We start from the raw sequence: 72,089 nt of genomic DNA on the forward strand, positions 1-72,089 counted from the left end.
CTCTGTCTGTTCTTTCAACCCCCTTGGAGCAAAGCCAGGCACTGGAGCCCATAGTGTGAATATGCTAGCTATATTCCTGTTTGATCTTCTTCCCTTGATGTGTCAGTTTCTTTGTGGGCTGCCTACTTGTCAAACCATTTTTATTCTTCAAAACTTTATACATAATTTTTAAATAAGCTCTGCAGATCTGAGGATGCTTGATGAATTTTTCACTAGTTAATCATACCTAGCAAACATAAACACCACTATTTTTATGTGAACATTGTAAAAGCAAACAAATGTTTACTGACCATAGCCAATTAATTACATGAAAATGCTCAAATGAAAAGTTAAAGAAAATTGTCTATACTCCTTTTTGGAATGATAAAATAAGTAGATTTAAAAGCCTGTGCAAATCATATAAAATATAGACATAAAAGTAGATGATATATTATACTTCTCTGAAATGCAAAAAAAATTAATACACAGAATTTAATGCTTAGCACATAGTGATATAAAAACCTTAATACCAATATCTGATAGTTATATAGTCAAATTGTTTTTCAGGTTTTGGAAAATGCTGAATTTGTATTTATTTATTTTTACCCACTATACGGAAGATACTTTCTAATCAGATATTTTGCAAAATTTTTCATTTGTATGGCAGCGGATGAACTTTAGCTCTGTGTTTCACACTGCCTGGGGTCAGGGACATGAAGTAATTGCAAAAGAAATGTAAAACCTGCTGCATCTTGGAGCATAAATCATTCGCAGTGAAACTCTACAAATCAATGAAAATAAATGAATTCAAAATGTATATTCAGCACATTATTGATAATGCTACTCGTGAGTGTGTGTGTGTGTGTGTGTGTGTGTGTGTGTGTGTACGAGGACATCTTAGGAGTTAACATTATTCTTCAAGTGAGAGCAGGATAATCCATCTTAACTCACTCTAGTAAAGGTCAGTTAAAGAGAATTTAAGTAAACTGTACAGCTTCATAAGCTGTTGTTAAGGTCAAACCAAGTTAATATTTCTTTGTCCTGAAGTAGCAAGAGTAACAAAGGACAGATATGTCCTGAAACAATAAATAAAATCCTTTTATCATAAGCCAGAAAATGATATATTTTCATCCTCCAGTGCTTCTTCACTAGGACTTTAAAATCACTCTGAAGCCATTTTAATTTCTAAGTCCATGTCAAAATCGAAGATATGACAGATACTTGCTTAAAACTATGAGACGTTTGGAACTTTAAATCAGTACATCTTTGGAAGGACTGCCACTTGGTGAACATCCAACTGTGTTGTGCAGAGACACTGGGATAAGGTGAGTGCAAAGACAGAACTCAAATCATCAACACAGCATGCCTGTATGCAGCAATGACAAGGCATGGGGAATTCAAACAAAGTGAGCAGCACCTTGTTTATAAGAGGGAGATGGCTTCTGAGAGCGACTTGCAGTAAACACTCAGAACATCAAATAAAAGAAGTGAGTTTCATCAAAAATAAGCCGAGATATTTTCCAAGAAGACTGATTCTAAAAGGAGAAATGAAAGAGGATTCCACTTGATTGACAGAGTAACTATGCTAATTTCTCTCATTTAGAAGAAAAAAACTAAATATTTTATTATTTTATATATTTATATTACTTTATTACTTAATACATTATCTTTCTCAGATGCACATATAGATACAAAGAAGAATTCAAACAAACCCACATACACATGTACTTATATACACCTACACCCTCATATAAAACCTACAACTGTATAAAAATTTCTTTTTTCTTGGATTCAGGGACAATTGTGGCTATTCATGGAAATAACTCATCTATGACTACTAATATTTGAGCTATTCTTTCTTGCTTACACAACATTAGATGATGTTATATAGTCTGTATGACTTTTTAAAATAACATTATTTTTATGTCTGTGTGTGGCCATGCACATGACAAAGCATAAATATACTTATGAGAGGACACATTGAAGGAGTCAGTTCTCTTGAACCATGTTGGTCTGTGAATTGAACTAAGATCATCAGGATTGGTGACATGTACCATTTCCCATTGAGGCTAAGAAAGAGTGTTTTAAAATACACTATTATATTGTAATTTCACACTTAGAATTGGTCTATTTTTCTTCATAATTGGGCTATTATACTGAATGTAAAACTCACTATGAGTTATTCATAAGTATCTCACATTTAATACCTATCAAAACATGTTCTTAATTTGTCCTTTGTAAAACTTAATCATTTCTTCTGTTTCTTATATTAAGAAGAAAAAGTATTCTTTTTTAATTTACTCATAACAAAAACCTTAGAATCTCATGTTGTTAAACAATATCCTCTGAATTGAATATTTCAATTCTGAATGCTTATGAAGATTAATGATATAATTAACTCTGATATTTCTAGAATTTCCTGAAACTTGCTAGATTCAAAGTCATCACTATGCTGGTATTATATGAGCATTAACACCTGCCTAGGTGAGGGAATGTTTCAACCTGTCATTTTTCCTGTAAGTGATAAATAATGTTTCAAGATTGCAGTATCCACAGAAAATATAATTTTTGGAGTGGGACTCTTTGTGGTTCAACTGCCTTTGAGATGTCCACATTCTAATAAATAACCCCTAATCAATAGTCTTGAGAAAAACTCTAGGGACTTTATCAGTTCAAATATTTGGACTTTTCTATAATATATTATTTAACCTGTGTTGAAAAGTTTATATGAGATTTTCCAGAAAAAGCCATGCAACACAATTTTTATCTGAACAGGAATGGATAGAATCAAAGATGAGTAGGGAGAAGTAGTTGGATAGGCACTAAATCAGTTATGTGATATACAAAAAAGAAAAATCTATCTAAGAATAAATACCATAAATTACATTATTGCATGTGATATGACATAATGTGATGTCCTACCATACTGAAATGGATGACAAGATGTGTAATGAATGCTGAGATATCCTGAAATTATATTTGGGTATCAGGTAGAATATCCTGAAAGAGAATTCGAGGGCAATCATATATTTAGTATAGAGTAACATGTCTACTTGAGGAATGAAGATATCTACTGAGAAGAGGAATTTTTCAAAAAGTATTATGTATGGAATGTTAAACAATGCATTGAATGCCTATTAGTACTATACTGAGATGCTAACAATTAGTAAGTCATATAATACAAATATAAAACTTCAGATCAAATAGCACACAAGTATTTAAACAAAACAGCAGACTGCTAAATGGGAAAAATCTTTATCAATTACACATCTGATAGAGTATTATTATCTAGAATATAAAAAAAAACAAGACAAAACTAAACATCAAAAAAAATTTAAAAATGAATGAAAATCCAAGCAGAAATTTCCCAGGAGATAATGTATAAATGCTTATGAAACATGTAGAATAGTCTCACCCTCATGAAATTAAAATTTAAACTACTTTGTGATTTCATCTTATCCCAGTCAGAATGACCAAGATAAATCAAACAAATAAAAGAGATATTTGTTAGAATATGAGAAAAGAAAAATACTTCTTTATTGATTATTGAAGTATACATGATACAATCTGTATATGAATCAATCTGATCATTCCTCAAAATCCTGAAAATTTGTCCAGCACAAGACCCAGCTATATAATGCTTGGGTATATACTGAAAGGACTCTGCAATGTCCTGTAGAAAACATACTACCTGTTAATGATTGTAACTTATCTGTTCATAATTGCAATTACTTAGAAACATCTTGGATGCCTATCAATTTATGGATGGATAAGGAAAATTAAGGATAAATAATTTGGAATATTATTTAACTGTTAAAAATGATAATATAAAATTTGAAATTTAATGAATGATGCTAGAACCAATCCTTCAAAATGAAGTAATCAAGACCCCAAAAGGCAATTAGTATATGGTTTTCCTTAATGTAGATTTTAGTTTTCACATCTATATAAGGTTTATCTTTTCTTTCATAGCTTTAGAAAAATTATAATTTATATGAATTCATAGGTTAGTTTCGTAAAAAAAACTGGAACAAGTATAATTAAAAATAATGTTATTATTTTATTAATATACCTCATAAATTTTGTTTGGCTTCTCACATTACTTAAACTTTATTAGTGCCTAAGTTTCTCCATAGAATATATTTATAGGCAATTTTCTGTTATATTAATAATTATACAGATTATATCTATGGTTCCTCTGATAACCATAGCTTATATGAGCTTATGGCAACAAAAGCTCTCTCTTGTCTAGAACATACAATGTCACAACACTCCTTTACATTCTCTGTCTCCTATATTATTCCTGACTTCGTTTCATTGATATGCCAGATATGTGGTGGAGACAAAAGTGATTATTAAACTATAAGTCCCACTTATGACTTTGTATTCGGCTTTTATTCTCAAAATTGACAAACTGTACATCTCTGAATATACTAATGCAATTGCAAAATGAAATTTCTTTAAAGAAGTTGAGAGTGTCCTGGGACTTTGAGTAGAGGCAAAAATATTTTTATAGTTAGTTGACAAACATGAACTACAATCAGAATAACTAATACTTACCTAGCCTAGGGGCTAAGAACCCATACCCATGACCTTTCGTTAGAGTAATGTTACCTGCCATAAAATTCTCTCCTGTAGATCAATCCTAAAATACAATTATCAAAATGTTAGTCATCCCATAAGAGATGTGATATTAATACATCAATAGGCACATCTTGTCTGATAGGTCAATAATATAGAGTGAAAATTCTAGTACTGATTAAGAACTTTGATTTTTTTTTCACCCCTCTTACTCTGAATAGCATCCTGTGGTACTTACTATAAATGTTAACCAACAGGGATGAATTTACCTTATCAATTGAAGTTTTATTTCTCTGTATCCTGTAAACAAAGTATATGGTTTCTTCAGCAAGAGTGTCTCACCATGTAGTCATTGTGTGAAACCAATGGACATAACAAATTTTTAGAGGAGAGAGAAAAGCTTGGTACTTTTATATACTCAGATTCATCTCTCAGTGGAATATAATTGAGGATCCATATATAACTTAATAAAGCTATAGTTACCTGATAATTGACAAAGATATCTAAGATGTTCACTGGAAAAAAAAAGACAATATCTTCAACAAATGGTGATGGGGCAATTGAAATTCATCATGCAGAACAAATACAATTTTACCTTTCCCTTTGCACAAATTCAATGCCAAATGAATGAATGACCTCATACCTTTAAAGTTCTAGAAGAAGCACAGACAATGTTTCAATTTATAGACACAGGCAAGAACAATTCTATGATTCTCGTAGCACAGGAAATAATACCAACAATCAACAAATGTAATACCATGAAAAAACAAACAAAAAAATCTATGGAGTAATCAATACTTTAAAGCAAATAAATAGGAAGCCCACAGAATAGGAGAGAGTCTTTGCCAACTATTTATCTGACAGTACTCAAAAAAAAAAATTAAGAAAACAACAGTTAAAAAAAAAACAAAAGTTAAAAAATAACAAGTAATAGAACTGAAAATAAAATCTTCTAAAGAAGAAAATCAAGTGACTCTAAAACACTTTAAAAGGCACTAGGTTTTGATTCTACTCCATGTACTGGCTTTGTGGGAACCTAGTCTGTTTGGATCCTCAACTTCCTAGACCTGGATGGAAGGGGGAGGACTTTGGACTTCCCACAGGGCAGGGAACTTGGACTGCTCTTTGGAATGGAGAGGGAGGGAAAATTGGGGGAGGGGGAGGGAAATGAAAGGAAGGGAGGATGTGAAAATTTGTAATAATAATAATAATAATATAAAAATATGCTCAGCATCAATAACTATAAATACAATGAAGACTGAAACTTTTTAATTATTGCATCTCAATCCAGTCCAAATGGTGATCATCAGGAACAAAAATGACAACAAATGCTGGTGTGTATGTGGGAAAATGGGATCAGAAATACACTCTTGATGGAAGTATATATTATTATACAGATCATGTAAATAATTCTAGTGGTTACTCAAAACAGTAGAAACAGAGTTGCCAAATGACCCTCTTCTACTACTCATGGGTATGACCCAAGAGACTGTATTTCTAATGACAAGAGAAGCTTACAATCCATATTCATTGATGTTATATTTATAGTAGCTCATAAATTAATTGTCCATTAAGAGATTACTAAATAAAAAAGTCACATATACACAATGGGATATTATTCTCTTTAAAATAACTTAAAATTATGATATCTAAAGGTAAATGTATATAAATGAAAAAATTAGATTGAAGAAACAATTCAAGATCACAAGACCAAATGCTTATGCTCTCACATATATGAATGAACCCTAGCTTCCAATATTATTCATTAAATTTTTAATTTGGAACCCAAGTGAAAGCCCGGAATGTAGAGAGTTACATTTTAATGAGGGCATGTTAAAGGAGTATATGACTGTAGATTATAAGGACAAAATTAATGGGGGAAAATACTGGTGGCAGGAAGGCTTAATCATAGAGTGTTGGAAGAACAAAGACTAAATCAAAGGGAAAAGAAGGGATAAACCAAGACATAGGGCACATAGAGCCGTATGGCAGCCTACTACTATCTCACAATCCAATTTGGAAAAAAATAAATATAAGTTGAAGAATAGTATGTCTCATGTGAAAAGAAAGAAGAGATGGTACTTCTGAATGTTAAAGGATTACTCATGGGGAAGGAAGGTAAGGGGGTAAGGGAATAGGTTAGCCAAAACTAAGGATGTATGAGAAACCCTGTGTAAACCCAGTGCTCAACAAATTTCAAAAAACGACTTTAAAACTGAGAGGGTTTGAATAGACTATGTCTTTATTGGGGGGGAAATGCAGATCCCATAGGATACAGGTTAATAAGAGAAAAAACCCAGCTCAAGGAATGTGATCCATCCTTAGCAGTTATTGGTCAGGGAGCCCCCAAAGATCCTCAAATCCTCATTTTTAAATGTGTCTTCTGTTGGTAAAATTATTTGTTTCCTTCTTGGTATCAGTATCTTCCCTTTATTGCTTGGAAACCTGCACTTTTGAAATTATGTTCCTCTAATTCTCAGCTGTCTTTGTTTTGAATTATTACCGTTGCTTCATCGTTTTTCATATACCTTCATTGTCCATTTGTAATTCAAGTGTTGTTTCCAAGAAATTGCTAAGAAGTGGCTCAACATTTGGGAAATGGCACTCGGTAAATATCCACCACATCAGAAGGATATTGTGTGTTCCTCGAAAGGTTTAAGGCACCTCATTGTCCTCGTCACCTTCTCTTTCAGCAACTTGCTCTTTGATAACATCAGTGATTCTACACAGAGTTTACTCTGCATTAGAGAGTGAAGGGTTCAGACCAGGGTTCAAGCATTGCTGTTAATTTTTTCTACCAGCAAAATGTTTAGCACCTTATGGCACTGTGCAAGTGAGTCAGTAAAAAATAAATTGTCCCTGCTAATTTAGGTTGAGTTCTCTACATCAGGCATTAAAAGTGGGTCTTGACTTCAGAAGCTGTATCTTTATCTGAGACTTTATTTTTAACTGTTATTGTTTTAGAAAATATCTGAGGGATCTATTATAATTTATTATGTGTTTGTCCAGTGTTATAATACTGTAAAATGTTCTATAAAATCAAAATTATATATAAAAGTGTATATGTGTACAGAAGGAAAATTGCTATGTGATATTAAATGTTATATAAGTTAGAACTATATCTAAGATTAAGAATAACTATTACGACTTTTGGTCTTTCATGATTCAGTTCTTATTAGAAACCAACATCTCAGTAGTGTAGAAAATTATCATACTTTATAAATGTTAGAAAAGGGACTATAAAGAAATTTCAGAGGTTAAGAAAGTTTGCTTTTCTTACAAAAGACTTAAGAATACTTGCTGGCTTTTATCACCCCATTTCCCCTTACCCCCATCCCACCCCACCACCAAGTTCCCAGTTTTTGCCCGGCAATCTTGTCTACTTCCCATATCCAGGCGGATGACTATATGTTTTTCTTTGGGTTCACCTTCTTATTTAGCTGCTCTAGGATCACAAATTATAGGCTTAATGTCTTTTATTTATGGTTATAAGCCAATTATGAGTGAATATATCCCATGTTCACCTTTTTGGGTCTGGGCTACCTCACTCAGGATAGTGTTTTCTATTTCCATTCATTTGCATGCAAAATTCAAGATGTCATTGTTTTTTACCACAGAGTAGTATTCTAATATGTATATATTCCGTACTTTCTTCATCCATTCTTTCGTGGAAGGGCATCTAGGTTGTTTCCAGGTTCTGGCTATTACAAACAATGATGCCATGAACATGGTTGAGCATATACTTTTGTTGTATGATAGGCCATCTCTTGGGTATATTCCCAAGAGTGGTATTGATGGGTTCAGGGGTAGGTTGATCCCGAATTTCCTGAGAAACCACCACACTGATTTCCAAAGTGGTTGCACAAGTTTGCATTCCCACCAGCAATGGATGAGGGTACGCCTTTCTCCACAACCTCTCCAGCAAAGGCTATCATTGATGTTTTTGATTTTAGCAGTTCTGACAGATGTAAGATGGTATCTTAAAGTTGTCTTGATTTGCATTTTCCTGATCGCTAAGGAAGTTGAGCATGACCTTAAGTGTCTTTTGGCCATTTGAACTTCCTCTGCTGAGAATTCTCTGTTCAGATCAGTGCCCCATTTTATAATTGGGTTGATTACCCTTTTATGGTCTAGTTTCTTGAGTTCTTTATATATTTTGGAAATCAGACCTTTGTCAGTTGTGGGGTTGGTGAAGATCTTCTCCCAGTCAGTGGGTTGCCTTTTTGTCTTAGTGACAGTGTCCTTTGCTTTACAGAAGCTTCTCAGTTTTAGTAGGTCCCATTTATTCAATGTTGCCCTTAATGTCTGTGCTGCTGGGATTATATGTAGGAAGTGGTCTCCTGTGCCAATATGTTTTAGAGTACTTCCTACTTTCTCTTCTATCATGTTCATTGTGTTTAGACTGATATTGAAGTCTTTAATACATTTTGACTTGAGTTTTGTACATGGTGATAGATATGGATCTATTTTCATTCTTCTACAGGTTGATAACCACTTCTGCCAGCACCATTTGTTGAAGATGCTTTCTTTCTTCCATTGTATATTTTTAGCTTATTTATCAAAAATCAGGTGTTCATAGGTTTGTGAGTTAAAATCCGTGTGAGAAGGGGAGGATAGGGAGAACTTGGGGGATTGGGATGGTTCGGATAATGGAAGGATGGATATGGGAGCAAGGAAGTATATATCTTAATTAAGGGAGGCATTTTAGGGTTGGCAAGAGCCTTGACTCTAGAGGGGTTCCCAGGGGTTCAGAGAGATGTACCCAACTAGGTCGTTGGGCAGCTGAGAAGAGAGAGCCTGAAATGGCCCGATCTTATAGCCATACTAACGAATATCTTGCATATCACCATAGAACCTTCATCTGGCGATGGATGGAGATTGAGACAGAAACCCACGTTGGAACAATGGACTGAGGTCCCAAGGTCCAAATGAGGAACAGAAGGAGGGAGAACATGAGCAAGGAAGTCAAGACCACAAGGAGGGCATCCATTCACTGCGACAGTGGGGCTGATCTATTGGGAGCTCACCAAGGCCAGCTGGACTGGGACTGAATAAGCATGGGATAAAACCGGACTCTCTGAACATGGTGGACAATGAAGGCTGATGAGAAGAAAAGGACAATGGCACTAAGTTTCAATCCTACTGCATGAACAGGCTTTGTGGGAGCCTACCCTGCTTGGATGCTCACCTTCCTAGACCTGGATGGAGGGGGGAGGACCTTGGACTGCCCACAGTGCAGGGAATCTGGACTGCTCTTCAGACTGGAGAGGAAGGAGGAATGGATTAGGAGGAGGGGGAGAGGAGTGGGGGGAGCGGGAGAGTAGTGGGGGAAGGAAAAAGAAAAAAAAAGAGAATATATACTGTATTTGTCTTTCTGGGTCTGGGTTACCTCACCAAAGATGAATATTTTTAGTTCTATCAAATTACCCTGGATTTAACTCCATTTTAATTAAATTTCATTGTATGAATGCAAAAAAAAACAACAAAAAAGAATACTTCCTGGCATCTTCAATGTTGATCAGAATGTTCTGTATTTGTCTGAACCTACTTTCAAGTTTAGACACTGTCCCATGGCCTTTGGAGCCACTGTAAAACTATGTTGTCCATACATATGTGGTGACAAAACATTGATCAACATAAAATATAATGACAAATTTGAAAAATATCTTAAAGCTTTTGGAGTATGAAAGTATAGACTATGTTAAATCACTAGAATTATAAATTATATTTTATAATTATAAAGTTATAAATTATAAAAAGCAAAGCTACTATAAGTAGGTCACTAGAGAACAAGGACCTCAACATTCTATGTATATCTTTATCCTTATGTTCCTGAAGAACGAGTTATAAATTAAGAGTCTGTGATAGCTGCTGACTTTAAAATCAATTCAGGGATGAAAATCACAAGAAACTTATGGGTTTCACGCAGGAAACAGATTGCCTTAATTATCAACACCTTTCTTTCCACTTTGCCTTATGTAGTTTTATAAGAATGTTTTATTTTAATTTGATAAATATTACCCATTTGGGATTACCAAAGGTTGCTTGATTATTAGTGCAATTATATCAGCTTTACTTTGCTACATATTATTATTTCTAGACACTCTATATCAAACTTTTAGTTTTCATTTTAGTGTAAGATATGGATAAGTTTCTCCACACTTAAATTTATGATCATTTTATGTCTAATATTTCCAATAAATTGTTCTAAAGACCAAGTTAAAAACAATTAGAATAAAATTTATTTTGAAGTATACATTGCATATCAGTGGATATTGTCTTTGTGTTTGAGAACCATAAAGAGTACATGTGCATATTAATAAGTATTTCTGAAAACATCTAACCATGTATTAATATGGTTTCAACTCTGACTGTTTTCTTCAACTCTTACAACTATTTAGTTAAAACAGATTCTATATGTATACATTATTATTGCAACGATTCCTCAATTAGAATTTTCAATAATTTTGCAATTAATAGTGCATCTTATAAATTTTCTAGCCTTACTGCATCATCACTCAGGATGAAATAAATTATCTCCCAGGCAAGTAAATATGGCAGAAGACCTCTAAAATCAAATAAGCGTTCAAAAGAAACAATCTGTTACTGCGGCTTTTCATCCAGAATCAAGCAGTAAACTGAGAGGCTGAGAGCATAAGTCCTCTTGTCAATACCAACTTGCATGTTTTCTGTTCTTGTTTAAAATATTGTAGTCATACAATATATTATAAACCGCAAAAAAGATTTTGGTTAAGAATTCTTACATTGTCTGAAAAGTGAGAAAGACTTTGATAAGAGTTTTTATGTTGTCAGAGAAATAAGACAGACATTGGTAAGAGTTTTTACGTTGTCAGAGAAATAAGACAGACATTGGTAAGAGTTTTTGTGTTGTCTGGAAAGCAAGGGGGGAAACAAGAGACCGAAAGAATGGAAACAGGAAGAGGTATATAAAGAGTTATAGAAGGCCAGAAGGGAATTTGAACTATGTTTGATATGGTTTCTTATACCTGCAGATATTGAATATGCTTATTTTGTTAAAACGTTTGTCTACATAAGCTTTCTTGCAAGCATGTGATTTCACTCTGTATGTTGTGATTACCATTAATGAATAAAGAAACTGCTTTGGGCCTATTATTGGGTAGAACTTAGGTAGGCAGGGAGACTAAACTGAATGCTAGGAGAAAGAAGGATGGAGTCAGAGAGACACCACGAAGCTGACGCCAGAGATAGACATCCTGGAATTTTAGCCAGTAAGGCACTGCCACATGGTGATACACAGATTAATAGAAATGGGTTAAATTAAGATGTAAGAGTTAGCCAATAAGAAGCTAGAGCACGCCTCGTGATTGGATGCTTTTTCGGTCACAGTCCAGCTGGCCTTGGACCACGAGGCGTGCATCCACCCACTGAGACAGAGGAGCTGATCTACGGGGAGCTCACCAAGGCCAGCTGGACTGTGACCGAAAAAGCATGGGATAAAACCGGACTCTCTGAACATGGCGAACAATGAGGGCTGATGAGACACCAAGGACAATGGCAGGGGGTTTTGATCCTACTTAATGTGCTGGCTTTGTGGGAGCCTAGCCAGTTTGGATGTTCACCTTCCTAGATATGGACCGAGGGTGGGGAGGGCTAGGACTTAACACAGGGCAGGGAACCCGGACTGCTCTGTGGACTGGAGAGGGAAGGGGAGAGGAGTGGGGGGAGGGGGAGAAGGGTGGGAGGAGGGGGAGAAGGGTGGGAGGAGAAGGAGAAGGGTGGGAGGAGGGGGAAAAGGGTGGGAGGAGGGGAAGGGAAATGGGAGGCTGGGAGGAGGTGGAAACTTGTTTTTTGTTTATGTTTTTTTTTCTTCTTTTCGCAATTAAAAAAAAAAGAAGAAGCTAGAGCAAATGGGCCAAGCAGTGTTTTAATTAATACAGTTTCTGTGCTGTTATTTTGGTTCTGGGTGGCCATGATGAACAAGTGGCCTCCTCCTACAAGCATGAAGCAGAGACAGAAATGTCTCTGCCACCCATCAGTGCTGTGGCCACATTTATGGGCTAACTTCGAAATTTATCTCTGAGCTCAGGTTACTAGATTTTCATTAGCAGGAATTCAGATGACATTTTGAAATAGATAATGTTAAAACTATTTCATGATGCTCTTTATTAAAAATCTGGCTATAGAGTTGGATTATGGCTTTTCTTTGGCTAAACCAATGTTTATTTAAAATGTTTTTCTGATACTTTGTCTGTCTGAGCCCTGGACACAATGATAAGGAGAAGAAAACAAAGTAGAACAGTCAAGAAATTTGGACTTGGTTTATGTGATCATTTTGTACCTTCAGATCTATAAGCTTATTTGGTTAGATATGGTCAAAATCTGTTAAAATAAAAAAAACTACTTAAAAGTTAATTAGTACCAGGGGAATTGATAATTTAAAAATAATGCATGGGTAATTTTAAAGAAACCAAAAGGCATGATTCCATTTTGGATTTTGGATTGTCATTGTGCTAGAGTACTTGATTTCACTGCCATCTTGATTAAAGGTGATCACATGGCATGGGCCTAAATAGGAGGCAACAACAGCTCTCCAAGGTAGTTTGGATTGGGATAGATTTTTGCAAGATGACTGATGTCCCATTCTAAAAACTAGGATTTAAAAGTATTAAAGCTGCACCTCAGTGTTATTATACTCAAAAATTTACCTTACTCTGCCAGGTACACTTTGTTAATTTAAAAGTTACCCAGGTGATAAAGACATAAATGGATCATAGGAAACAGTTGAGGTTTACAAATGTGTGGCAGGACTAGAGTCCCAAAGAATGTGCAGTTGCAAGGATGGACCTTAACAGTTTTAAAAATGCCAGTGTCAGGTGATACTTTCTAGAAGCACCAGCTACAGTGAAATGGAGCAGGTTGAAATCTAAAAGGCAGGTTATGTATATATCTTCAAAGGTGAGTCAAAGAGGTGCTTTATTTTTGAAATTGCAGGAAGGCATTTAAGAGATTTAATTATTTTTGATAATAGTTAAGAATGTGGGATATTTGTGCTTATAAAATATTTTATATCATTAATGTTTGGACTTAAAATAAGAAGCTAAAAGTTAGGGTCACAGACATAAGTACAAAGTGCTACCCTGAAACAGGGATGTTCATTTATTTGTAACACAGCAAGACAATGATCTAAGCAGTTTGACAGAGGGCTTGGAAAAAATTCAAGCTTATTGGTCTCAATCTTTTGAGGGTTATACAGGGGTAACCTAGGACTACCTGCATGTCAGATATTTGAACTAAGATTCACCACATTGACAAAACTGCAAATGTAAAATAATAGCAGGAAAAATTTTATAATGTGTGAAACACCACAACATGGTAATCTATATTAAAAGCCAAAGCATGAAAAAATATTAAGCAATGGTTTAAAAATTATATTTCCTTGCTCAAGGTCTATTCATGCTTAAAATATATTTTTAGCATCCTTGTCTTTGCTAACTTTGTTGGGCTTAAGCTATTTGAATAAACTGAGACATAATTTTTTGTATTGATACTAAAAGAAACATAAATTGAAAAATTGCTTTCTCAGACTCATACTTAACAGAGATATAACTACAAAGTTATTTCCCAAGGTCAAGCATTCAGATAAAGCTCCCATTCCCTCAAGTTACTTGGAGAAGGTTCTAACTCCCTATAAATAGTGTCACCCTCCTTATCTCTGGCAAAAGGAACTTGTAGCACTTCCATTAATATATGGGAGTAGTGCCTTAGAACTTGAAGGGCAATGCTAGTCCCTAGGCTCCCTCTTGTTCCCTTGTTGCCCTGGAACCTTTTCCTTGCCTTCCCAGGAGACAGCATTAACAGCTGGAGACAAACTTGTTTTGTTTTTACCCTCAGAATGACTAATTTAGTTTCTTTATTAGCTTCAATTCCAAATCATTTCTTAAGACTAAACCTGACAGAACGTAAATTTCTAGTCTTATGAAAGCTATTGACTTCTTATCAACAAGTTGTAAATGCAAGTTAGTTAGTCATCCTTAAAGTACTGATATAATCAATTACAAGGATAATCCTTATTTAGGTCCCTGTATATGTTTTCAAAGTGTAACTTAAAACAAGTAACTAGAAACAAAGTGTGTCTAATCAGATATACCTAGGCAGCCCTCATACTTCAGAGATAGACAGAATATAGCTTTTAAAATAGTTATTATAAAGCTTATGTTTTAGACAGAGACTCTGAGATTCTAGTAGTGACCCAATGTTTTCAAAGAAGATTTAGGGACACCATGTTTTCTCCACCTGTATCATTATGGTGCTGACCACTGGGCAAGATGCCCCAGTGTAACAGCTGCTGCCCAGACCTGGTCCAGACTGTGCACAAGCAGCAGGGTACTGGAGAATTGATTGTATAACTTTTACCAAGACAAAATAAGGTCAGTCTTTTTTTTTCCCCATGTCCCTCTTCCACAGAAAAAAAAAATATCACCTTATGGATCTGACTAGGACTACAAGATTTTTGTACTTATATTGGTGTCTTCAATGCCATAATGACCTGGATTTGGCTAACTGTATATCAATTCTGGTCCTTGTCATTTTTAATAAATTTGGAAGCTAATTGCTCTGCACTCAGGTGTACTTTATTTATTCTTCTAAAATTTCTGATAGTATAGATGGCTAAGCTAGCTATAATTTTGTTAGCTAAATTTAGCCACAGCAGGTATCCAAATTCTTTCACAGAGCTAAAGCCAAGTTTTTAGAACATAGCTAGGAAGAAATTAAGTCTTGCTTTTTTTAAAGCTACTAGGTCTTTTAATTAAAAAATAAATGTTTTAAAATATAAAAGTTCTTAAGCTTGAGAGTCTAAAAATTATTTAAGATGTAATTACAGGTTAAGATATGGAAAATGCTTCTGATTTCTTTTCCATTCTATGGTGTAGTTCTGATAAGCTGATAGAGTAATGGCTGCCTACTTTCTGGGTCACAACCTCAAGATTTTAGATTTATTCTGGTTACCATCTAAACATGAACATGAAGGTCTTTCTCCCCAGGCCAAAGACATCTCTGTCTAATCCATACCTGGCTCTCTGGACAGTAGAAAAATATACATGCTTCTAACCAAAATCTGTAACTTTTGCTAGGACTCAAAAATATGAGTCTATTCCTGCTTTTTTATAGATACCCATTATGTATTTTTTTCTATGATATGGATTTCAATATAGGCCTGAAAGTTTCAAATGTATTATGTTCCTTTAAGTACATAAATTTTAACTTCTGTTTCTAGTTTAAACTTGTCTTGATAGGTTTCCACTTGGCTGACAAATACATCTAAGTATCAGTTTCTGGCTACAACCTGCTCCAAAAAAATGTGAACCCTGGATTTGCTTAAAGTTTATGTGGACTAGTCCAGCTGATGTGAATGTTTCCTATCTCTTCAACAGAGTCAGTGAACCAGATGCTTCTGATGAGTGTCCTATTGCCTGAATTCCCTCCTTAACTTGGCTAACTTTTTCGCCTTGTTGGATCCTGATAACAATGCTTCAATGTCAGCTCAAAGTGGTTATAGGAAAGAACACATTCTCCCAGGATCCCTGCCCAAAATAGTTTAAAATGCTGAGACAAGGGGGAATTCCCCAGTTTGGCTGACAAAAATGGTTCTGTATAATGACCTTTGACATACCAAAAAAAAGTAGGCCAACTAATGTATTTATTAATGATAATGGATCTACAATGAGAAGACACCTTATGCAGAAACACAGAACCAAAGAGCACAATCAGGCTTATAATCACAATTTGGTTGTGCTCAAGGATCAGAGGTATAGGGCCTGGTAGGCTGGCCACTGCTCTGGAACAAATGTGTTACCTAATCATTCTTAGGTCCCAATAAAATCTCCTTAAATCCATGGACAAGCAGGACCCATGATTGTGTCCTCTCATTGCGCTGTGCCCAAGATGAGACCCCCCAGAGAAACTGCAGGAATCCAGTCAAGTCCAGAATGCAAGAACGAGGTTTATTCAACACGCATATTCCAGCTAGCTGGGAGCTCAAAGCCATTACCCACAATGCAGCACAGTGGGGAGAGCTCCCATTACTCATTTGGGGTTGACATTTATAGGCAAAAACCACAAGCCAGGTTTATTTAGGGTCAAGGGTGTTGGTCTTGCTAAATGAAGAGTGTGGACTACTTCTGCATACCCCCTTCATCCTTTAAGTGGCTACTTCTGCTTCGGTGCATGCTCCTGCCCTCCACCTGAGCAGTTTCTTCTGCTTCTGTCTAGACCACAAAGCTGGGCGTCGACAGGTGGCTAGCTGCTAGGAACATTTTGTGGTTTGTGCATTGAGCTCAGTGTCCTATTTGGACATCTTATTTTCAACTAGCTCTAGACGTATTGCATTGAACTCAGTATCCTAACCAGCTCCAGATCAGGCAACGTTTCTTAAATTTTTTTCATGTCCTTACAATTGGTACATATGTACAGGGAAATTTAGGGGCCAGTCATAACAAGCTAAAGAGAGGCCTAAGTCTCAGTTTACCCTAAGGCATTACCTGTTTAAAAAAAAAAAAAAAACTAAGACTATCCAGGGACCACTCAGGAACAGACCATCCACAGGAAATTCCTAATGTCCCAAACCTTGTAGACAGGATCACCTACACAGCACACACCAATCACCTTTCACCAAGACACAACTAGACAAAGATCAGCCAATCAGAGGTCCTGAACCTTAGAAATCCTTCGCCTCCACCTTTGCTACTATAAAACCCAATGCTGTTCGGCAGTGGTAACACACACCTTTAATCCCATCACTCTTGAGGCAGAGGCAGGCAAATCTCTGTGAGTTAAAGGCCATCCTAGTCTACAAGAACTAGTTCCAGGACAGACAAACTACAGAGATACCCTGTCTCAAAAACAAAACAAAAAACCAACCCTAACTGAGTTCAGGACTCTCTGATCACTCCAGTATACTGGACACAGGGAGAATCTGTGAACTTGTATAAAAATAAAGGCACTTTGCATTTACTTACATACAGGACTCAGTCTCCTAGTTAGTTTTGGGGGCACTCTGTGATCTGGGCATAACACTTCCTATTTGTTGATTGCTTATCAATTTAGTCAAAGATCCACTTTCTCCAGATAATTTGTTTAAAACGATGAATTAATTACTATGTAAACCATATATTCATACGTTGAAAATATGTAGACTATCTAGGTTTCATTTAACTAGAAATGAAAATTTAAATTATCATGAGGTTCTGTCAAAATTAGAGAATTTACAGTTAGAAAATGCAAAAAGAAAATGTGTATTTACAAAGTCTTAAACATTTTTAATAAACATTGAAGATATGACTTTACAAAAGTACATAATTTTAAAAGAAAACATGAGTGATCAAAAAGTTAGAGGACAGTATAGTGCTATATTTTACACAGAAAACATGGAAAACACAAGAAGATTTTGTGTAATGATACCAAAGCTTCAAGGTCAATAATAGATTGTTTTCTCCATGAATACATCCTAGAGCTTGTGGTGCCTTAAGCAAGTATATGTTGTAAGGAGGCCTTAAATTAGTTCCCAGACTCTTAGCCCCAAAATAATCACACAGAAACTTTATTAATTAAATCATTAAATCACTGCTTGGCCCATTAGCTCTAGCTTCTTATTGGCTAACTCTTACATATTAATTTAACTCATTTCTATTAATCTGTGTATCGCCACATGGCTGGGGCTTACCAGCTAAAGTTCGTATGTGGGTTCTCCTTGACTCAACCTCCTTTCTCCCAACATTTAGGTTAATTTTCCCTGCCTAATTAAGTTCTACATTACTATAGGCCAACCCAGTTCTTTATTAACCAATGGCATTTATAGCATGCAGAGGGGATCCCACATCAAGTGTATTATCATCAAATTATTGTGGGAAACCAAGATCAATGACAACAGCCTGCATTAATTTAAGTATCTTTAGAAGAGTAACTTAAGGGAAGTTATAGTATATTTAGAATTAATGTTTTCATTTGACCAACTATTGCGTTTCAGGGAACATAACATGTGTAGTACAGCTTCAATTAAGTTCATGTTTATGTGTCCAACCATACATGAATCTTATACATTTTTCAATTTACATATGACCTTTTAGAATACTCAGTGCTAGTGTTCTCTCTCCCCATCTCCCATCTTTTTCCCACTTAAACATTCCACCCCACTATATTCTTTTCCCCTTTCATAACACTGAAAAACAAACTCTAAAAAAGATAGAAATTCATGTCAGATTGCTATAGACATCAAACGGACTATTTACATGTGCTATCCTTACATATGTGTCTCAGGTATGTGATTTAATGAATCATGAAAAAGGAAGATTTCAATCTTAGTGAATGTTACCACAAAAACATTCATATACTATACTCAATACCATTTATATGAGAATGAAGGGACCTCATTTTAAACAGAATGTTTGTATCCACAGAGCACAATCCATATTTTATAGCTAATCCTCTTCAAATAAAATATAGAGAGAGACCTCATTTGAAAGAAGAACAAAAGTAGAATGCGCATGAGCTGTCAGTGATGTTAAAAAGCCATGGAGTAAATGATTCTCACGGGAATGATAACACATTTTGTTTTTAATTCCATTTTTTCTTAATTAACTGAAAATCTTGATTTTGCATATGTTGATCTGATGATATATGGAAAGATTACATTACATCTACTTATTGAGAAATTATGGTATTAAAGAGAATAAGAGAAATAAAAAGAAAGAAGAGGATGATAGGAAGATACGTATTTGATAGATTGAGAGTATTTGAATTTAAATAACACATGTCTGCTGTTATTTTCTTTAGCTGATCTTTTGGATTGACTGTGTGGGAGTAAAAAGACACTGCTTGGGAACAGCCAGCTGTCACATATCGTTTTTTTTTTTCTTATTATTTGTAATGTGACAAATTTAGCAGTCATTAAAAGAGACAACCAGGAACCCAGAAATAAAAATCAGTGTATTTCTTGTTCCCTTTATGAAACTTGAGCATAATTAGTAATTTAAAACGTTATAATTTATAGTCCAAATATACAAAATTCCTTTATTTTAACAATTACTATCTACTGGAATTTAAATATTTTATGTTGTCTTATTGCTATTGCTAGAACTTCAAGCACTATATTGAAGAGGTATGGAGAGAGTAGACAGCCTTGTCGTGTTCCTGATTTTAGTGGGATGGCTTTGTGTTTCTCTCCGTTTAATTTGATGTTAACTGTCGTCTTGCTGTAAATAGCTTTTATTATATTTACATTCTTTTTGCAGACTTTTGTTCCAAGACAAGCAGATCTCATATTAAATGCCTCCTTTGTTATCTAATGACTTTCAAGCTTTTTTCCCCGACAGGAAGGAAGGAAAGTTGTAGGCAGAATGGGAGCCATGTGTATGGAAAGTTTGGCTTATTGATAATGGGTTTCACTCTGAGATGACCTGGCTGGGTCCCAATATGAATAATTAATGCCAAGTTCTTATTCCTTGGTTTAATTTCTAGAGATTACATTGCTTGACTCCCTTCAGGGAATGAGCTCCAAGAGCAAAGAGACTGATGGAGACATTAACTCTTTACTAATAATTTTTTATTTATATTTTATTTTACTGTGTTGTTTCCTATTGCTCTGCAAGATGTTGCAAACTGTAATAAAGATAACTACTCTTCTGCTGTAGGAATTCCTACCACCAGTAGCCTTAAATTACCTGCCCACTTACGTGTTCCTTCTTACACTATTTATGCTGATGTAAAGCACGCGTCCAGCCTCTCTTTTCTGGCTGGTGGATTCGGTTGCTGTTCCCTGTTCCAGCAGAGGATTGTGATCTGTGAGTCTACCCCTAAATAAATAAGCCTCTATTATGTTCAATTCTGAGCTAGTGTGTCATTTCTTTTAAGCATCCTTCTTCACTCTTCTCCTTCCATCCAATTCCTCCATGTAAAAACACCTGTAGTTGAAGGAAACAACAGTTTTTACGAATAGGAGGGGAATCCTGACAATGAAAGTGTCAAACAAATCAAACAAGAGTGAACTTTACACTAATGGTCAGTTTAATTATTCTGTTGAAGTTAGGCTACTTCTCAATGTTCACCATTATGGATTAGATTAAACCTCCAGGTTTCCACCAGTGACGCTCATTTTTGTTATGTGTTTTTTTCTGGCTGGTACCGTCTCGGTGGTGACAAAAATTGCTTCCATTGTAGTAAATTTAAAGGGCCTAAAACTGAATAAACACACACATACACACAGGGTAGTACCTGGATATGAATTTAACACAATCTTCCCAGTATAAAACCTTTCCACCAGCCTGTTTGTGATGACTTGTGCCTTTAATCCTAGCACTCAAGGGTCCGAAGCAGGCAAATCTCTGTGAATTTAATGCAAGTCTGGTCTACAAGAGCAAGTTCCATAACAGGCACCACAGCTACACAGAGAAACCCTGTCTCAAAAACAAAACAAAACAAAACCTTTTTACCACATAAATGGAGTAAATATAAGTTTTGGCTAATTGACATGTGAATAAAATAATGATTAACTCAAACCTAAAAGTTGAGATGAAAATTAGAGTGAATGGTAACTTTATTAGTTTTTACTATAATAAATTACCATTTAAAGATAGCTTAAAATAGAGCAGAAAGTTTATCTCTCATTGAGGATATTATATCTCAAGATTGATATGGCAGCCTAAACATCATTCCTTTCTCTCCATACTCTGAAGAAAAATCGTGTTCTATCTCTCTCTCCAAGTATCTGCAGTTGGAGGAGGATCATAAAAAATAACAATTTGTGGCTCGCAGTTATACTGTAGTTTCTACGCCATCCTTTTAGTGTTTACTTCTTTGTTTTATAGTTTCCCTCTTTTCTTTCTGTTTCCAATCTATTTTTCAAATGAAAGAACATCCATGCTCTAAGAATTTTAAACACATCCATGGTTTATTATTTCATTGATGGTACACAAAATCGTTTTTAATAATAATTTATATATTATTTCAACCTTTTTGTTAAAATATAAAAGTAGATACTTTAAAAATGTGATTAATTATTTATATGATTATATGAACTTAGCATGAATTTTGTCATATGCTTATACATTTATATTGTTTAAGAAGTACAGATGGATGAACAAACTAAACTAAAAATCTGAAGTAAATATTCACTAATGCATACCAAAATAAGAGTGTTATTTAATCAACCATCTCAAGGAAGATGATATTCTTTTGTGAATGCAATGTAACAAAGCATAATATGATGCGTAAAACTGACACAGTGTTTCACTATGAACAGAAATGGTTCACAGACTGCACACCTTTATTATATTTGCAGTAAGCAAGAAAGTATTTTTCAGAAATATAGAATCCCTCAATATTGTTATTTACTATAAAATAGTCTTCATGTAAAAATATTAGATGATAATTTGGTTTCATCATTTAGTAGATAACTCTAATTCTTTATATAAACATGAAACAATCTTGATATAAAACAAGCACTCAGAATTTAGGTTATTTAATATATAAAAATCATGATGAGCAGTATGAGCAAAGTTAATGATAGTACTAACTTAAAGAGATAACTTCTAGCCTTTAATTCAAGTACTACCCTCAAGTCTATTCTCTCTTATTATAGATGTTTTATTAGTGTGTTGAAATTTACAGTGAAAATACAGGTTTTTATGTTTTATGAATGTGTATAAATTTAAGATGTTAATATGTCTATATTACATTTGCAATTTTCTGCTTTAAAGTTCAATGAAAATACTAATTAAATTATTTCCTAACTATTATAACAGAAGAGTGTGTTTTCTTATAATACTGGCATTCATTTTGATGGCTGACTGTTGATTTAATTATAGCTAAGCTTTTAACAGATCATCAACTCAGCATTCCCTTTCTCAATAAATTACCTTGTCCAGGTCTCTGCTATTTATCAATTTGAGGTGACAAAAGAGTTTCTGCTAGTAGAGTGTAAGATTGCTGAATGGATACTCTCATTCATGTCTAAAATAGATGCCCATGCTGCAGTCACAAAAAAAAAATCTCAATTATCAAAATGAACTTATCTTTGCTTCAGTGAGAATTCTTAGAAATTATCAACAGCTACTAAAATCAATTAAATAATAAAAAACTTTCCATATGCTATATGTTATGTTTCTGTTTACACATAACTTCTGAATTCTTCAAATTAAACAGCAGTGAACAGTTTTCACCTTGTCACCCTTGCTTAATGGAACACAGAGGTTCTTCTTTCAGAAAACTGGATCATAGATGAACAAGCAGAAAATATTCAAGAAAGCTCAGGCTCTCCCCATTTAAAAATCATCTAGATACATTACATATACCTGCTGCTACCTTTCTGTTTTCTGAAGACAAACTGCAACAAACATGTAACCAAACCATTAGTAAGAAGACTATGTGTTGGAAGCAAAATAATAGTTCTCTAGATATGCTTTTTCTTGTTATCAAGAACGTATGTCTTTATTACATTATATTGGAAAAGATTATTAGGCAATGTGATTGAAGTTAAAGGCCTTGAAATGGATTCCTATAATGACTCTAATCTAATAAAAATAATAAAACCACGACAGTTAAAAGGGGAGGGAGCAGGGTGAGTGGGGGAGTGGGAGAAGAATGGGAGGAGGAGAGGAAGTCGAAATTTTTGAATGGAAAAATAAAAATAAAAAGGGAAAAAGTTATACCCAGTTATGTGACTCTATATTAGGTCATGACCAGCAGTTTAAGAAGTTGTGTTCTGTATGAAAGTGGGTGAAAACACTGGTGATATGTAGCAAAATGTTTCAGTTCAGTACTTTATAAATTCTCAAAGCAGAGTATAAGATCAATATAAAAAGAATTTCTCTCATATGTTACAAGCTCTATTAAATTTCAGGTCAAGAATATAGTATTGTAAAATATAAAGGTTGGACTGAAGTCCAGTTTAAATCTAAATAATTGATGTAGAGAGTACAGTCAATTAAAACTTTAACACTTCTATGGTAATATGAAAGCTGTAGTGGCATTTTATTTGTATTTTAATAAATAAAGCTTGCCTGAGGATCAGAAAATTAAAACAGCCACACTGACCAGCCTTACGAACCAGGCAACAATGGCACACACCCTTAGTCCCAGTAGCCCCAATGACATACACTTTTAATCCCAGTAGCCACAGTAGCTTGCTGAAGAAACCAGGCAGTAGAAGTACACACCTTTTATACCAGAGCTGGAGAGTGTCATAAAATAGGAGGATTGAGCTCTCAGTCTTAGTCCCCTCTGAGGCTTTCTGGAGACAGGATCACCATTTCCAGATTCAGGTCAAGGTAAAAGTCATGGGCTGGGTGCTTTGCTTTTCCGCTCTTCAGGTTGAACCCCAGTACTTGACTCTGAGTTTTTATTAATTTTACTTCAGAAAACCATGAATAGAGTGGTGTTCCAATGCAATGTTACTTACCCCAAATAGCTAAAATGTCTCAGTGCCTGTGTTTGCCAGTGTTCTGAGAAGTTGAATCACAGAAACAGTGAACAGTATTTGATCATACAATAATAGGAAGGTAAGTTTGAAATTCTATTGTATTGGTAAAAATAGAAAATATCTATATGAGTTTCTTGAAACAAAAGGCATAGAATAGTTAATATACAAACTAATTTACTAGTGTCATTGAAAAACTCACTTGTGTGGAAAGAGAATTGTTTAAATTGTTTTTTATTGATGACCAATAAAGTAATATAACTATTGAAAGAATTCTTTGACAAATGCCATATAGAACTGAAGAAATATATAACATTCAAAATAACTTTTTAATGGATTCTAAATACATGCTAATATAAGTACAATTCAGTAAAATAAACTCATTACTTCTTAAGAATCACAGAGAAACCCTGTCTCAAAAAACCAAAAAAAAAAAAATTGATACAATGGAAAGTAGAGCTTCATTTCAAATGTCTAGTGTGTTTTTCTTATATCTCTTTTAAGAATATTATCTCACCAGCTTAAGTTTTCATGTCTTATTCTAATGACAATTTGTCATCACTTAAGCTTTAAAATAAAACTAAGTATATTTTGGCACATGTCTCTTGCCTTTCATACAATAGCTTTTGATAATTTACTTCTCTTTGAAGAAAGTTTAGTCTTTTTCCTTTAGATAATATAACTGAGTCATCAATTTTATAGGTAAATAAAATAGGAAATGAACTAAAGGCCACATATGGAGGCTGGGAATTCCCACTATGATCCACTTGAAGATTACAGAAACAGAGAGTTAAATGGTTAAATAGAACAGTTCATTCTCGGGGAGAAATTTAATGGCCTGTATTCTACAAATGCCATGACTTTGAAAAATGGTATACTTCATTTCAGATGGTAGGAGACTGAAAGCCAAACATAGACGCACACAGAGAGAGAAGGAGAAAGTGGGGAAGGGGAGGTACTCTGACTCATAACTTTTAAAATAAATTTTAAAATGTTATCTCTTTAGGCCCTAGTAGGTTTATGTCTGTCACATTAAGGAAAAATGATCTTCTTTGAATCTACTAATGGAGATTCTAATTTCTCTAGAAAACATTCTAAAATGCACAACCTGGGGAAAATTTTTAACATAGCTAATCAGCACCCACTAGATGCATAAGAATCACCTACACCAACTGGAAAAATAAGTGAGCAACTGGTTCTTTAGTTAAACTGCCCCAGTCTCTAAGCCCGAAAACCAATGGCACAACCTGCACCCCTCCCCCTCCCATTTCAGCCACATCAACCAGTCAGCAGGAAAGAATCCAATAGAAAGGCTTTGCAACCACCACTACAACCCATTTTGCAACCTACATGACCCATTCTGCCAAACAAATCCACCTAACTTACTGTTCTCTGCCTGGATAACGATGCTTTACGACCCACTGACTGGGAGAAGATCTTCACCAACCCCGCAACTGACAAAGGTCTGATCTCCAAAATATATAAAGATCTCAAGAAACTAGACCGTAGAAGGCTAATCAACCCAATTATAAAATGGGGCATTGAGCTGAAAAGAGAATTCTCAACAGAAGTTCAAATGGCCAAAAGACACTTAAGGTCATGCTCAACTTCCTTAGCGATCAGGGAAATGCAAATCAAGACAACTTTAAGATACCATCTTACACCTGTCAGAATGGCTAAAATAAAAAACACCAATGATAGCCTTTGCTGGAGAGGTTGTGGAGAAAGGGGTACACTCATTCATTGCTGGTGGGAATGCAAACTTGTGCAACCACTTTGTAAAACAGTGTGGCAGTTTCACAGGAAATTTGGGATCAACTTACCCCTGGACCCAGCAATACCACTCTTGGAAATATACCCAAGAGAGGCCTTATCATACAACAAAAGTATATGCTCTACGATGTTCATAGCAGCATTGTTTGTAATAGCCAGAACCTGGAAACAACCTTGATGCCCTTCAATGGAAGAATGGATGAAGAAAGTATGGAATATATACATATTAGAGTATTACTCAGCAATAAAAAACAAGGGCTTCTTGAATTTTGCATGCAAATGCATGGAAATAGAAAACACTATCCTGAGTGAGGTAAGCCAGACCCAAAAAGAGGAGCATGGGATGTACTCACTCAATGTCCATAAACCAAGGACATTGAGCCTATAATTAGTGATCCTAGAGAAGGTAAATAAGGAGAATCCAAAGAAAAATATATAGGCATCCTCCTGAAGATTAACCTTCATCAGGCGATGAAAGGATACAGAGACAGAGACCCACATTGGAGCAGCGGACATAAATCTCAAGGTCCAAATCAGGAGCAGAAGGAGAGAGAGCACCAGCAAGGAACTCAGGGCAGCAAGGGGTGCACCCACACACTGAGACAATGGGGATGTTCTATTGGGAACTCACCAAGGCCAGATGGCCTGGGGCTGAAAAAGCCTGGGATAAAACCAGACTGTCTGAACATAGAGGACAATGAGGACTACTGAGAACTCAAGAACAATGGCAATGGGTTTTTGATCCTACTGCACGTACTGGCTTTGTGGGAGCCTAGGCAGTTTGGATGCTCAACTTACTAGACCTGGATGGAGGTGGGGGTTCCTTGGACTTCCCACAGGGCAGGGAACCCTGATTGCTCTTCGGGCTGAGAAGTGGGGGGGGGGCTTAATTGGGGGACGGGGAGGGAAATGGGAGGCGGTGGCGGGGAAGAGACAGAAATCTTTAATAAATAAATAAATTAAAATAAATGTCAAACTGAAACAGAAGTTAATATTAAAAATGTAAGCAAATTTCAACTTCTTTTATTGATGGAAAAGGAAAACTATCCCGTTAATCCAAAAGGAAAATCTATAAACTTTCTATTTTCAAAAAAAAAAAAAAGACATCAATGGCTCCCAGAGGCATGAGTGCAACCTTCACTGATTAGAAAAGCCTTCCCATGAACAGCCCTCTCCAGCAACACTAGAAGACCCTTAGCCACAAACAACATGCATACTAGTTGGGAGAAAAGGCACAGGAAAACCCTACAACTTTTGGAATAACAGACTCCTTAGGAACAGACTCAATCCTCACCAGTTGCAAGAGCAGATCCCCTAGGCACAAGTAATGTACACACCAGCAAGAAGAACTGAACATTGCACTGGATCTAGGTAGCCAAATCCCCAAAAAATTGAGCTTCGACAACCCTACTCAACCCGACAAACATTCAGGCCAAAAGACAATAATGGAAAGAGACAGTAAAGGAACAAAAGACCCACCTAAGATATCATCAAAAAGAGAATAAACATTTATGTCTATAATTATTCCAAACACAGATGGGTAGATGGCAGTGAAAGAATACATTCAACCACAGAAAAAGAAAACAATATGGCACCACCATTGATTAATAAAGAAAACTGCTTTGATCCTATAGCAGGGAAAAACAGATATAGGCAGTGAAAACTAAACTGAATGCTGGGAAAAAAGAAAGCAGAGTCAGAGATATGTAATGTAGCTGCCAGAGGGGAAAGATGCAAGCCACCAGTAGGAATCTTGCCATTAGGCCACGAGTCTCATAGTAAAATATAAAATAATGGAAATGGGTTAATTGTAGGTGTAAGAGCTAGCTATCAATACGCTTAAGCTATTGGCCAAATAGTGTTGCAGATAATATATTTTCTGTGTGATTATTTTGGGAGTCTGGGCAGCTGGGAAATGAACCAGCAACCTTCCTACAACAGGAAGATTATTTCTACATTCCATAGAACAAAAAAAGTTACATTGCAGCTATTGCTTTACCATCACCAACAAGGAAAGGAGGTAAAACCAATTGGCAAGTCCACTGTCATGTCACTTATTGTAGAAGGAAGAGCTCAGACTGATCACATTTAAATTCATGAGTCATCTTCCATGGTATGTGTATATGCTATTTCACACACTTGTTTTCAAGCCTGGCTCTTTAGCTTAGGAAGCTGTCTGGTTCAAACTATCTAAGGAGGACAGCAAACACCATTTCTGAATGATACCTTCGAACACAAGATAGAAATATCATTGAAAGAAAAATATGTATTTGTCAAAATAACAATAGTAAAATACACACAAATAAACTCTCTTCATGAAATCGTTTTTTCTTATTTTATTTAGATATACGATATTCATGAAAGGAATTGCAATAGAAAGTAAAACTACAGGTGACCATAGTTATATTTCTTATCTTTTCCAGTTCCATGTTTAATTTACTCTATTAACACAGAGAAAGTACATATTTCATTCTATAATTATTTACTCCTGCCTTTATTTAAGGTTTAGTTTATATCAGAAGGTAATATCAATTGCCCATAAGGAAAACTATAACAGGATGAAATAAAGGAGCCTATAATTTTTATCTACAGTTCTAGACCTTGGGCAAATACAAAAATAAAATACAAGAAAAAAAAGAAGAATTAATTTTTGTTTTCTTTAGGTATTCAGATGTATAGGTTTATATTAATTTATGCATTTTAGAGGATTCTCAAATGTCCTACAAATATTTGTGATAATTTTATATAATGTAGAGTTAAAAAAATAATGATGATCATCACAGTAATAAGTTCGTAATTCAAGCACTCCTAAAGTAATCTGGGAGATGGAGATGAAGGAATCCTCTGAAACTTGCTGGCTATATATACTGACATTCACTGATGAGTGCCAGCGTTTTATATCAAATAACATAGAAGGTGAGAACTCAAGCGATTGTTCCCACACTTATCACATACCAAGTACCCTGTATGCACCTACATTCACAGATATGATCACACACACACACACACGAACATAAAAATACAGACATAGACTTAAAATTAAAACTCTATCAAATTAATTTCACTTCTTAACTTGTACACTATATCAGGTATGAGATTTGTTACCAGGAAGGACTGAATTGTGAAATGATTTACTTACTTTGTGATGTTGTACTTCCATGGTCATGAAACTCTCAACTTTATTCACTATTATTCAAAACTTCTTTTTTGGCATTTTTGTGTTAAGGTCATTATTAATGAAGAAAAAATCAGGTGAAACTGCAAAAAATTAAGTTAAATTGATACAAGTCTCTCAAATTAGAAGATAAATTAATATATTTCTTTAATAAAACAACAAGTTTATTTTCTCAACAACACCAAAATTGAAATATCTCCCCCATGGTGAAAAATGACAGAATTGGTGTCATAAAGTAAAATTATTAAAGGCATAGAAAAGTTCCCTGGAGTGTGTGGGGGGGGGGGTACAAGGCTTATATAATGTTGTAGACAATGTACCAAGTTCTCAAGTAGACAAAAAAAAAAAACTGGGAGACTAAAAAAAAATAACTTGGTTAAGACATTTGGGTGAGGGGAAGAAGAGAGCTTGTGAAGAATTTACAGGATAAAAGGAGGTGTTGAGAAAAGGCATCTTGTATGTGTATATTGGCTGGGCAGAGGGTATAACTTAACCGTTGTTGTTTGAGTGCCTAGTGCCTAGGCACTAAGTGCCTAGGTCCCTCTTATTCTCCTTGGATCCAAACACTTAGGGAATTTGTCTTATTTCACTTTGACTGTTGACATTTTTACTGTAGCAACAGGGAGACCAAAATGAGTTGTGGTCACTAGGTGCCTGAAATAGAGAGGAGGGAGGGAGTGGGCAGAAGTCAGAGAGCCTGTTAGAGATTTACAAGCACATCCCTGATATGCTGCAGGCTAATATCTGTAAGACTGCAGTAGGAAGTTATCTGAATAGCACCTAGTTCAAAAATAACATGAGAGAGGGAAATTCTGGCATTTGTATGCATTTTATTTTAGTTTACTTTGCAAGTATAAAAATACACCGTGGTATAAATTACCAATAAATACTGATTTGAATAAATGGATGAAAGGATTATATACTCGGGGAGTTAGCTGATGACAGTTGCAGTACATTCCTGTTAGTAATGCACTTACTGTCTCTAGCCAGCTTGCTCTTCATTTTTCAAGAAAGGCTGCAAATGGGAATGTTTGCAGGTTTATTCAGAACATTTGCAAATACTTCATAGTCCAAGGATATATTCCCTTGAGTGAGATTTAGCTAGCTGACTGCTGATTCAACATTGCAAAGTGGAATTACTGGTTCTCAAATTTGATGAGCACACAAAGCTGTGAAGAACTCTTAGGGTAATTTAAAATTTAAAATACTTTTAAAGTCTAAATTTTTTGAAAACCTTTTATTTCGATTTTTTTTAATTAGAATCTCTGGGTGTGTGGTACATACATACATGTATGTATGTATAAATACAGTGTATACATATGCACATAAACATAGAAACTAACAGCCTAGAATTAAATGGTGCAATAGGACTGAGAATTTTTAAAGTTACATCCAAGTTTTGTTTTTAAATATACTTTATTATACAGAATTAACTGGGAATTCAAACAAACTTCCAGTGCAATTTTAGGACTTCCAAACTAAAGGCACATTTTACTAATTAATTAATGTTTTATTTTGCCTATTATTAATCTGTTATTTTATGCCAATTCACCTTGTTGATTTCTATTTACTGTAGCCTTCCTTTGGCAAAATTTATATTTATTGTTGTTCATTCAACTATTTGAGTGTTATCTTCTACAGACACCATCCAATCATAGCTTGGCACATGTAACTACTGCTATCACTTGTGATGACACTTTATGATATGAAATCATTTCACAACATCCTTAATATATGAATAGATTATTTAACATTCAGTTATTTCTCCACTCAGTAGTAAGTTGTAACTTGTGCTAAAGTATGTCAGTAAGTCATTGGTATAGATGATGGATTTATAACAAAAGACGTTCCTTTCTCATTCAGAAACTAAAATTGTATGGGAAGAAAACCACAAGTATATGAACATGAATGTGTGAATGAGTGTGTGTGAATCTCTGTGTGTGTGTGTGTGTGTGTGTGTGTGTGTGTGTGCGTGTGTGTTCTAAGTGTTAGAGGTAGCTGATATCAAGGAAAACAAGAGAAGCATATTTGACTGACAGGACAAAGCAATTTTCTGTAAGGTAGGATGATCAAGGATCAAGTTTTCACTTCAATACTCAAAAAGAAGCACTATTTATATAAATTGTGAGAGGGTATAATACTCCAGAGAACATGAAAACAATTTATTCCAAGGTAGGGAGATTATATATGCAAAACCAAGAAAAGGCAAGTAGATAAAAACATGCAAGTCAGGACTACTAAACAGTACAAATGCAAACTAAAACAACTATGGAGGTTCAGACACATGTCTGGCATAAACAAATAAATAAAATGACACGATGGAAATAAGAAGGAGAATATTATTTTGGATATCAGTGTATTATTGTTGAGAATTCTGAGATAACCAAACTAGGAGTGAGTTCATAGATTTTTCTTCTTTGACTCAAAGTATATATTTTAAAAAAAATGCATAGTTGATAGATGTAAATATGTACACTGTAAGATCAGTATGTAACTTCTTCACATACATTGGGTATGTGTCTCCTAGTACCAAATTCAAGTCTTGAAGGTCAATACTCAAAGTGAGAGTATTTGAGCTGGACTTTTGTGTGGTGCTAAAGATATAAGGGTAGAATCCAGATGATTGGGATTAATCACCTTTTTCAAAAAGAAATCTTGAAGTCTCCTCCAATCATATCATGATAAGCCCCAGTGAAATCTCTGATTCTCTATGATTCAGGAAGAAGGAAATCAACAGACACTGCAACTGTTGTCCCTAGTCTAAGGCCATGGCATATGAAAAATAAAATTTCTGTGCTACTGGGGTTATATTTTGGAAGTGATCTTCTGTGTCAACGTGTTCAAATGCACTTCCCATTTTATCTTCTGTGAGGTTCAATGTGATTGGCTTTATGTTGAGGTCTTTGATTCATTTGGACTTGAGTTTTGCACATGGTAAAAAATATGGATCTATTTTCATTCTTCTACATGTTGATATCCAGTTATGCCAGCACCATTTGTCTAATTTGCATGGAAGTAGAAAAAATAACATCTCCTGAGTAAATTGGGAGCGTGGGGACCAGGGGAGAGGGTAGAAGGGGAGGGGAGAAGAAGGAACGGTATCAGAGAAAAATATATAGGTCAATAAAATCAATAAAAAAATTTAAAAAAGAAAATATGAAATAAAGCCTCCCCACCCCGAAAAATAAGAAAACGAAAAAAAAATCTTTGCTAAAACTATACAGACTAAGGCAAGTGCTTTATCTTATTAAAATACAAGAAAAGAAATGAGAGAAAAGATTAAAAAAATCAGGAAATTATGTCATTATCACAATCCTATAAAAAAAAACTAAAATATTGAGTACTCAACAAAGAAAACTATTGAATGGTACCAACATCCTATAGTCTGATTGGAAGAGTAGAAAAAAAGTTACTACATTGCTTTAAAAATCTGGAGGATGAGCATGACCTTAAGTGTCTTTTGGCCATTTGAACTTCTTCTGTTGAGAATTCTCTGTTCAGTTCAGTGCCCCATTTTTTTTTCCATTTCTTTTATTGAGAAAAGAAGAAAAAAAAAAACAAATTTCCTCCTCCTCCCAGCCTCCCATTTCCCTCCCCCTCCTCCCACCCTTCCCACCCTTCTCCCCCTCCTCCCACCCTTCTCCCCCTCCCCCCACTCCTCTCCCCCTCCCTCTCCAGCCCAAAGAGCAGTCAGATTTCCCTGCCCTGTGGTAAGTCCTAGGTCCTCCCCTCTCAGTCCATTTCTAGGAAGGTGAACATCCAAACTGGCTAGGCTCCCACAAAGCCAGCACATTACATAGGTTCAAAACCCCGTGCCATTGTCCTTGGGTTCTCATCAGCCCTCATTGTTCGCCATGCTCAGAGAGTCCAGTTTTATCCCATGCTTTTTCAGTCACAGTTCAGCTGGCCTTGGTGAGCTCCCAATAGATCAGCTCCACTGTCTCAGTGGGTGGGTGCTCCCCTCGTGGTCCCCACTTCTTTGCTCATGTTCTCCCTCCTTTTGCTCATCATCGGGACCTTGGGAGCTCAGTCCAGTGCTCCAGTGTGGGTCTCTGTCTCTGTCTCCATCCATCACCAGAGGAAGGTTCTATGATGATATGCAAGATATTCGTCAGTATTGCTATAGGATAGGGTCATTTCAGGTTCTCCATCCTCAGCTGCCCAAGGAACTAACTGGGGACCTCGGCTTGGGCTCCTGGGAGCCACTCTAGGTTCAAGTCTCTTGCCAACCCTAAGGTGGCTCCCTTAACTAAGAACCGTGCTTCCGTGCTCCCCCATCCAACCTTCCTTCATTCCAATCCACCCCCTTCCCCAAGCTCCTCCCATTCTCCCCCTATCCCCCCTCTCTCCCCATCTCCCCTTACCCCCATCCCACCCCACCCCCAAGATCTCAATTTTCTCCCCGGCAATTTTGTCTACTTCCCATAGCCAAGAGGACAACTATATGCCTGTAAGATAATATCTCAAAGTTGTTTTGATTTGCATTTCCCTGATTGCTAAGGAAGTTGAGCACGACCTTAAGTGTCTTTTGGGCATTTGAACTTCTGTTGAGAATTCTCTGTTCAGTTCAGTGCCCCATTTTTTAATTGGGTTAATTAGCATTTTAAAGTCTAGTTTCTTGAGTTCTCTATATATTTTGGAGATCAGACCTTTGTCTGTTGCGGGGTTGGTGAACGGAGACAGTGGGGCTGATTTATTGGGAGCTCACCAAGGCCAGCTGGACTGTGACTGAAAAAGCAGGGGATAAAACCGGACTCTCTGAATATGGCGGACAATCACACTGGGTTTTGATCCTACTTCATGTTCTGGCTTTGAGGGAGCCTAGCCAGTTTGGATGTTCACCTTCCTAGACCAGGACGGAGCGGGGAGGACTTTGGACTTTCCACAGGGCAGGGAACCCTGACTGCTCTTCAGACTTGAGAGGGACGGGGAGAGGAGTGGGGGGAGGGGGAGAGGAGTGGGTGGAGGGGAGTGGAGTGGGGGGAGGGGGGGGAGGAGTGGGAGGCTGGGAGGACGCAGAAACTTCTTTTTCTCAAAAAAAAATTAAAAAAATAAAAAAATCTGGAGGAGTGTTATTGAAAGATGGAAGAGTTAGGTAGACAAATTATTGAGATTAGTAGAAGAAACGGAGAACTGGAAAAGGGAATTGAACAGACTCATTGTCTGAGAGCACTGTGAATAAATTTTTACCTCCCATCACCCACAGTCCCCACAGATACATTGTCATCTAATGGGGGTCTCCTGTCTTCACCCAGTCTTTACCTTATATGCATAAAAGTCAGACATCTGGGCATTCTAAACAATCCAAATATGCTCATTTCCTCAATATTTGGTCTTTAACAATTCTTATCCTTCTAATTTTCAAATATATTTCACATATCTTCCATTCTTTGGGTTAGTATATCACTGTCATAGCTCAAGGTCTTTTATTCAGAGGGCACTATCACTTATATTTCTACACTTGCGTCTGCCTATTTTCATTTTTTGTAGTCCCACATTATATCTATTTCTTATTTCATAACTTTCTGTAACATCTTATAATCTGAATAAAATTCATTCCCTTTACTATGCATCACAGTACACACATAAAGCATCATTATTTAGCTGTCCTTCTAAGCCTCCAAGACGTCTCTCATATACCCTCTTCTTATTGTGCTTGTTGTTGCCAAGTATGAAAAGCACAATCATCTTATACTTTTGCTATTGTGTGTATCTTTTCCATTAATATCTTCTTCCTTATATATGACTGCCTTTGTTTATCATCTGAAAACTCTTCTCACATTACTTTATAGAAAAATTCCACATCACATTAGCTTTCTATATCACTCATTGGCATTTGGGGAAAATACCTTTGCATTATCTTTCCAAAATAGAGTATCAGAAGTATTTGTCATCCTTTAATTATTAGATCCCATGACTATGTAACACCATCTGGATAACTAATGTTTTTTTTATTTAATTTATTTGTGGAAATATATTAATTAGAGTGGTTATAACAAGGACATTGGTATATACTCCAGGTTGGATCAGCATATCAAATGATTAGTAATATGTGTCTATGCAAAGGATATTTATGAAGCAGGAGGGACTAGAGATGGTACTCACTGGTTAGGCAAGCTTCTTTCTTTTCTAGAAAACCTGGAAGTCTGGACCACGAAGGGTTGGTCCATCCACTGAGACAGTGTGGCTGTTCTAAAGGGAGCTCACCAAATCCAGCTGGACCTGGACTGAAAGAGCATGTGGTCAAACTGGACTCTGAATGTGACTGAAAATGGGGGCTGACTGAGAAGCCATTGATAAAGGCACTGGGACTTGTTTCTACTGCATGTAGTGGCTTTTTGGGACCCTAGTCTATTTGAATGCAAAGCTTCCTAGGCCTGGATATGGGGGTGGGGCTTTGGACTTCCCATAGGGCAGGATTCCATGTCCTCTCTTAAGGAGGGAGGAGGAGGGAGGAGGGTGAGTGGGAGAGCAAAAGGGGAATGGGAGGAGGGGAGGAAGTGTAATTTTTAATGGAATAATAAATAAAAAAAAGAAAAAATGTTAAGTTAGCACACAAACACACACACACAAAAAAAAAAAACTGACCTTGTCTTCTAGTATCTATATCAGGTGACTTTCATCTAATTGTTTTCTATTTGCCACAGATCTAACACCTTCTGCTGACCTGCAAAGTCGCATGCACACTTATGATATGCATACAAATGCTCAGGCTTGCATTTACATGGAGTATATATTTAAAACCATGAAGAAACAGAGAATAGCATGGTTAACCTAAAAACAGCTGTATTAACTAAGAATATTTTTGTGTTCTATTAAGGATGATGTATAGAAGAGAAGGCAATATTGGATATTATAAAATTGTTCTGCAAGCAGAAGTAGTTGAATTAAGATACCTGTGAAATGACTAATCATTGACACAAAGATTTTTCTTTTATTAAACATTAAGCATCCAAATGAGCAGGCATTATTGCTCTGCGTATTTCCTGGCCATTTTAGCAAATTGGTTGGGTAGTGATCACACTTTTGTGTCTTACCTCTCCTATCCATTTTTAGCTGGAGCTCATAGTAAATCCATCATTAGAAAATTTCAAATTGATCATTTCAGTTCAATAGGTTAATGGAAATTGCTTCCATATATTATACTGAAGACAACTGCATGGAATGCTGATATTAAATTAATGTAAGACTGTCCTAATTCTTATAAAATATGTCTTTTCCTACACATTGGTGTCACAATACTGTTGTATATTAATAACACATTAAGAAGCATTAAATTCTGGCTAAATTTTAAAGTCATGTTAATTTTCTGCCTACAATTTCTACTGCTGGTCAAATCGCTTTACGGAGTAAGTTTTATAAACTAGCTCTTGCCAAAAATAAACTCATATTTTTTAAGATAATGCAAGTTTATGTCTTACACACTCATTAATTCATGTACACATAGTCTTAAGCCTTAAGACCTCAAGAAATTCTTAAATGAGTGTTAATTTATCTTAACTATCAATGAGTACTTATACCCTCAATTATCTACTAACTAGCTTGTAGGAAATAGGTGAATGAGTTACTTTTTAATGTTTGAAAGTTTCTTTATGTGCCTGCATAAGCTTCTATTTACCATATTTGTACAGGAATCCAGAGGTGCCAGAAGAGGGTTCCTGGAAGCTGAAATTATAAATGCTCGTGAGCCACCAAACATGAGCTGGGAACTGAACCAAAGTCTTTTGAAAGATCAATAAGTAGTATTAGCCAATGAGCCATATCTCTAGCCAAACTAATTTTACTTAACATTTTAATTTCCTTTTGAAATTCAGAGAATACTTTCATCATATATCTCTATTTCCATAAGGTTATAAGTACGTTCATTTACAGACTTGTTTTTAGCAGACCTCTGTCTGTCTTGCTGATGAATCAAAAGCAGGACCTACTCTCAGAAACACTTTATAGGTAAAATATATACTTCCTAGTTGAAAAATGAAGAAAATGTACAAGTATACAAGGAAGTATGGATGAAAGAGCCATATATCAGACAGTTTACTTATGACCATATGATTTTTCTTACTAAGAATTCATACAATTGCCAGTAGCGATATATTAAGAATATGTTCTCTTAAGAATTATTGACATCAAGTTATTAAAATAACAGCTTCATTGTTTGAGCAGAATTTTTTCTTCTTCATATATCCAAAATAACCTAAAAAACAAACATACAAAAACAAAACAAAACAAAAACCCACAAATTTTGACATCCAATAGCCAATACATTCTTTGAATGGTATTAGCTCCTATCCTTTATTCTAAGAACACTCATCCATTTGTGAGTATTTAGTATATCATGAATCTGTAATTGGCAATTTGCTTATTTGAAAACAACTACATTTTCTTAAAAGTGAGAATTTAAGAATAGGTTCACATTTTAGAAACAAGTGACAGGGAAGTTGAAGTATTTAAAATATTATTTTTAAATGTATATAGTTAAAAAGACATTATATATCAATGTTTACATGTTAATTTATATTAAAATTCAAATATAAATACTGAAGGAAAATATTATTATACAGAATTTCCTTTTTGAGGTATTTTTGACATTCATATATCTATTATAACAGAAATAATTTGTTCTATAGAACTAAAATAATAGAGGTATATAAATGTGTTCATTTATATAGATATAAGCACATATATACACATATATAAACACATAATTGAAAACAATTAGATTTTTTCTTATCTTTTGTATGACCAAAACAATATCTTTCTGTATATATCTATTTCTTCTGTATAAATTTATTCTGTATATCTTTCTGTACATATCTATTTCTTCTAGCTATAATTGTCAGTTTGAACTGGAAATAAATAGGTGTTTTAAAAATATTTGCATTTCTTTTACCCTTCTATGTTTTCTTAAAAAATAAATTGATTAACTCTTTTTAAGAATAAACTCTGAAAGTTTATTTCTCTTTAGGAAATATAACTGCATTTTAATTAACATCTTCCAAATTTCTCAAAGTTTTCAGGCCCAAATTAAATTTTTGATTTCTATGTTTTTTTTTCAAATACTCTATTCAATTCCAATTTTATCAAGGTTTTTGCAACTTTATTATTATTCAAAACAGAATTTTGAAGAATTTTTCTGGAGCTCTGCATTGTTGCTTTGCATCTAATCCACATGCCACTCTAGAAACATTGCATCAACATTTCTTTACTGTGTTTCAAAGTCATCACCTTCAATAGCCTTTTTGTTTCTATTCTATTGTAGTCTCCCAAGTACATAAATGGGAATATTTCTGGACTTTTTAAAGCAAGCCATTCAATAGAAACTCTTGCTTATAGACTCATTAATGAATTTGATGTGTTGATTTTTGATGATTCATAATGTGCTTTTCTAGTTCTTTTCCTCTCTCCATCTTTTTAAAGGCACTTTCTCACTGACACACTAATCCTCCATCCAAGTTTTATTTACTAGAAAAAATATTTTTTCTTCTCCTAAAAACTTACACAGTATCAAATATTTTTTGTGTTGCTCTTTGTTTAGTAAAATGTGAAGAAAATTCAGAAGGGATGGTAAATCACGTGTGTCTGTCGGCATAGTAGCTTACTTACATGTTGATAAAGTACTGGCATGAGGGAACCAACAGACGCTGGCTGGAAAGTTGTTAACAAGTTAATTCAGTTCTTAACCTAGCTATTGTTGGAAGTATCTTTTCTATAATATCTAATAATTTATAATAAAGGTAGGTGCAAGAAAGCAGAATTCATATGGAAACATTAGTAGTGTTAGTATGGCAAATTAGTACAAACTTCATGTTTCTTAAACTCATTTATTTTGGTATCGAAGAACATAATGGTGATGTGGGATTTCCCTCTATATACTATAAATATGTTATATTACATTGATTATTAAAGAAGCTGTTTCAGCAAATGGCTTATAGAGTAAATACAGGTGGGAAATATAAATAGAGATAGAGAAAGAAAATAGGTGGAGTCAGAGAGATACCATGTATCAAAAGAGAAAGTCATCAGCTGCCAGCCAGAACCTCACTGGTAGGCTACAGACTCATAACAATGCACAAATTAATAGAAATTGGTTAGTTTAAAATTCAAGTGTTCATTAATTATTATCCTGAGCCAATTGGTCAAATGGTTTGTAATTAATATAGTATCTATGTGATTATTTGCATCTTGAACAGTCGGAAACAAAAGAGCAGTCTCCACCTACGAAATGGCACCCAATGACTGGCGTTAACATGCATGGTCTGCTACCCACTTTGGTCCCTGTCCTTGTGTACCCACTTAGGGTTAAGAGGAAAATAGGAATGTAGCTGAGAGCAGGCCCGCAGCTCAGCACTGTCTGCTTGGGCAACTTCCAGGTTGGGTCTGCTAGGTATGCATAGAGAGGAGGGCATGGCAGATTCCCAATGCCATACATAGAGAAATTTCCAGACCACTCAGTGTGCTTCATAGCAGATTTACCTTATACTCAGATAAAAAGACAGATTCAGACAAAAATAAACCTCTGAATGGGTCACAGTGTGTTTAAAAAGTGTACATAGACTTGGGAGAGAGAGAAAAAAAAGAGTACAGTCAGTTATACTAAGAAGTAAAGTTAATATAAAAGAGTACAGAGAGTCATAGATTAAAGGAGTAAAAAATAAGCCACATAAATATGGAATATGCACAGAGAGTCTGGATTTTGTATATTATTGTGTTTTCTTTGAAGTTTTTGAGTGCAGAGAGACATTTGATTCTATGGGTTGCTAAATTAAACCAACATAATAGTATCTTGACTTCAAAATTTTGTCTCAGGGTATCTTACTTTGGGACAGAGTTTCTCCGTTTGTTTCCACAGAGGATGAGAACCTGTGGATTATTTCTAGACTAATGTAATTTGATGGAAAGACCCCCAAAGATCTCTGTAAAGCCCTAAAAATACTTCACCCAAAAAACAGCAGGAAGCAGTTTGGAGAAAATAATGTCTAAATTTCAAAAATGATTGTTTGTAAAGTGTTCATTTTCATCTTAAAAAGGTTATAAATGGTTAATGAAAATAAGGAGGATATTATATAGAGAGTAATATTTTGCATCGGTATGGATCTTGTTCAATTGATACAAATTTAAGGTATATGTATTTCTGCTCTTATTTAAGGTATTGTTTGCAACATATTTAAAATGCAATGTATAGTTAAGAAGTACAGATTAATAGATAGCAATTGATAATTGTCAAACTGTAGTCATGTTTGTTAGGGTCTTTAGATAAACAGAAATATATTTCAGTTAGATAGATAATCTCTAACACTCCAAAGATCTATAGAATATGCATTTAAAATGTTTTAAGAACTGAGACTTTTCTTGACAGTGAGACACATCTACTCCTGGCAGCACCAATCTACTTCAAGGGAACGAAAGGCAACAAAGATGTTCCTAATGGAGATTTCTAGCCATTTGGGCAAGAAACTGTTCTTACCAGTTCTGTTTGATAGTATGCTGTATGAACTGGACAATCAGGATCCACAGAAAAATGACCACTGAACTTGCCTATAGGTGAAACAGTCCTTCAGAGTTCTTGTTTCATGAAAGAGACTGCCAGACATTTTGCAGGATACAGAAGAAAGTGACTAACAACCTGCCAAAAACAGTCTTTCAAATTTCCTGCTTCATGGAAAAGTCTGCTAGATAGTGTAGGACTGTAGCCTAAAGATAGATGGCCTCGTGTTACTGAAAAACTTTGAGTGACTGCCCAGCAGGCAATGAGATGTCTCTGTCAATTCTAGAGTTTTTGAAACTGCTTAAAATGCACTTACTGTTAACTTAGGCAATATTAAATCCTTCTTGGGTCTTTGATGGAGTTTGAGAATAGCTAGTTATAATTATAGTTTTCCTTAGTTATAAAACAAAATAAAGTAGATATGAATATTGTAACTAAATCTTGCTTAATATCTGCTTAATTATATGTAATTTCACTAGGTTAAAGTTAAAACCTTTTTTTTTATTTAGACATAAAAGGAAAAACAATTTGTAAATTCCTTCTTTATGCTAAGTATAGGCTTTATTACCATTGGTTATTAAAGAAGCTGTTTTGACAAATACTCAAGTAGTCAAATACTCAAGCCAGGTGGGATATCTGAACAGAGATATATAGAGAAAGCAGGCTGAGTCAGAGAGATGCCATGTATCTGCCAAAGGAGAAAGATACCAGATGCCAGTCAGTACCTTACAGGTACACCACAGCCTTGTGTTGATACACAGATTATCAGAAATGTGTTAATTTAAGATTTATGATTTAGGTACCAACATGCCTCAGCATATGGTCAAACGGTATTGTAATTAATGTAGTTTTGTATTATTATTTGGGTCTGGGCAGCGGGGGAATGAATGAGCAATCTCTGCCTACATAACGGCTTATACTTCTGTTTGGTTCAGGAAATATAACCAAATAATATACCAACACTGAGGAAAGTCATGTCCCATCTCTGGTCACCTCAATTTTTGTGAATTTATATTTCTAAATAAGAGAATTTATTGTTGTAGATTCAGTGCCTACATATTCACTGCCCTTCCAAGTAAAATAAATTTCTCTGTTTAATTCAAATTTATGCACTTTTTCATGTCCCTATATATAACATAATGTATAATTCTAGGATTATGATGTACCCCTGAAGGTGAATACCACCCTCTTAAATAGTTGTAATTGCAGTCTCTGTGGATTAATGATTCTAAGTCATGAAGGAAAGGTTCTTATTAATAGAATGGAGCCTATAGCAGGTAGTTTCCACAGAGGAAACTGATGCTAACAAGGTGGGTCATTTAGTAATAGCAGTCTTGTTGAGGGGCTTCTGGTTTTAAAAGATGAAATATTTAAACTAATCTATTTCAAATCATACATTGAAATATTTAGTCTTATACTTGTTATTCCTATCAGTTTTGTACAAGGAGCTTCTCTCTAAAGAAGAAGTTTGGCCTTCTAAAAATGACAAGTTTCCAAAAAATATTTTCTAAGGGTGAATTAATATGTTTTTAGAAAATAGAGCTAGTAAAGAAGCCGGGATATCAATACATTCTATTTACAGAGTCTTTCAAACTGTCATCCCTTTAATTGGTTGCAGAGTCCAAGTCAATAAAACACATGCAGCAATAGGCAATATTTCTTATTTAGAGCTCAAAGTGTATTTTCAGGAAAATATAAAGGGTGAAGCTATAGATGTTGCTCAGTGCTTAAGAGTGCTTACTGCTCTCACAAAGAGATTCTGTTTCCAGCTTCACATCAGTCAATTCACAAATACTTCTGACTCCAGTCACAGGGGATAAGGCCATTTACCTTCCAGGGACCATTCATGTGTACAGTACACATAAACTCATACAGATATTCAAATATACACAATACAGAAAGATAGATAGATGATTGATAATAGATAGATAGATAGATAGATAGATAGATAGATGATAGATAGATGTTTTGTAGACAGATAAATTTAATTTGAAATAATTCAAATTGTGAAAATAATATAAATAAGTAACTTAACTTATATTCAGCAAACAATGGAATTAAAATTTTACAATACCTGTATTAAGTTGCATAATTTTACATTATCATAGATAATACTCAAATTGCCTTTTAAAATTAGTGTTAACTTTGCCATTTACATATAAATTCAGGCTCATAAAAATTTACTAACAAACCTGAGGTTATGCAGTAATTAGAGATCTCTGCAGAGTAGAAAATTGAATCTTTTCCTCATATATTGTGAAATTCGTGGGTAGTATCCCTCAGACAAACACAGATTAATAACAGAAAAAAAATGTTTTTACTTAATAATGATTATGTTTTTCATGCTAGGCTTAAAACATAAAGACAAAAATTCCCTCTGAAAACTGCACTTTTATCAAAAGTTGATCCTGGGAAAAGTAGCATCACAGAATTCTCTAAAGATAAACTTTCTTTTGTAAGGCCACAGGTTCAGATACTTTTGAATTTGGGTATAAATATTCAAGAATAAAGATTCTTAAGACCTCTGTCAGGGAGCTTTTGAGAAAAAGATCATATAGTAATCTTCCTGGTTTTGTAGGTTTTCTCATACTTATTTTCTAAAACTATCTGCATAATGAAACTACAGATGCAGTTTTCACTGTGCTTCATAGAAAGAGCAATTTCATCCCAAAGTTCCTGCTTTGGCTGAAGTGAAAAATATAGAAGGAAATTGAAACTATTTGATTTATTTTAAAAAAAATAACAATTCAATCAAAGAAAAAAGATCACAAGTCAAAAATAGAAGGAAAGACTGCTGACTTGGCGCCAAGAAAGTGAAAATATATTTATCTTATGTGATTAATTTTTATCTATATGTATATAAACACTTCCACATATGTATGTGCATATACATAGACACATACATACATCAATTTTTATTTTTTTAAAAAAACTATCATTTTTCATTTTACATATTAATCCCAGTTCCCATGCACTCCTTTCTTCCCATTTTTTCCATGTGCCCCTTCAACCCCCATCCAATCCTCAGAGTGTGTAAGGCACATTGCTTTGGGAAAGGTCCATGGCATTCCCTCTTATATCTAGGCTGAGCAAGGAATCCATTCAGAGAGAATAGGTATGAAAAAGACAGTACAAGCAGTAGGGATAAATCCTGGTGCCACTGCCAACGGCCCCGCAGTCTGCCCCAGCCCTACAATTATCACCCACATTAAGAGGGACTAGTTTGAATTTATGTTCTTTCCTTGTTTGTCTGGCTAGAGTTGGTAAGCTCCCATTAGCTCAGGTAGACTTTTGTAGTGGGTGTATCCATCATAGTCTTGACCTCCATGCTCATATTCTCACTTCTCCCACTTGTCAACTAGATTTGGGGAGCTCAGTCCAGTGCTCTGATGCAGATCTCTGTCTCTGTTTCAATCAGTTGCTGGATGAAGGTTCTATGATGGTATTTAAGTTATTTATCAGTCAGACTACAGGACAAGACCAGTTCAGGCACCTTCTCCTCTATTGTTTAGGTTTTCAGCTGGGGTTATACTTATGGGTTCCTGGGAATTTCTCTAGCTGCCTTGTAGCCACAAAGAATCTTTAGGTAACATGTTAATGTTAATGTTGTGCTGTAAATAAGCTCAGCAAGCAAGTCCCTCAATTTGACAACTCAGGCTTTGGTAGAGTAGTTGCTTTGTTGATGTTGACCTAGTTGCTATAAATTGACTTTTGTTCACACACTCTGCCCCTGTAGCATGACTAACAAAAATCCAGAAAGATCAGAGAAGCAAAGAAGTCAACCACAAAAAAACTCTTACCTCTATGAAATCTTCAGACTGAAAAGAGAGCAAGTCCCTGTCTCATCCTGCCTTATAATCCTCTCTAGTGTATTTTACCACCAACAACCATTCTCTATGGCTAACTAGTATGAATGCTTGGATTAAAAGCATGTGCCATGGCCTTACCTGTATGGCTTCAGGCAAGGTTTATTTATTAAAATATATTTAAAAATCACATACAAACCCCCAGGAAATCCCCACAGCACAGACATTAGAAAAATAACTTTGATTTAGAGTTGAGCTAAAATGAAAAATTAAATTTTATTCTGAGCATATATTCAGATAGACATTTGGAAAAAGGAAAGCTTTGCTTTATTATGATGGTAATAATGTATAAACTTGAGGTAAAATGAACATTACACAAAAAAAAAACTAGATAGGAAGCTGTTTGAGTAATTTAATGGCAGAGATTTTCCTGGAGCATTAATGGATAATGGAATGATAGCCAACAAACTCACTGTGTCATGGTTATATGAATTAAGTATTCTTCCAAAATAATGCTTAAGACTACTCAAGAATGGATGAATTAGTTAATTTACCTAGGATTTTATAGTTATTACATTTTAGTTCTAAATGAAGCCTGATATCTTTGCTTACTGCATGTCTTAGCTGCTATACAAATTTAGTAAAAGAGATCAGGGTGTATTCTAATCACTAAAGAGTGATTTATAGAGTTAAGGGACATTTTGTCTCATGTATATAGCGTTTAGGAGAGACTATTATATTCATAGTTCTTTTTTAAGTATTTTAACTCTAAGTTAGTAAGACTAGCTAATAGGTTGTTTCTTTCTCTCAATTTGTTAAATAATTAAGATGCTGTGGGAGCTCCTTCAGCACTTTCAGCCAATAGCCTTTAAGATACCAGCCCACTTGGATGTGGTCTCTTATACTGTAAATGCAGCTGTAAAGTGTGTGCTTGTTCACTTGCTTCTGCCTCTTGGTTCCAGCTGCAAGACACTGTTCCTGTTTCCCATTTGTGCAGAGGACTGTAATCTAGGACAGTGATCCGTGAGTCTCCTCTAAGTAAGTATCCCTTTGTTATATGGAATTCTGAACTAATGTGGGATTATTTTGTATATTCTGGTGGAGATCAGTTCACCAGCCACAAGGCACATTGGGCACTGATTCTCCTGCCCATGGCTCTAGCTGGCCCTCAGATGTAGCAGGCTGCTGCTCAGCACTCCCTGACTCCCGACGCACATGCTGGCTGCCTCACTTTGCATTACACACAGCTGCCTGTGAGCCTACTGCTGCACACAGTTTGCAACTTGCACTGCTGGAAGACTTTGGATATTCTCTTTATCGTGGGCCACAACTCTCAGAATCATTTGATGGCCTTAATTATATGTGATGCACAAATAACTCAAGCCCACATATTTTATACTGACACAAATCAAGAAAGGCAGCTTACAAATCAGAAAAAATAAAGTAAGGTGGAACAAAGCCCTTATAATTCTTTCTAAAAGGCTGAATTATATGCTATTCCCATGGTACTAAGTGATTTAAAAGAACCTCTCAATATAGTTACTGATTTGCAATATGTAGAAAGAATTGTCTTGCATATTGAAACTGCTGAATTTATACCAGGATTGAGCCAGCTATGTAGGCCAGAGCAGTCCTGAGGCAGTGAGGTGCACAGAAGAAGGACTTAGCAAGTGACCTAGGCCAGAGCAGGTCTGAGAAGGTGAATTCCACGAGAGCAGAACTGAGCCAGCAACTTGAGCTGGAGTGGGCCTGGGATAGTGACCTCCAGGGGAGCAGGAGTGGATATAGACCAGGGACATTTGTGGAGTCAGGACTGAACCACCAACCTGGGCCAGAGGCTCAGATAGCGAACGCCACAGGAGCAGGTACAGGGGAGCAACTGCTGAGCAAGTGGGCCAGAACCAGAGACCACTGCGGGTCTAGGTGTAAATCTGGGACATTGAAGGAAGTAGACCTGAGCCATGACCCCTGCTAGTCTTGGCATGAGTCTGGGACTACAGAGAAACTTGGCCTGATCCAGGACCTCTGTGGGTCCAGGCCTCCTGTTTTCCTCTCTTAATGATGGCAGAAGATACAAAATAATCCCACACTAGTTCAGAATTATGTATAATAAATGGTTATTTATTTCGGAGAGACTCACAGATTACTGTCCTAGATCAGAGTCTTCTGCATGAATGGGAAAGGTCCCAGGCCTCTGCATTCTGGGACCTCTGAGGAAGTAGACAGAAACCAGAAACCTCTGTGGTTCCAGGTGTGAGTCTGGGACCTCTGAAGGAATACAGCTGAGCCAGGTCCTTTGTGGGTCCAGGCTCACCCAAGTCTGGGACTTCTGAGGGAGAAAATTACAGCCAGAAATCTTTGCAGGACCAACCTCAAGCAAGGAATCGAAACAAGAGACCTTTACAGAAAAATATCCAAGCTGGCAAACTAGACCAGAGCAGACCTGAGAAAGCAAACTCCATGGGAGTAGAGCAAAGCCTGGGAGCGCTGAGCAACCTCCAGGAATGCAAAGTGACCAATGGAGTAACTAAAATTGTGGCATTGACTGTACCATGGGGAATAACCATCTGAGCCTTGGATCCACTGGCTCCTTAGAAGATTAATCACCAGAGTCACAGCTCCAATTAGAAGAAAAGATGAGTAGACAAGATAAGAACACACACAACACCACAAAGGGCAACACGGCACCAGTAAAATCTAGTGACCCTACAACAACAAGACTTAGAAAACAAAACATAGATGAAGCAGAAGAAAATAACATATAAAATAACTTCAGGAGAATGTTTGAGACACTTAAAGAGGAAATGAGAAATTCCCTCAAAGAAATGGAGGAAAAGACAAACAAAAACTTGGAAGACATCAGCAAATCCCTTAAAGAAAACAAAACAAAACGAAAAGCAATTCAAACACATGAAAGAAACTATTCAAGACTTGAATAGAGGCAATAAAGAAAACATAAGGCGAGGGAATTATAGAAACAGAAATCATGAGAAAATAATCAGAAACCATGAAAACAAGCATAAACAACAGATACAAGAGATGGAAGAGATAATCTCAAGTGTTGAAGATACAAAGGAGGAAATAGACTTATTGAAAACATTAAATTTAACAAAAGCTTAACACAAAATATCCAGAAAATATGGGATACCATCAATAGACTAGACTTGAGAATAATGGGTATAGAAGAGGGAGAAGTTCAATTAAAAGCACAGAAAATATATTTAACAAAATCCTAGAAGAAAGCTTTCCCAACCTAAATGCCTATGAAGATACAAGAAGCACACAGAACAGTAAAAGACTATATCAAAAAAAAAAGAAGTCTGCTTGCCACATAATAATCAAAACACTAAACATACAGAATAAAGAAAGAATATTATGAGCTGCAAAGGAAAAAGGCCAAGTAATATATAAAGGCAGACCTATCAGAATTCCACCTGTCTTCTCATTGAAGACAATGAAAGCCAGAAGGTTGTGGTCAAGCATTATGCAGACATTAAGAGACCACGGATGCCAGCCCAGACTACTATATCCAGCAAAAACATTCAATCACCACAGAAGGACAAAACACAGTATTTCATGACACAACCAGATTTAACCAATACCTAGAGACAAACCCAGCCCTAAACAATGTACTAGAAGGAAAACTCCAACCAAAGGAAGCTAGCTACATCAACAAAAACACAGAAAATTGGTGATCTCACAGCAGCAAATACCAAAGAGGAGCAAACCACAAATTAACATCACCAACAATAAAAACTAAATTAACAGGAGACAGCAATAACTGGTCATTAATATCCCTTACTTTAAATGGACTCAACTCACCTATTAAAAGACACAGGCTAACAAATTGGATACGAAAACAGAATCTATCTTTCTGAGGCATACACGAACACAACTCAACCTCAAAGACAGACATCACCTCAGAGTTAAGGGTTGGGAAAAAATTTCTAATCAAAAGGACCTACGAAACAAGCTGGTGTAGCTATCCTAATACCTAACAAAATAGACTTTAAACTAAAATCAATCACAAGAGACAACAAAGGACACTTCATATTAGTCACAGGAAAACTCTATCTAGAGGAATTCTCAATACTGAACATCTATGCCCCAAATACAAGGGCACCCTCATATGCCAAATAGCACTTTTAAAATTCAAATCATACATTAAACCCCACACACTATTAGTGGGAGACTTCAACACTCCACTCTCACCACTTTGCAGGTCAGTCAGACAAAAAATAAAGAGAGAACAATAAAGGAACTAACATGCTGTGACTCAAATGGACTTAACAGACATATATAGAATATTCCATCCAAACATAAAGGAACATATCTTCTTCTTAGCACCTCATAGAACCTTTTAAAAAATTGACCGCATACTCAGTAACAAAACAAACCTCAACAGATACAAAAAATTGGAATAACCCTATGTATCTTATCAGATCACCATGACTTAAAACTAGAAATTAACAGCATTACTAATACCAGGAAGCCCACAAACACATGAAATTTAAACAAAGCTCATCTGAATCACCAATGGGCCAAGAAAGAAATAAAGGGAGAAATTAAAGACTTCTTAAAATTCAACAAATATGGCCATACACCATACCCAAATTTATAAGACACAATGAAAGCAGGGTTAAGAGGAAAGTTCATAGCACTCAATATCTACATTAAGAAGCTAGAAAAATCCCACACTAGTAAATTAGCAGAACATTTGAAAATATTAGAAGAAAAAGAAGCAAACTCACCCAAGAGAACGAGATGGCAAGAAATAATCAAATTGAGAGCTGAAATCAAGATGATAGAAATAAAGAAAACAATACAAACAATAAATGAGACAGTTGGTTCTTTAAGAAAAACAACATAATAGATAAACCTTTATCCAAACTTATCAAAAGGCAGAGAGAATATATCCAAATTAACAAAATCAGAAATAAAAATGGGGCTATAACAACAGACACAGAGGAAATCCAGAATCATCAGGTCATATTTTGAAAATCCATAATCCACAAAATGGGAAAGCTTAAAGGAAATGAACAACCCTTTGACTGAAGAATGGATAAGGAAAATGTGGTACATATACACAATCGAGTACTACACAGCAGAAAAAAATAATGACATCTTGAAATCTGCAGGCAAATAGATGGAGCTAGAAAACATCATTTTGAGTGAGGTAACCCAGACCCAGGAAGACAATTATCATATCTACTCACCAATAAGTGGTTTTTAAACATAAAGGAAAGAAAAACAGCCTATAAATCACAATCCCAGAGAACATAGACAACAATGAGGATTCTAAGAGGGACATACATGGATCTAATCTAAATGGGAAGTCTAAATATAGAAGATCTCCTGAATAAATTGTGAGAATGGGGGAAGGGTTGAATGGGAGGGGAGTGGTAGTGAGGGGAACAGAGTAAAATGTAGAGCTCAATAAATTTAAAAATAAAAGAGAGAGAGGAAAACAACCCAGGGAAAAAGGAGAGATGTTTATTAACAAGCCGTGCATACATTTTAAGAACAAAAATCCTCTACCCAGCCTGGAGCTGGAAATACTGCTGATGCTAAGGTGTCTGTTCGGTTTTTCTGTGGTTTATTTGGTAGGGAGGTGAATATTTACATCCTGGTTATTTTCTTCATGGATTCTCTTGGTCATAAGGGGTCTATGGTTTCCTTCCTGTAAAAAGATTAGGAAGCCTGGGTATTCCAGAATCACAGAAATAGCAGAAGGTTGGTAGGGGTCTACTACCAATCTAGATGAACTCCTAGACCTATTCATAGTGTTTTAATAAACAAGAAAAAAATTTAAGGAAACAAAGAAGGAATATTGACTCATGTAAGATACCAGTGGAGGTGAATATGACAGACCCATTAAGTACTGAATTCTTTCTTATGATAAATCATTACAAATTTAAACATTGCATGTAACAGAAAAAAGGTATAGCCACCAACTGTCTATAGATAATACCCTATAAATGACAGTAGATGTCAATGCTAGACAAATACACTTGACAGTTAGTCTTCAATTTTCATCAAAACTGTGAAAATTGCTTACTTTAACTCAGAAATTTGCAGTGGGTTCTAAAGAAATGACTCAAAAATATAAAAGTAACATACTTTTTTAACACCTTCTTTGGACTATTAACTAGAATATTACAAAATAAGAGTTTATGGTTATTTTTCTATTCTGTTTATTTGTTTCCTATACACATACATTGGATATAAGCATTATGAGAGCTGACTTTTTACAACTTTTATTTTAGATTATATAGATAATCCATGGCACACCAATGCTTAGATTTAATAGAAGAACAATAAATTCTGTGAAATTCACAGAAATACACATTTTCTTGTAGTAAAATAATGGTAGGGAGATTTAGCAAATGTGTGGAAGCCCTAAAGCAGGTTGAGAACAAGTCAGGCTATATTTGTACAAGCACCAAATACGTTATAAACAATGATGTCACAACCTGTTTCTAGAAGCCCTCTGATTCTGAGTCCTACTTCAGATATGGCCTAGATTTCCTAGTAGAAGCTTGAATATGCCGGTTTACCTACCTGTTCTCTCTTGAGTATCAGATATGCCTGATTTTTGCAGTTGCCTATTTTTTTAACAGTGATTGTATTTTTTTTCTTTTTGAATAAGTGTTTTACAGAACAGTGAACTGGTATATTATGTTATCAACACTTTATGAAGAGAGCTACAGCAAACACTCCTTTCATACTCATAGAATCTGCTTGCCATTTAATTTTAATACTAGCTTCTGGCCTCTAGGACCTGTCTAAATCTGTCTGTCACAAAGAACAAGGTGCAATATCACCTCTTCTCAGCCATCACAGTTAGCACAGTCGGTAGCTGGAGGCTATGTGATGTGCGCACTCAGCCTGTCTCCTCAGAACCCACTCTGCCTCTCCTGTTTCCGTTTTTCTACTTATTTATCTCTCAGAGCACTGCTGCACTGGTTGGATGTGGGAGAGATTCAGGCCTGGGGCTCCAATTAGAAATGGTTGAATGAAACTAGAAGTTTCGGTAACTGTAATCTGTGTGCCACTAACATTTTCGGCTCTGGGAGTGCTCAGTGCTGAACAGGTGAAGGAATTGAAGAAAAATGTTCAAAGAATATTTTAACCATCTTTGTTCCATGTAGGCAAATTTCAGGACCCTCTCATTTCCCAGAAGCAATTCGGCAAAGACCCTCATTCATTCCCATGTCAAAACTACGTATTTATTACAAAATATTCCTCTTACTGGTAGTTTTACTGCTTAAGTCTCTCAAAGTTAAAAGACACATCCAATAGATGTTACAATATCATTAAAACAACAAGGGACATCCCTAATGAATATGTATTGAAGTGATACTTACTTCCTTGATTTGCAGTTCTGATGCTCAAATATAAAAAGTCAGAAAATCAGTGGCTTTTACTTTTTATTTATTCATCACATCGCATTGCTCTATGCATAAGTGACATTCATTTCATGTTTAGATAATGTTTTGATTCCTCTTATTATTTCCTTCTACTAAGGAAAGGGAAAAAAACAATGAAAAATTATAATCAGTAAACAGTGTATCTTCAAGATTTACTCAGAAGATTGGGGAATTATCTTAATGATAGCACACTTGCCTAGCGAAAACAACACATCGGGGCTTAGCTCACAGCACTTTGGGGTGGGGGTTGCAAACTTTATTTCAAGACATGGAAATTCATGATTATAGAGATTATACAAAAAGACATTCTAGAGAGACAGAGATCTACAGCTGCCATTTCTTAGGGGAACCACCTCTGGGGAAGTTTAAGCTGTTTCTGTTCTGTGTAAGGTTCAGGCTCATTGGGTTACAGCCACCCTCATTATGAATGGTAATTTGTTATACTCATAACACTGTGAATTAATTTTGAATTAATTTTCAGGTACCTTCACAGAAATATTTTAAATGAAGTCTGACTAACTATCTACTCACCAGTACCAAGCCCATTTGACAGAAAGCATCATCATAGTAACTATGTACTATACACAATTAAAAATACAATCTTATTCAGCAGTAGTTCTAGTTATACTATTTAATGACTATACCATTTAACAACTATAACATAGTTTTATCCTTAACTCTTAGCCTTTTATCATAGAAATATGTTTTGTTAATTTAAATTTTGTGGCCGTTTCAGCTCACTTCTTATAATTTAAACACATGCCGACAAGCACCATAAGGGAGAGTGATAGTTAATATTTTCATTATTGGGAAGAGAGAATAATTTTATAAAATTTGACAAACAGAAAAATGCACTAAAATATACTTAGGCATTGCTCAAAATCTTAATTCACTTAGACCTACAAACTGTTTTACAGTATTCACGAATGAAACAAGATAAGGGCTTTTGTTAAAAGCTTCTTTGTGTTTTATATTAGTCACTGTTATTGATTGTTTTGATTAATTTTATTCTTTTAATTATTTATTTTAACTATTTTATACAATATATTCGCATCACGTTCTTTTCCCTCCCCTAACCACTTCTAGATTTCCTCATCTTTCCACTCAACTTCATGCTCTTTAATTTCTTTTCTATTAAAAACAGAACTAAACTAAATAAACTATGACAAAATCAAAATAGCATATACATATGCAAGTCATATTAAGTCCACTTAGTGTTGGCCACCTAGTCCTGAGCATTTACCTGCACAGGGCTGTGGATTGTAGATTGTTACTCTGTTGAAGAAAACAGAAACTCCCTCTCCCAGCATCTATCAATTACAAATAGATTTTTGATAGGAGATGGTAGTTTGCTGTTATTTCCCCTTCTACATGTTAGTTTTGTCTTTCTTGAACTTTTATCATCTTGTGTATGCTACCATAGTCTCTGAATATTCATGTGTGTATCACCCCTATTGAGTCTGGAATTTTTTCCTTTACATTATCACCTTCTTAAACATCTTCAATCTTTCTATGTAATTTTCTATATATACTCTTGGGAGTTGAGGGAGGGGGTTGATTAAAATAAAATCTGAATTGATGAGTGGTCAGAACAGTCCATGTATCTTGAAGAGATTTCTTAGATTTTAGAAAATAGCAATTAAAGAAGACAAATACTTTATAAACTCTGTTCATCTATAATGTGGATATGTTCTTGAAATGTGTTTTCATGCCTCTTCCAGGTGAAAATAGAGTAGCTTAAGTACAGATTACCCATCATTTATTATCATTATTTGGATAATGTTTCTAAGCATGGGTTGCCCTCCTGACTGTATGCAATCATAACTCATGTGACCTTGCCCTTCTTTCTATATACAGCTTGTACTTAAGTGGACTTTGCTCCCATGACCTTGCTTAACCTTCAGAATGCCCTCAAAATATAAATTTGTCTGATGCCCTGAATAAAGTTGACTACTATATGAGGCTTTAGTCTACCTCATTTATAAGATCCCACTCTCTCAGGTCCATACTGCCAAATGTAGTACATTTTATAGTAACTTTTACTCACATGTTAAGAAAAAATTGAAATTCTGAGATTTTAGGATAAATTCATCAAGCAAGACACAGTCATCCTAAATGAAGTAACTGAGACACAGGACAAATATTGCATGTTTTCTCTTGTATGTGGATATTAACATTTCAGCTTTAGATATGTGTGTTTTATTTAGAATATTCACACTTTAGGTTGCTAGAGTGAGAACGATATCAGAATGAGAAGGGGATATTCCAACAAAGCAGAAATGGAATATAGTGTTATAAATAGATAAAAGGGAAATAAATACAGGAGAATTAAACACTGATGAGGCTGAGGGCAAGGTAGATGTGGGGGTATGGGAGGGAATAACTAACCCTAAGTATCTTTTAAGATAAATACTTTAATTTCTTTTAAAATTATTATTTTTGAGATCATGTCATATCTTTCTTGAGTATCTGTCAATTCTTTAAACCTTCCCAAAATTCATGAGTCTTTTCCCTTTGATATCTATCTATCTATCTATCTATCTATCTATCTATCTATCTATCTATCCATCTATCATCTATCTATCCATCTATCTATCTTATAGGTAATATATATGTATATATATATATATATATATATATATATATATATAAATGCATACACAAACATTTTTAAATGCATAACTACAACTTGTTCATTCAAAATATTGTTACTTGTAAATAAATGATATTAGGGATGACCATTTGGTATTGGATAAGTAATTCATCCTCTACTGTGGAATATTAATTTATGATCTGTTACATGCTGTGGAACATTTATTTAATGATGAAAAGTTGTGCTGCGTTCTTTTATGTTGGATTTATTTAACTCTGTGAAGTTGTGATACTTTGCCTGTCTAAAATACCAGAGGGACTATTAAGGAGATAAACCACCAATAACTAGACAGGAGAATAAAAAGGCAGGCCTGGCAGGCAAAGAGAATAAATAGAAGGAGAAATCTAGATAAGATCAAGATGCAAGAATAGGAAGAGAAAAGAAGGAAGGAACAAGAAAAGGAAGGGCCAGCCAACCAACCATACAGCTAGCCAAGGATTAAGAGTAAAAGTACAGTATATAGAAGTAAGAAAAAGAAAGTCCAGAGAGAATTGGTAGATTGGATATTAAGTTAAGAAAAGCTGGCAATCCAGGTGGTGATGGCTCACATCTTTAATCCCATTACAGGTGGATCTCTTTGAGTTCCAAGGCAGCCTACTCTGCAAGAGCTAGTTCTAGAACTACTAGGGCTATTACACAGAGAATCCCTGTCTCGAAAAAAACAAATAAACAAAAAAAATACATAAAGGAAGGAAGGAAAGAAGGAAAAGAAAGAAAAGCTGCCAAGAAATAAGAAAAGCTGATACTGGTCAATTCTAAGTAAGAATAAGCCTCAGTGTGATTTATTTGAAACTGAGTAGCAACGCCCCCCAAAAAAAGAGAGAAAAAACAAAAGAAAAATAAAAACAATAAACAAAAAAAACAACTACAGGTTGTTTTTTATCTAGAGAAGACTATTTTTTCCAAAATCAGTATTGTTTAGTTGCCTATAAGACTTTATTGGGGTTGAAGCCTCAGGAGAATATTGAGAAGCTACCAAAAAGGGCTTTTTAAAAGTGATATGGAAATATATGTTAGAGGCTTCCTAAAATATATGCATACATATGTTAAATGACAACTCATAATATATTTTCACTATAGTATCATTGTCATATTCTTTATAGGAAGTAATGATTTTATTGAAAATCATTTTGCAGTCACATTGTAATTTGGTAGAAAATGATGTGGTAATCAATTAGACATATTGTGTGTCTCAATGGAGGAAAGATTTTAAATTATATAGAAAATAGTAAAAATGTTTTTGTATTATTATCAATGTGTAGGTTACAAAGTCAAACAGGAAGTAAATTGTGTTGTCTACTTTAGTATATGCAAATAATCACATTTAGATTTCTTTTACTGGAGTATAAAGTAACTAAGAGAAACAAAAGTGAAGCTAGCTATAAGAGAGTACAAAGACAATGGGGATGTTCTATTGGGATCTCACCAAGGCCAGCTGGCCTAGGTCTGAAAAAGCATGGGATAAATCCGGACTAGCTGAACATAGCGGACAATGAGGAATACTGAGAATTCAAGAACAATTGCAGTGGGTTTTTGATCCTACTGCACATACTGGCTTTGTGGGAGCCTAGGCAGTTTGAATGCTCACCTTACGAGACCTGGATAGAGGTGGGCAGTCCTTGGGCTTCCCACAGGTCAGGGAACCCTGATTGCTCTTCGAGCAGATTAAGGGGGGGGGACTTGATCGGGGGAGGGGGAGGGAAATGGGAAGCGGTTGTGGGGACGAGGCAGAAATCCTTAATAAATAAATAAATTAAAAAAAAAAGGCTATTGTTGAATGTCAATTCCCAAAGGATGTCAAATTTCAGATTATTAAGATATCTTAATAAAGGAGTTTCATAAAAATATTTACGGGTGTAGGAGGTCCTTCGGTTTATGTGTTGCTCTCATTGTTTAATCAATAAAGACACTGCTTCGCCTGATAGGGAAGAACATAGGTCGATGGAGAAGATAGAACTGAATTCTGGACAGAAGAAAGCAGAGTCAGAGAGAACAGCCATGGAGCTGCCAGAATCAGACATACTGAATCTTTCCCAGTAAGCCACGACCTCATGGTGACATAAATATTAACAGGGTTAAAGCAAAATGTAAGAGTTAGCCAATAAGAGGCTAGAGATAATGGGCCAATCAGTAATTTTTTTTTATTTTTATTTTATTTATTTTATTTTATTTATTTATTTATTTATTTATTTTTTTTTTTTGCTTTGTCGAGACAGGGTTTCTCTGTAGTTTTGGAGCCTGTCCTCGAACTAGCTCTTGTAGACCAGGCTGGTCTTGAACTCACAGAGATCTGCCTGCCTCTGCCTCCCAAGTGCTGGGATTAAAGGCATGCGCCACCACTGCCCAGCCCAATCAGTAATTTAGTTAACACAATTTCTGTGTGATTATTTCAGGTGTAAGCTAACCAGGCAGCCTGGATGACAAGCAGCCTGCTCCTTCTGTTACAATTTACTTTTAGTAATGAGGCCAAATCAAAGAGCCATACAATTACATTCAAAAATAAATAATACTAATACAATTTTTATTACAATTCTAATGGTTCTATGAGAATGCTAGTTCTTATGATTTATATAAAAATCCTAAATACAAAAATCTTACCAACCACTCTAATAAGACTAATAAATCTTTCCATTACTATTATTAACAATGCATAACTATCTTGGCACCATGCTTTCGTGATCATGGATAATTGTATCCATCTGATAATTTTAATAAATATGACAGCATGTATGCATAAATTAGAGCAAAAATATTTAAATTTGTTATTAGAATTCAGTTCCAATATAAGAGCTAATTGAGTTTACTGTACAAATATATTCAAAACATATGAATGATTACTATTTTACCTACAGGTAAGCTCATCCATCTTAATATTCTAAAGGGATATTGGGGAGGATATAATGATTCGTATTCATAAAAATTAAAATATATATAGTTGCAAAAATGAAATAAATGCATCAATAATGACAAATTTTACTAGCATTAAGATAAATAAAGATAATAAAATGCTATAGTCAGGTATTTCTAGTAGAGTGTATTACACATTTGGAGTAAGGCAATGTCTTTGACCATTGTGTATAAATGTCCAATAAATTCATTTGACTTGAAATTCATATGAAAGGAGAGAGTCAAGCTAGACTTGGTTAATCTGAGGAGCCTGTATCTTGGGACATAGTATATCAATTCAGGGGAATAAGTGTGTTTTCTATGTTCACACAACATTTACCCAATATTATGGAAGTTCTCACAATTTGAAAGTACGTATTAAGAAATTTTAAATTTCAAACTTTAGAACACCAGATCTATTTATCGAAATCTATGTTAAGAGCTAATTATTACAGATTATTTGCTAAGGAAATTGTTTTAATTGAAAATATACGGGACAACTACAGTTCTCATGAAGGCGATAATAATTTATAATCTATGGTGTTCATCTGAAGTATTGAATGTTACATACTGTAGTGAATAATAAAATGAACCTAAAATTATTACTAGAAACATTACTTAATTATATTACTGTTAAAAGGTGCTATCACTTTAAAAATTAGGAAAAAATGCATACTTGTATAATTATAAAATAAATGCATTTCTCTACTTTTAAATAATATGAATTACGGTATGAGAAGGTACTCTGTGGGCTATGGAAAAAGAATCCTGGATAACAACCTAACCACAAAAACACCTACAAACTGTCCTGTATGCAAAATATATTAAAATATGGTGTTACATAACATGTAAAAGTAACCATTGAAAGTTTAGTTCACTTGATATCCAAATAACAAGAGGGAGACCATGCCTTACACTGTGTGGATAGCAAGAACATGGAGGCTGAATAGATCAGAGATCTGACTAGGACTCAAAACAAATCATTGAAATTATTCCTAGTACTACGTTGCTATCCGCATAGACCTGTGCTTTGTACAGTTGTAATCAGACTGGAGCAGATGCAGGATCCACAACTAGACATTAAGAAGAGAGGGAGTGTAAATTATGGGTCTATATTGGGTCCCTGCCTTAAGAGATTAGGGAAACACAGGGAAGGGTGGGAGGAAAGATTGAAGGAGTCAGGGGCATAGAGGATGCCAGGAGGACATGACCCAGTGAATTTACTAATCAGGGCTCACAGAGACTGAATCAACAAGCATGGGGCCTACATCGGTTTGCACCAGCTCTTCCTAACAATTGGAGCTAGTGTATGCATATATCTCTGACTCTTTCTTCTACTCTTGAGACTCTTTTTTCTACTTATTGAGTTGCTTTATCCAGACTCCGAATGGGAGCTTTTGTACTTTATTGCTGTATCTTGATTTGTTTTGTTTGTTTTTTGTCCCTTAGAGAACTGTTTTTTTTTTTTTCTAAAGAGAAAACCAAGGAGAGAGGGGGTGGTCGATCTGGAGAAGGTGGGGGAGTGGGGAAACTGGGAGGAGTGCACAGAGAGGAAACTATGGTTGATATGTATTATATAACAGAAGACACTATTTAAAATGAAAAAGAAAAGTTTACAAAGAAGAAAAAAATAAAACATAAGGAACAATATACGAAAACAAAAGGAAATGTGAATTATTTATTTTGATATAAAATAAAAATAATGAAGCATGGAATATTACACTAAGCTTCTTTTTTTATATTTATTTATTTAGTATACAATATTCTGTCTGTATGCCTGAAGGCCAGAAGAGGGCGCCAGACCTCTTTACACATGGTTGTGAGCCACCATGTGGTTGCTGGGAATTGAACTCAGGACCTTTGGAAGAGCAGGCAATGCTCTTAACAACTGAGCCATCTCTCCAGCCCAAAGCTTCTTCAAATAATAAGTTGAACTGAAATAAATAGTAAATTTGAGAATGTTGACATATTAGAACACATATACATATGCTCCTACACAAGAAACATGAAATTGTATATTTTGAAAAATATCAAAATGCTTAGATATGAGCACTGGATGCTATATGGTTATGAAGTGGGTATTTGTTATGCTAATACTCTAGCTAACTGTTCTATATCACTTAGTCTACTCATCACATATAGTTTTTAGTAATTTTATTTTGATAAAACATTGCCTATTACACAATTGCTTATAGATGTCTAAACTGCACACTTGAGCTCATAGCAGCTAATTAAAATAAAATACTGAAACATTTATTCAATTATATGTTTGCCTATACATTTAATTGATGGTGACAGCTTAATACCAGCCTTCTATTTTGGGCTCATAATTCTTCAAAAATATGCTCATTCTCTCCTTATGCTTCATTTTATTTTCTTTTTTTTTTTTTTTTTTTTTTTTTTGGTTTTTTTCGAGTCAGGGTTTCTCTGTGGTTTTGGAGCCTGTCCTGGAACTAGCTCTTGTAGACCAGGCTGGTCTCGAACTCACAGAGATCCGCCTGCCTCTGCCTCCCAAGTGCTGGGATTAAAGGCGTGCGCCACCACCGCCCGGCCATTTTATTTTAAACATAGTGATTCAAGGTGGACAAGATTTATACTTCCCTGACGTAAATAATTTCTTTCACACATTATAGTTTTAGTGAAACTTCATTTCTAGTCTGATTTATTACCAAAACAAGTGTTGCACTCTGCTGACATGAAAATTTCAATGGATTCCCCAAGAATATGTCAAAATAACATGAATATATTTAAAGTGACATACTTTAGGACATTTTAACTGAATAATTTCTGCACTATGAATACTATGAAAAGAAATCAATATTTATAATGGAGTTTATACTGATATATATTTATATACTCATCAATATGAATCAATACTTGGAATAAACCCATGATGAGAAGAATCAATTTATCCTTAAATGCTTCAATAATTAAGACAGAATAAAGGAAAGTAGAAAACATTAGAAGGTACTATATTTAGAAAAATGCACCACCATCATGCAATTACACTAAAACCTATTGAAGATAGAATAGAAACTAGAACATATATGTGAAGAAAAAAAGAAAGCAAGATAGATAATAATGAAAGGGAGAAAAGTAAAAAAAAAATTGTAGAAAATGTCATATTGTTTTATAATATATTTAAAAATAATTAAAATAGCAAATATTTAAAACATTCAATGAGAATCACATAGCTGTTCAGTAGTTAAATTACATAAATGAAAAAAGGAAATTTTGGGCAATTTGGAATAGAATGTTACACATACCAGAAGTTCAAAGTAATCCTCGGTAATATGACAAACTCCTGATTACCCTGGGTTACATAACATCCTGCTTCATGAGCACAATCAAAACAACCAATTAATGAGAAAAGAAGAAGTATATTTTAGAAATTTTAGAAATAAACAGTTAAGTAAAACAAGTGTAAAATGTTATTATAAATATAAGTATAATAAATATGTTCTTTGATAAAAGTAAACAGCTTTATTAAAACTGATTTAAGCATCAAATATAAGTATGGAATAAATATATTAACTTTAGAGGTTAGGTAAAAAGGGACTTAAAACTGATAATAATAATATTAATATTTATCATTAGACTAAGGCAAATGTATCTTTAATAGCCATGTAAATCTTAATAAATTATTTAAAATTTTATATTAATTTGCTTTTTAAAATAAAATGCTTATTTATTGGAAAAAAATCATAGATAATTTAGCATTCTATTTGTTATTTTGTTTGCTTTTGAGTCAAGTTAACACTTTTTCGCCCAGGCTGTCCTCACTGTCTCTATCTTCCTTCCTCAGGTTCCCCTGTGAGGATTATAAGTATTCAGAACAATGGCAGTCTTAACATTCGTTTTCAAAATACAGAGAATATTGTCTTTAAAGGAATAATATCAGTGAATAAAATTAAAATACAAGTAAAGTTAAAAAGTTAACAATTTTGAAATATGTTTTTTATGATATTAAATAGCCAAATTAACACATAAAAAGCTGTGTTTAATATATATATATATATATATTTGAAAAAATATGTATGTAAGCTAAAATTGTCATGATTTATAGGTTAGTTCACAGCTACAGAAATATTTATTAGAAAGAAAAGTTAAAGTATTGAGGGAGGTGTAAAGATGAAATGTCTGCCAGGAATACAGGAAACAAGGAAGTGTAGTCAGAGAGAAACAAGACACCTCAGGGCAGTCTGAGGCTGTGAAAGAGGGAAACAACTGGATAGGAAGATTGCTGGACTCTAAAGCTACTCTAAGAAAGTTTCAAGAAAGGACCTGAGAATTTTGTGAATCATCACTTCAGGTTCAGAGTCTGATAGTTTTTTCTGTTGGTCAATTTGACTATATCTGGACTGAACTATAATCCAGATATGAAGGGCAATTTGTCATCCAGATCTTGAGGCTGGAAGGTACACCTTTAATTTGGGCCACACCTTCTGTTGGAATAATATACAAGGACAATGGAAGAATGAAGTGTGTTCTTGGCCTGCTTGCCCTTACCTCTGTCAACTCATTCATTCCTTCTTCAAGATCCCAGCAGACCCAACCTTGTGTGACTGAGCAGCTCCTTTATTCTTGGACCCTCCATTCATATCTACCTGTTGTTGGACTGCAGCATATAAGTCATTCAAGTAACTTCCTATATGTGCATGTGTATGTGTGTGTGTGTCTGAATGCGTATGTACATATACATACACATTTCATATATTGAAATATACGAAGAAAATATGAGAGAGAAAGATATTCATTCCAGAAGTTTTGTGACTCTAGAAAATCCTGACTAATACAGAGTCTCATAGCAATGGACTGACAAAGGTATCCCTCTTGGCATTAGACACAGACTAACAACAAGCCATCTATATCTGGCTCTGAAACACTGCTAGTGCAGTCTCCTGAGGAGAAACAGCTGGAACTATCAATCACTGACGCTGCCTGTAGCATGTTGCCTTGGAGCAGAACCAAGTGCACATACTTCTTACTTTCATTTTATAAAAAATTATAAAATAATATTAAAAAATAAAAGAGAAAATACAGAAAATAAGGAATATTAAATTGCTGAGAAACACTTAAAGAAATATTCAACATCCTTAGTCATCAGGGAAATTTCATCTTATTCCTCTCAGAAATGCTAGGATCAAAGTGAAAATCATGCTGATGAGGATGTGGATGGAACAAAAGTAAAACTTCCCCATGGTTGGTGGGAATGCACACTTTTTATGGGCACCTTGGAAATCAATATAGCATGGCAAGAAACACAGAACTGAATTTACACAAGACTCAGTTGTAGACCACTTCATCACTAAGATGGCCTTCTTCATTTTAGAGCTAGATATAAAAAAAAAGGTGGTTAAAAAAAAAAAAAACTTTTCCTTTTGTGGAGGTGAACCCATTTGTTATTTAAACTCCCTCAAGTACTAGGTGAATATTTATTTGGTTGAGAAAATTTTAAGGCCAGTTTGAGCCCTATGAAGGCACTAAGAAACATACCTCAACCTCAAAGACAGACATTATCTCAGAGTGAAGGGATGGTCTAATTAAATGAACCTAAGAAACAAGTGGGAATAGCTATCCTAATATCTAACAAAATAGACTTCAAACTAAAATCAGTCAAAAGAGAAGGACAAGGACAGGTTACCCTAACAACAGGAACAATCCATCAAGACGAAGTCTCAATCCTGAACATCTATGCCTCTAATACAAGAGCGCCCACATATGTAAAAGAAGCATTACTAAAGCTCAAATCCCATATCAAACCCCACACACTAATAACAGGAGACTTTAACATTCAACTCTTACCAATGGACAAATCAACCAGAAGGAAACTTAACAGAGAAATAAGAGAACTAACAGATATCATGACTCAAATAAACTTAACAGACATCTATAAGACATTCACCCAAACACACACACACACACACACAATATACCTTCTTCTCAGCACCTCATGGAACCTTCTTTAAAATTGACCACATACTTGGTAACAAAACAAACCTCCACAGATATAAAAAAAAATGGAGTAACCCCCTATATCTTATCAGACCACCCTGGTTTAAAGTTAGAATTTAACAACAACACTATTCTCAGAAAGCCTACCAACTCGTTTGAACACAACTATTTAACCACACCTGGGTCAAGGAAGAAATAAAGAAATTAAAGTCTTCATATCATTCAACAAACATAAAGGCACAACTTCCACAAACATATAGGACATTATGAAAGCAGTGCTAAAAGGAAAATTCACAGCACTAAGTGCTAACATAAAAACAAGTGGAGAAAGCTCATACTAGGGACTTAACAGCAAACCTGAAAGCTCTAGAGCAAAATGAAGCAAACACAACCTGGAGAAGTATAAGACAAGAAATAATCAAATTGAGGACTGAAACCAATAAAATAGAAACAAACAAAAATTTTTTACAAAGAATTAATGTAACAGGGATCTGGTTCTTTGAGGCAATCAACAAACTAGATAAACCCTTATCCATAATAATTGAAAAACAGTGAGAGAACATCCAAATTAACCACATCAGAAATGAAACGGCAGGCATAATAACAGACACTGAGGAACTACAGAGAATCATTAAGTCATGCTGCAAAAACCTCTATTAAACAAAATTGGAAAATGTAAAAGAAATGGACCATTTTCTGTATAGATATAATATACCAAAATTAAATCAAGACCAAGTGAACAATTTAATAGCTCTATAAACTGTAGGGAAATAGAAGCTGTAACCAAAAACCTCCCAAAAAAAAAAAAAACAGGATTGAATGGTTTTTGTGCAGAATTCTACAAGATCTTCCAAGAAAAGCTAATATCTATACTCCTCAAGGTGTTCCATTATAGAGAAACAGAAGGAACTTTGCCAAACTCCTCTTATGAGGCTACAATTACACTGATACCAAAACCACACAAAGACTCAACCAAGAAAGATAATTACGAACCAATCTCACTCATTAACATAGATTCAAGAATACTCAAAAAAGTACTGGCAAACCAAATCCAAAACACATCAAGAAATTATCTATCATGATCAAGTATGCTAAAAAAAAATTCGACAAAAATCCAGCACTCTTCATGATAAATATCTTGGAGAGATCAGGGATACAAGGAACATGTTTAAGCATAATAAAAGCAATATACAACAAGCAAACAGCCAACATCAAATTAAATAGAAATTCAAAGTGATTCCACTGAAATTAGGAACAATACAAGGCTATCCACTCTCTCCATATCTCTTCATATAGTTCTTGAAGATTTGGCTATAGCAATAAGAGAACAAAAGGAGATTAGGCAGATTCTAACTGAGAAGGAAAAAGTCAAACTTTTGTAATTTGCAGATGATAGGATAATATATAAGTGACCCCAAAAATTCTACCATGGAACTTCTACAGCTGATAAATAACTTCAGTGATGTGGCAGGATACAAGATCAACTCAACAAATTCTGTAGCCCTCCTGTACACAAATCATAAAGATGCTGAGAAGGAAATCAAAAACATTATCTTTCACAACAGCCACAAATAACATAAAATATATTGGGGTAACACTAACCAAAAAAGTGAAAGACCTGTTAACAAGAACTTTAAATGTTTAAAGAAAGAAATTAAAGAATATACCAGAAAATGAAAATATCTTCCATGCTCTTGGATAGTTAGGATAAAAAAAATTGGCAAAGCAATTTATAGATTCAATTCAATACCAATCAAAATCCCAACACAATTCTTTACAGACCTTGAAAGAACAATAATCAACTTCCTATGGGGAAAAAAAAAAGGATAGCCAAAACAATCCTATACAATAAAGGAACTTCCTGAGGCATCACCATCCCTGACATCAAGCTCTATTATACAGCTAGAGTAATGAAAACAGCTTGGTATTGAGATAAAAAATGACAAGTTGACATATGGACTTGAATCAAAGATCCAGATATTAATCCAAACACCTGCAAACACCTGATTTTTGACAAAGAAGCAAAATTATACAATGGAAAAAGGAAAACATTGTCAACAAATGATGCCATCATAACTAGATGTCAATATGTAGAAGAATAAAAATAGATCCATATCAATCCCTATGTACAAAACTCAAATTAAAAATGGAATACAGAATTAACAGAGAATTCTCAACAGAAAATTCTCAAATGGCTGAAAGACACTTAAGGAAATGTTCAGCAGCCTTAGTCATCAGGGAAATGGAAATCAAAACAACTCTTAGATACCATCTTACACCTGTCAGAATGGCTAAGATCACAAACACCAATGGTACGTTCTGCTGAAGAGGATGTGGAGTAAGGGGAACACTCATCCATTACTAGTGGGAATGCAAACTTGTACAACCACTTTGAAAATCAGTATGGTAATTTCTCAAGAAAATGAAAATCAACCTACTTCAAGATCCAGCACTATTACTGTTGAACATATACCCCAAAGATGCTAAATCAAACTACAAAGTCATATATATGTTCAACTATATTCATGGCAGCATAATTTTAGAAACCAGAACATGGAAACAACCTAGATTCCCCTCCACCAAAGAATGAATAAAAAAAAATGTGTCACATTACACATCAGAGTACTACTTAGTGGAAAAACCATGACATCTTGAAATTTGTATGCAAATGGATTAAATTAGTAAACATCATCTTGAGTGAGGTATCCCAGACCGAAAAAATGATGAGTGTGGTATGTTCTCACTAATAAGTGGATTCTAGCTATAAAAAAAGAATATTTAGCCTATATTCCATGATCCTAGAGAAGCTAAGTAACACATTGTACCTAAAGAAAAACATATATAAATCCATCTGTAAAATCAAAATAAACAAGATTATCTGACAAAATTGGGAACATAGGGGTACAAAGGGAAAAAGAAGGGCGTAGGGGAGAGGCAGTGAGAATTTGAGTGAATGGAATAGTTGAGATGAAGGAAGAGCATAATGAGAGCAAAGAAAGAGATAATTTGATTGCGTGAGCCATTATGGGATTAGCAAGAAACCTGGTTCTAGAGAAATTCCCAGGAATTGACAAGGATGACCCTAGATAAGACCCTAATCAATAGATGAAAGGGATATCTATCTTGACTTGCCCTGTAGTCAGACTGATGAATATCTTAAATATCACCACAGAACCTTCATCCAGGAACTGATGGAAAATAACCAGAGACCCCCATCGGTGCACTCGACTGAGCTCCCAATGTCCAGTTGAAGAGTGGGAGAAGTAAGGTAAGTGGTCAGGACCATGATGGGGGCACCCACTGCAACAGTCTGTCTAAACTAATGAGAGCTCACCACACTAGCCAGACTAGGAAGGAAAAAGCAGAAGATGAAACTAGACCTTAGTGTGGTTGACAGTGACATGGCTGAGGAGACTGAGGTGCCGCTGATATTGGCACCATGATTTCTTCCTATTTCTTTTACTGGCTTTTTGGGAACCTATTTTGTTTTGATGGGTACCTTGCTGTACCTAGATATAGTAGGTGGGCCTTGGACCTTTCCCAAAATAATGTGTCTTATTCTCTTTGGTTGGGGAGAGGGGAGGTAGGAGAGAACTTGGATTGGATATGTATAGTGAAAAAAATATAGTTTATTTTCTTTTTTTAAAACTATAAATAAGTATCAAAGAAGGAAAGTATATAATAGAACAATAAAATTACAATACTATGTGTATGAGTGTGCATACAATTTACAATATTTCAAGATTTCCTACGATAAATGTTTCCATAAAATGGACTAAAGTATTGTGAAGAACAGGGAAGTAAAGCTGAAAAGTTTTCTAGTCTACACTCAAATCTCATATCTGCTGTGAGCTACTGATTCCGTTATAAAAATCTCATTCAGATTTAACTAAACACATTTATCATACATTTTGTATAAGTACATGTTACATGGAGTTAGATTTTTTCTTTTTTTAATATCCATTTTGAAAAGAGGTTTAATTTTCTCATTATGAAAGCAGAATATACATACTCTTGACTTACTTTTCAGGAATATGCAACATGTTTGGATCAAGCAAGAGGTCAAAAGATACAGGTTTAAGAGTATCTCTTTCCCCAGCAGAAAATTAATTGTGATCTATCCAAATTCTATACCTAAGTAACTAAGGTGACTAATATCCATTCTTCTAAACAGTACCACTAATCTCTGTCTAGTTTTTTCATGCCCCAGATATGAACACTGTTCCTATTGCTTGTTTCATCCTCCACCTTCCCTGAAGCATTTGTAAACAATGAGTCTCTCATCATATTTTAACCTTTTTGTTTTACAGTAAAGTTTTGCTTCCACTTGGAAAAAAACTTGGAGTTTTCTCCCAACTGTTTTTCACAGATATTTAAAAGAACCTGGCCATGTCTCACAGCCATAGTAACAGTAAGGAAAATAAAACAGTGAGAAGATAAAAAAGGTGTTTGACAATATTGGTAGATTTCTATATCTACTACCTTTTAGTCATTGTTTGGGTAACTAAGTTATACTGAAAAGTACACTGTAAAATTTCTACCCGCCACCTTTATTTCCCACAATTTCAAGATTAAAGTTGCAGTTTATTTCAGGTATTTCAAATAAAAAGCATCAAATATAATATAAGAAGAACTAGAATTGTTGGAAATGAAACAGAAAGAAACTTTTAGCACAAATAAATGGTATTCAATATAAATATATGTGTTTTTATGAAACATTGATATTAGTAGAATTAAATGCATGATAATTGAGCACAGGTATTGTTTTTGCATTTGTTTTAATTCTTATCAGAATACTAAATTTAATCTGAGGTCAGAGATCACTCAATCATATAAATATTCACGGGCAGATGTAGGCTGTGCTTCTGTGATGTGATGTGGAAGACAACATGATATGAACAAAAATGTAAAGATAAAGAATATTGACATAACCTGAGTTATTTATATCAATGATAATTAGTGATTTGGATTCATTATTTCCTGCATTATGTTGAATTTTCTTATTAATACCCTCTATCTTATTATTACAAATTGAATGACATTATTCCATCTTAGTTAAATTCATGAAATGCTTATACTTTGTTTTATGTGTGCATCTCTTTTTAATATACAAAAATAATTTTAACATAACCCATATAAAACTCTGTCTATTGAGATAAGCATATATGAATTATATAGGAACCTGGGGGTACTGGAAAAACTACAAACATGCAGACATGTTTGTAAAGAAAATGGTATTATTAATTAGGCACTATAAAAGATATGAAAGACTAAAATACTAATGTCATGTCATCATATAAATCATGATTTTTAATAAGTATAAATTATCAAACTATCTCAAAATCAAACATGTACTCAGATTTAATCACTATTTACAAGTGTACTTTGCATTTCCCAAAAAGATTTTTGAGAAATATGCAAGGTAATACTTGAAAATAAATTAAAGTTGGGTGAGTTACTGACTTCTGTCCTTGCTGCAAAATTTCAAAAGCTTGCATAACCAATAAGGGATAAACCCACAGAATATATTTAATCTGAGAATTAATATAGAGAATAGTCTTTGTTCATAAATATTTGAAATTTCCAAAAGGGACTATATTTTTGTGATTGTTTTCATGTGTTAGAAAAGTGTCAAGATGGATGTACTGAGGACTTTTAGTGGAAAAAAAAAAGAATAGTAAAAGAAATCTTAAATATCTGCAACAAAGGAAACTATGACTGGCAAGCAGCATCTGACCTTTTTCTGTGGTGCTAATGCCCCTGATACTGCACCTTGGCTGGCATTCTTCAGATCATTGCCAAGTGTCTCATTTAAAGTGGAGCAGGTCTAAATCAATGACACATAAAATTTCTCCTGTAAGTGAATTTTCTGGTCACTAAGCAGGTGACCTTTAAGACTAGTCTGCACAATTGTTTTCTTCCATACACAGCACATATATGAAATCTGGAATTTAGAAAGTCGAAGAAGAGATTTATGTTTTAAAAAGTAAATTTTAGAAAAAAGTATTTTTCCTATTGGTTATATCTTCCTTTCAAAGACCATATTTCAAATACAATAACAAACATTTTATTATTCAATACATCTCTATTTTTGTATTGTTTCTTTTCCTATTCTCTCCTTCCTACTGCTTTATTTATGTATGAATTTATTCATTTATTTATGATTGGGAAGAGTTTATGTTGAGGCATCCTAACTATATATTAAATATCTCAGCTATATGTTCATCCTAGCTTTACTATCAGGTAGGATTTATTTGACTTTTCATGTCTTTTTTTAAGTTGTTGATATTTTTCTTATTCTTCTCTCATATATTACATGTTGACTATATAGTCCTTTTCTCCCATCTCTTTCCCATTTATCCTCTTCTCTATTTCCCTCTCCTCAGATCATGCCACAACTATCTTCCCTAGCAAAAGAACAGGCCTTTCTGGAACATCAAGCAAACACATTGTAACAAGTTACGGTATGATCAGGTAAATACCATTAGCACCAGATTATAGAATAAGAAAAGATTTTCAACACCTCCACATCTGATAGAAGACTAATGTCCAAATGTATATAAAAACTCAAGAAATTAGATATCAAAGTGGTGAGGGCAACTGCTGCAGGAGTTTCTTTGTCCCTTTGAGCTTGCACTCGGCAAGCCCGCCCTTTTGTCTGTGAGGTCCCTGGCCAGCAAGTGGCCTGATCCTGTACCAGAAGTTCCATCCCTCAGGAGGGGTAAGTGAGTGCCCGACCGGCTGGTCGGATGCAGTGAAAACGGAACATAGGCACCCCCCAATCCCCTAAACTTTCTGACCATTCAGCACGGCTTCTCTCTGGTTACTGCAAGACTCTTAATGATTGTTAGGAAATATTTCCAATTTATAGATCTCTATTGCTATAAAACATGATAAACTGATTACTTTATAAAAAATTTTAGATGATGGCAAGGTCTTTAATAATCCTAGGAAATTATCAGGTAAAGCTAAAAGAAAATAGGCTTTGATGGAAGAGAAATTACAGAAAGAACATGCGGATCCTGTAGAACCTAAGCCTAAATACATTCTGATCATATTACTCACCGAGCATTTTCCCAGAGGAATTTTAATATAAAAAGAAGAAATTATCTTAGAATGAATCTTTTTAACACATAAATCAAGTGAAAATTTATAAGATTAATATATATATATATATATATATAAATTTCTGTCATGAAATATCTATATAGAATACTGACAAGTTTTAGAAAAAAGCTTCATCTACCTTCCTGTACAAAATTTCAGGTTTGAGTCTCTGTCAGATTTTTGCAGTGAACCATGAACATGCCTACCAGTGACTTTTCAAGTCTCCGAAAGAAGAATGGGACCCCACGATGATGATTCCTATAAGACTAGTATAACACCATTAAGCAGAAATACAGCATCTAAAGTTTGGCTTAAGATTAAAAATTGTTCAGAACAATTTCAAGGTGGTTGACTCATAGACTATTCTAGCCAGGACTTGAAACAAGCTCTGTACTTTTATATTACACAGAGACTGAAGACTGGAGAACAAATGATAAAAGCTACTTTTTCCAGGACTTGACAGTTAACTCCATATTTTAGTGGGTTATATTTGTCATTGTTTAGGGGTCTTGGTCATAAATTGTCTTTGGATTTTGTCAGAGAAAAAGTTGAACAAATGAGATTAGATACAGAGTTCTTGTTTTAGAAAGAAGAATGTGGGTACAGATATGATAGTATAAAAGGGTAGATTATTGAATCTTTTCTGAAAGAAAAAAAGGGGAGTATATAGACATGATAAGATAGAAAGATAGATTATTGAATCTATTTTTAAAAAGCAACTACTAATTTTCAATATTTTACATTGAATTAGACTTTTGTACAATAGATACAATTTTGCTTATTAATACAGATTATCGATTAATTTTTAAAAACATACTGTACATACATTTCTAATCTTGTTCAAGGTATTGTACTTATACAGCTGGACATAGAAGAAGCAAGACATTCAGGAAGAGAGGTAAGAGTGAAGAGCCACATGATAGCACGTAGGTGAATAGAAATGGGTTAACTCATAAGAGTTAGCCAGAAACAAGCTATAAAATAATGTCAAGTTTTCATAATTAATAATAAGCCGGTGTCATGATTTTGGCACTAGCAGTTCAAAGACAACTGTTACAGATCTCCCTGGAAAAGGAAAATAGAATAAGCTTTTAGGATAGATTGGGATTAGGTGTAAAGGAAATAGGAGGAGTAATGTCTGTATAAGTGATAGAGGGAAACAGAAAAGGTGTAAATAACTGGAATTGGAGGGCACTTGGGAGGCAACAGGGAAACCTGAAACCATAGAAACTCCTTGGAATCTATGAGGGTGACCCTATTGAGGACTCTTGGTAATGGATGGGAGGTAATCTGAATTTTTGAACTTCTGTAACCAGGCAAGCCTTCTGTTGGTGAGACTGAGTCACCAACTAAGCCACATTACCTTCAATTCTTTCTGCCTGCAAGAAGTGTTGGGGCAATGACAGAGCAGAACTTGAGTAATCAACTAATGACTGTTCTAATTTAACTCCTATGCCTTGAGAAACCATATGGTTTTATCTAGAGCAGTGGTTACCAGAGAACAAGCTATGGGAGCAGATGTAAATTACATCACGGAAGAGTGGGAGGAGGAATTGTGAATGCAAAAGGGGTTGAGGTGAGAGAGCACAGCTTTCTAATCAACTAAGCAGAATTCATAGAGATTGAAGTGGCAATAGTGGAGTTTGCATGGTTCTGTGCTATTATCTCTCTATATATATGTTATGGTCATTGGCTTATTGTTTTGGGAGGGACATTTGAACATGGGAATAGAGGTATTTCTTGTTCTTTGTCTTTTTTGATAGCCCCCTTTTTTTCCCTACTGGTTTGCTTTGCCCAGCTTTAACATGA

Source organism: Microtus oregoni, unplaced genomic scaffold (assembly GCF_018167655.1).
Source record: "Microtus oregoni isolate MIOR12 unplaced genomic scaffold, Mior012 000000F_ref0000247, whole genome shotgun sequence".
NCBI lineage: Eukaryota > Metazoa > Chordata > Mammalia > Rodentia > Cricetidae > Microtus > Microtus oregoni.